We start from the raw sequence: 72,089 nt of genomic DNA, 5'->3' as shown, positions 1-72,089 counted from the left end.
CAGGGAGAAGAGGAAGGTAGGAGTGTCTAGGCCCAGAGGCAAAAGCCTAATTGCTCCCCAAGATCTACTGCCTTCTTAGAAGCAGGTGAACAATCCATCCTAGTAATTAAAGTAGAAGGCAGAGCTTGAAGAGGCTGAGTCGAGGGAGGCTGTCTCTCTCAATAGTATTTTCCAATAACCTTTTCAACCCATGGGGCAATACTTTCTCGCCATGGCCCGCTAATCCACTAGCTATAGATTTCATGTATATTTCTTCATATATTATCGTTCCTATGACGGATGTAGAAAACACACCATCTCCCTTTCCAACTTGCCCTGAACACAATTTGCCTGCAGATATTGAATCCCCATTTCACAGATGAGGAAACTGGGGCACAGAGAATTGAAGTGACTTGCCCAAGGTCACACACAGATGGCAAGTGGCAGAGCCCGGATTAGAACCATGTCTCAAGGATTTTTCCAATGACCTAAAGCCTTTCAGATGTCCTCTTAGTACTATCGATCAATCAGTCAATCAATTTATCAAGGACTTTCTGTGTACAGCACTTGGGAGAGTACAATATAACAGATTTGGCAGGCAGATTCCCTGCCCACAAGGAGCTCACAGTCTAGAGGGGGAGACAGACATTAAAACAAATAAATAAATTATGGATATGTAGACAAGTGCTTAGCCAAATCCCACTTCTAGCATGGAATCGATCAGCACGGGCTTTAGTTTCTTCACTGACCTGTTGTAGGCTTTGGGCTAGTATGAGTAAACATCGAGTAAAAAACACACGCTTTTGCTCTCGTCAGATTGGTGTTTGTGTAGGAGAGATGAAAATTAGTTATTAGCTTAGCTCTTCATCCATGCATAATTGGATGCTAAAATCAAGATGTTTGCTTTTGGTCAAAGGAAACATCCCAATTCACTTTTTCTGAATTTTAAAAATGTAATGTGCGATGCTGAAAATAAACAAGTACTTAAGGTAATTAGCACATATATTATTTCTGAGCTATTCGTGTACAATGCACGTGGCATCATCACTGCCGTTATTTCAAGGAAGCCGTTTCGCAAAATGTGAAAGCTAATCAGAAAAAAGTGAAAGGAATGATTTATTTTCCCTGCCTGAGATACAGACGATAAAAATTTTAAATATCATTTTATAGGCATGGATGAAAATCCCAAACAAACACAGGCATATAAAAAGCCACACATTTGTGGACCTGCAGACATTGAGGCATTGTGTTACTGATGGATGGTGACCATGGTTTGCTTGTCCTTGACCTGATGGACGTTTCATCCAGGTTTCTCCAGCTAGCTTCAGGATCAGTCTCCACGTACTGCTGCTGCCTGTCACTAGATTGTAAGCTCCTCGAGGGCAGGGATCATGTCTACTGACTCTATTGGATTGCCCTCTCCAAGGGCTTAGTCCAGTCCTCATCCTTTCCCTGAAATGGATGGCGAAGAGAAAGACCTGGGTTTTTCTCTGAGATAAACCTTCAGTAAAATTATTAAATAGATTACCCAGGCTCCTTGCTTTTCTTCCTCCTCCTCCTCCTCCTCCTCATTGACAGTGAACAGTTTATTAGAACCTCAGGCAGAGGGGAGGGTTGGGGGGAATGGGGAACTGCTCTGAGGTCTTTGAAAATACCCAACTGTTGATTTCTACATTTACAAGTGGCTACATCTCAATTAATGGGTAAAACGGAAAGTTTAAGAGAGAGGATGAATTGGTGCCTTATTTGCTTATATTCGGGCTGATTTGCATATATGCTTAATCATCCTTGCTTGACTAATTTCACTTCGGGCTTTTCCAGTTATTTTGCAAACTGTAGAAGGGGCTCGATCAGGGTCCTGGTTCAGTGCTTAGTACGGTGCCTGGCACATACTAAGGGCTTAACAAATACCATTAAAAAAATGAGCTTAGGGGCATTTGCAAAAAGGTCATCGTTTGGCTCACATCCTCCAGTTTAGTTTGGACAGTAAGTACCTGGTGGGCAGGGGCCCTGTCTTTTGTTTCTGTTCTATTCAGTTGTATTTATTGAGTACTTACTGTGTGCAGAGCACTGTACTAAGGACATGGGAGAGTACAATACAACAATAAACAGACACATTCCCTACCCACAAGGAGAAGAGAGGGGGGAGACAGACATTGATATAAATGAATAAATGACAGATATGGACATAAGTGCAGTGGGACTGGGAGGGGGGATGAACAAAGGGAGCAAATCAGGGCAACGCAGAAGGGAGTGGTAGAAGAGCAAAGAAGGGGGGCTTAGTCAGGGAAGGCCTCTTGGAGGAGATGTGCCTTCAATAAAGCTTTGAAAGTGGGGAGAAGAATTGTCCATCAAATTTGAGGAGGGAGGGTGTTCCAGGCCAGAAGCAGGACTAGGTCCAGGAGTCGGCGGTGAGATAGACGAGATTGAGGCATAGGGAGAAGGTTAGCATTAGAGGGGCGAAGTGTGCGGACTGAGTTGTAGTAGCAAGGTGAGGTAGGAGGGGGCAAGGTGATTTAGTGCTTTAAAGTTAATGAGTCTGTTTCTCCTCTAGACTGTAAGCTCATTGCGAGCAGGGAATGTGTCTGTTTATTGTTGTATTGTACTCTCCCGAGAGTTTAGGACAGTGCTCTGCACACAGTAAGCGCTCAATAAATACAGTTGAATGAATGAATGAATGAATGAATGGAAGAGTGGTGGTCTGTTGAATACCAAGGGGGAGGGAGTACCAGGCCAGAGGGAGGATGTAGGCAAGGAGGGAGTGGTGAGATAGATGAGATCGAGGTACAGTGAGTAGATTGACGTTGGCCTGATTCCCTAACAGTGTTCCATCCGAAGCTCATAGTGAAACAGCTAAATGTACACCCGGCTCTGGCATTACGTCCAACAGCTGCAGGTAAGGCAACTCTCTGCCCAACCCCATTTTCCCCTCACCTTGCCTGCTCCAGACTACTTTCTTGGCCCCGACCCTGAACCCTGAACTGTAGACACTTGCCCCTTCTCAGGGGAGGTGGCGGGGGGAGCACTGGGGATTCAGGTCGGAGGGTGGTCAGGAAGGGTAGGGAAGGGGTGGAGTGAGAAGACGATGGGATGGGAAGGAATCCATAATGAAAATTTTACTTCTCTGTAGGACTCAACTGTCACTTCTGGAAAAGAAAGTAACTTGCTGGATGTAAATCTAAGGGAAAAGATACCCCATGAAACAACCATTCACGATACCAATGCATTTTTGAGGAACGTAATCCAATGATATCAGAGGGGCACGCTTGGGTGCCTGGACTGGAGAGCACCGGGATGAATAATAATAATATTATTATTTTTGGGAAGCAGCGTGGCTCAGTGTAAAGAGCCTGGGCTTCGGAGTCAGAGGTCATGAGTTCGACACCCGGCTCTGCCACTTAGCTGTATGACTGTGGGCAATTCACTTAACTTCTCTGTGCCTCAGTTACCTCATCTGTAAAATGGGGATTAACTGTGAGCCTCACGTGGGATGACCTGATTACTCTGTATCTCCCCCAGAGCTTAGAACAGTGCTCTGCACATAGTAAGCGCTTAACAAATACCAACATTATTAATAATAATAATAATAATGATAATTGTATTTAAGTGCTTGCTATGTACCAGACACTGTACTAAGTGCTGGTGGTAATACAAGCAAATCGGGTTGGACTCAGTCCCCCATCCCACATAGGGCTCACAATTCCCATTTTACAGATGAGGTAACTGAGCCACAGAAAAGTGAAGTGATTTGCCCAAGGTCACACAGCATGTATCTCAAGCATGAAAAAAACCATAGTTGCAGGATTTGTGAGAATGAGCATGCCAACCATATCCAAGTTTAGGTTCTTTCTGCCTGTCTCTTTTCCAAAAGACTTTCAACATTGATGTTTATTTTAACCCAATTTGGAACAATGTCAACTCTCCAACAAAACAACAAGAGGGGTGGGGGGAGTAGGGTTTTTGGCAGAGAAAAAGCTATTATTAAATTGACAGCATTCCTGGGGCCACGTTCATTGGCATGGAGGAAGGATGAGTTATAGCAGGGTTAATTGCAAGGTGGCACTGGATTCTAGAAAATGAATGTTGTAATGTACAATTAGTCAAGCAACCCTAGTCTTGGGATTTGTCAATGGAAGATGAGGTCTTCCGTGGGGAAAGTAGGCAGCAGGGAATGTGTCTGTTATATTGTTGTGTGGTACTCTTCCAAGCACTTAGAACAATGCTCTGAACACAGTAAGTGCTCAATAAATAACTGATTGATCGACTGATTGATATGTAGCAGGAATGCTGGGGTAAGCCGTCGGGTTGTGTTTCTGTCCCTGACAACGGATTTAGAAAAGTACTGTTTTTTGTGATCCTATCTGCTGAACTGGTGAAAACTGAGATTCTGTTTAGTGTGCCTCATTCTTCTTGTTCTGTATTATGCTGTTGAGTCATCTCCGACACACAGGTAGCTACTCCACGGATGCATCTCTCCCAGAACGCCCCACCTCCATCTGCGATCATTCTGGTAGTGGATCCATAGAGTTTCCTCGGTAAAAATATGGAAGTGGTCTACCACTGCATTCTTCCCATGCAGTAAACTTGAGTCTTCGCCCTCGACTCTCTCCCATCCTGCTGCTGGCCAGCACAGGTGAGTTTTGACTTGTAGCGGATTGCCTTCCACTCCCTAGCCACTGTCCAAGCTAGGAATGGAATGGGTATGCCTTTGGTCAACTCTTTCTTCCATAGTCGAGACTGGTAGAGTACTGGAAACTCTGTAGGCGCAATGAGAGGGGCACCATTCTTCACTCAATAGTATTGACTGAGCACTTACTCTGTGCAGAGCACTGTATGAGGCGTGGCAATGCTGACACAATTCTACCTCAAATTGAACTATATGATTCATGACGCTAACATGCTTGTTATGTAGTTTGTTCTCTTCTACGTTGTTTTTTGCCAGGTGGAGGGGGAGGGGAAAGAGGGAGGTTCTTTAGTTTCTGATCCTGGGCAAAATATACATGAATTACTGAAACTGGTAGTTTCAATTGCTTTCATTCATTCATTCAATAATATTTATTGAACGCTTACTATGTGCAGAGCACTGTACTAAGCCCTTGGAATGAACAAGTCGGCAACAGATAGAGACAGTCCCTGCCGTTTGACGGGCTTACAGTCTAATCGGGGGAGACGGACAGACAAGAACAAAGGCAATAAAATTGCTTCCACTACTGACATCCAATACTGAACAAATAGGAACGATCAGCCTCAGTTCCTCTAAAGAGTGCCTTTTGGCTAGCTCTAGGGTTCATCAATCAATCAATCAATCAGTGGTACTTATTGAGCACTTACTATATGCAGAGCAGTATTCTAAGCACAAGGGAGAGTACAACACAACAGAATTAGTAGACATATTCCCTGCTCATAATGAGCTTACAGTTCAGAGGGGGAGACAGATATTAATATGAATAAAAAGGTGATTTATTATAAATAATTTAAAGATATGTACATAAGAGCTGTAGGGTTGGGGCTGGGCCAAATATCAAATGTCCAAAGGTCACAGATTCAAGTGTGAGGATGATGCAGAAGGTAGAGCGAGCTGGGGGGAAGAGAGCTTAATCAGGAAAGGTCTTATGGAGATGATGTGACTTTAATTGTGCTTTGAAGGTGGAGAGAGTGGTGGTCTGGCATATATGGAAGGGAAGGGAGTTCTAGGCTAGAAGGAGGATGTGAAAAAAGGGTCAGTGGCGAGTTAGACGAGATCAGGGCCCAGTGAGTAAGCTGGTGCCAGAGGAGCGGAACATGTGGGCCAGGCTGTAGTAAGAGATTAGTGAGGTGAGGTACAATGAGGTGAGCTGATCGAGTGCTTTAAAGCCGCTAGTAAGGAGTTTTTGTTTGATGCGGAGGTGGATGGGCAACTACTGGAGGTTCTTTAGGAGTGGGGAGATATGAACTGAATGTTTTTGTTTCTTTGTTTGTTTTATGGTATTTGTTAAGTGCATCAAGCACTGTTCTAAGCTCTGGGGTTATCAAGTTGGATGCAGTCCATCCCACTTGGGGCTCACAGTCTAAATAGGAGGGAGTAGGATTTGATCCCCATTTTACAGTTGAGGAAACTGAGGCAGGAGAAGTTAAGTGAAGCACCCAAGGTCATCTAGCATATAGAGAAGCAGCGTGGCTCAGTGGAAAGAGCATGGGCTTTGGAGTCAGAGGTCATGAGTTCGAATCCCAGCTCTGCCACTTGTCAGCTGTGTGACTGTGGGCAAGTCACTTAACTTCTCTGGGCCTCAGTTACCTCATCTGTAAAATGGGGATTAAGATTGTGAGCCCCATGTGGGACAACCTGATTCCCCCGTGTCTCCCCCAGCGCTTAGAACAGTGCTCTGCACATAGTAAGCGCTTAAAAAATACCAACATTATTATCTAGCAAGCAATCAGCAGAGCTGGGATTATAACTCGGGTCTTCCGGCTTCCAGGCCTGTGCTCTATTAGAAGGTCCCTAATGAATGTTTCCGGTTGAGACCTAGGGACCGTGAATTGAAGCATGCTAAAAAAGCAAAACAAAACTCAAGCTAAAACCCTCCTGTGAAAATGATGAAAGCAGATGTGCTTGATTTGGGTCAGGAATGTCGTTTGTCCCGTCCTTTTCAATATAGCCTATAAAAGGGAAAAATGGCAAAATTACAGGGTTTGGTTGGGAGCAGGATTGGCTGAATATCACAGAGTGCTTCATGATGCACTTTAGGGAATTCCTGCAGCATAGAGAATTTAATCGAAAATGAGTGGTCTTTGTTCCTTTCAATTCCTCTGTTGATTTTTTTTTGCCTTTTTCTCCTTAACAAAACTGTACTGACCGAATGGGGCAAAAACACAGACAGGGTTTTGTTTTATTTTATTTTATCTTTTTTCTTTTTTAAGAAAACCTTCTCTCATCTCCCAGCCCTCACCTCTGACTTGGGCCCCACATCTCCCACAGAAACCAGGAAGGAGAAGAGAAAATTTGTCCAGGATGGTGAGTCTCTGGGTAGTTATAGCAGGAACCCCACATGGTCTCTTTAAAACGAGTCACAAAGGAAAAACCTCCTCTAAAAAGTGCAGACTGGCGCCTCGATCCCGCCTTCTGCCGAGCAGGTGCGGGGCCTGGGATGGCTCATAAAACCACCAGCTCCACACATGCACATGCAAGTCCAACTCCTGGTATTTCATAAGAGATGTGGAAAGGCATGCCAGTGTGGGGATGGCAGGACCAGGCATTTGGATGGTTTCACCAACCATTTATGACCAGGCACTGAGCTCCTAATTGAACTTTGGCTCCTCCCATTCCCTGGGGCTGGAGGAAGCAGCTGTGGCCCAGTGGATAGAACTCTGACAGGGGAGTGAGAGGACTTGGCTTCTAAGTCAAGCTTCTTGTCTGCTGTGTGACCTCGGATGAGTCACTTCACTTCTCTGGGCCTCAGTTTTCTCATCTGTGAAATGGGAATTCGAGACCTGTTCTTTCTCCCACTTAGACAGTGAGCCTCATGTAGGACAGGGATGAGGATCTCAGATCTACCTGATGATCTTGTATCTACCCCAGCATTTAGTACAGTGCTTGGCAGAAAGTAAGTGTTTAACAAATACCACAGTGATCATCTATTCTGAATTGCCCTGTTTTCAAAGGATTGTCACATCCTCCCTTTGGCTTGTGCCCAGGGAACTGTTCTTTGATTGAGGTGGATCAGCCTCTACTCCAGTGGGAGCCTGAGGTCCTGGGTTCAAATATGAGCTCTGCTGCCAGCCTGCTAGATGATTGTGTGGGCAATTCAATTATCCTCTCTAATGATGATGATGATGATAATCATTAAGCACTTACTCTGGGTCAGGCACTATTCTAAGCAGTGGGGTAGAAACAAGATCATCAGATCAGAAATGGTCCCTGTCCCACATGGGCCTCACAACCTAAGTGGGAGGGAGAACGGGTATTGAATCCCCATTTTACATATAAGGAAACTGAGGCCCAGAGAGGTTAAGTGTCTTTTCCAAACTCACACAGCAAAACAGGGGCAGAGGCGGGAAGTGAACCCGGGTTCTCTGACTCCTAGGCCCATTCTCTTTCCAATAGGCCATGCTGCTTCTCTGGACCTCAGTTTCCTCATTGGCAAAATAGGGATGATAATACATGCCTGTATACCTACTTCATTTTCGAGGGGAAAAATGAGACCATCCATCATCCATCAGTGGTATTTCTTGAGCACTTACTCTGTGCAGAATACTGCACTAAGCCCTTGAGGGTGTACACTACAGTTGGTAGACACACTTCCTGCCTTCTAAGATCAATTCATCAGTGGCATTTATGGAGTGCTTACTGTGAGCAGGGCACTGAATAAAGTGCTTGGGAGAGCCTGCTGCAATAGAGTATGTATAGACTCTTAATGTGAGAACACTTCGGGAATAAAACCAAGGAATTATATAAGCAATAAGTATCATTGATTGATTGATCGTTCGATCAGCCTAGACCTATACTGGCAGCAGGAAGCTTGTCACCAAATCTCTTCTTGATTCTGAACTTTCATTTTTAAGGGCCCAGATTACCCAAGAAGCATTTATTAGCCCATTTTCCACTTTGGAAGATTTTGTCCAACAGGAACCATGTAGCTGTCTCCCCCTCAATTTAGGCTGGGAAACTGGAGGAAGATGCAGTGGAGTCTTAATGGATGGCCAGAGGTTCTGCAATCAATCAAGCTACAGAAACAGTGTGGCCAAGTGGCTAGAGCAGGGACCCTGGAGTCAGAAGAACTCAGGTTCTAAACCCAGGTCTGCCACTCACCAGATATATGATTTGGGGCAAGTCACTTCACTTCTCTGGGCCTCCATTTTCTTATGTAATAACTGTGGTATTTGTTAAGCGCTTACTATATGCCAGGCACTGTACTTAGCACTGTGTAAATTGGGGATGATTCAATGCCTGTTCTCCCTGCTACTTAGATTGTGAACCCCATATGGGGAAAGGACTGTGTCTGACCTGATTATCTTGTATCTACCCCAGTGCTTAGTTCAGGGCTTGGGTACCTAGTAAGGTATTAACTTTTACCAAACAAATACCATTATCATTAACATTAACATTGTTACCAGATATCATTATCAAATACCATTAACAATACCATTATTGTTTAACAAATACTATTATCACTGAATGAAGTGTGATTGACATGAACTCACTTGTTGTCTGAGAATGGCAGAGTGGCTAAATGAGATAATAGGGATGGTATTTGTTGAGCACCTTCTGAGAGCAAGACCCAGTACTAAGGGCTTGGGAAAGTACCGAGGCGCAGATCTTGCCTTTGACACTGTAGACCATCCCCTTCTCCTCCACACCTTATCTCACCTTGGCTTCACAGACTCCGTCCTCTCCTGGTTCTCCTCTTATCTTTCTGGCCGTTCATTCTCAGTCTCATTCGAAGGCTCCTCCTCCCCCTCCCATCCTCTAACTGTAGGAGTTCCTCAAGGGTCAGTTCTTGGCCCTCTATTGTTCTCCAGCTACACTCACTCGGTGAACTTATTCGCTCTCACGGCTTCAACTATCATCTCTATGCAGATGACACACAAATCTACATCTCTATCCCATCCTCTCCCCCCTCAGGCTCGTATCTCCTCCTGCCTCCAGGACATCTCTACCTGGATGTCTGCCCGCCACCTAAAACTCAACATGTCCAAAACTGAGCTCCTTATCTTCCCTCCCAAGCCCTGTCCTCTCCCTGACTTCCCTGTCACTGTGGATGGTACGACCATCCTTCCCGTCTCTCAAGCCTGCAACCTTGGTGTCATCCTTGACTTGGCTTTCTCATTCACCCCACACATCCAATCCATCACCAAGACCTGCAGGTCTCACCTTTATAATATTGCCAAGATCCACCCTTTCCTCTCCACCCAAACGGCTATCTTACTGGTACAGGCTCTCATAATATCCCAGCTGGATTATTGTGCCAGCCTTCTCTCTGATCTCCCTTCCTCCTGTCTCTTCCTGCTCCAGTCTATTCTTCATTCCGCTGCCAGGCTCATCTCGCTCTGGGCATGTCACTCCCTTCTTAAAAACCTCCAGTGGTTGCCTATCAACCTCCGCACAAAACAAAAACTTCTCACTCTAGGCTTCAAGGCTCTCCATCACCTTGTCCCCTCCTACCTCTCCTCCCTTCTCTCTTTCTTCTGCCCACCCCGTAGGCTCTGCTCTTCTGCCGCCCACCTCCTCACCGTCCCCCGTTCTCGCCTATCCTGCCGTCGGCCCCTGGCCCACGTCCTCCTGCTGTCCTGGAATGCCCTCCCTCCTCACCTCCACCAAACTAACTCTCTTCCCCTCTTCAAAGCCTTACTGAGAGCTCACCTCCTCCAGGAGGCCTTCCCAGACTGACCTTCCCCTTTTCCCTCTGCTCCCTCTGCTGCCTCTCTGCCCCCCCTTCACTTACCCGCAGCTAAGCCCCCTTCCCCCCCTTTCCCTCTGCTCCTCCCCCCTCCCGTCCCCTCAGCACTGTGCTCATCTGCTTATTTGCATATATTTTTATTGCCCTATTTATTTTGTTAATGAGATTTACATCTTCTTGATTCTATTTATTGCTAATTGTTTTTGTCTGTCTTCTCCCCCGATTAGACTGTAAGCACGTCAATGGGCAGGGATTGTCTTTATCTGTTGCTGAATTGTACATTCCAACCGCTTAGTACAGTGCTCTGCACATAGTAAGTGCTCAATAAATACTATTGAATGAATGAATGAATGAATTAATGAATGATAGGAACTAAAGACCTTGGAGTACTGGGAGCATTTGTGGAAATGGATTAATATTTTTGATCTTTCTAAAAATCACATGATCTGAACCATAATGTAACCTATTTTGCCTTGACCAGTGGAAATCATTTGGCATCCCTGTGTTACCTAATTGTTAGGTAATAGCCAGTTGGATGTTTTGTGTTGTGTTTTGCATTCCATATTTTATTCACTCTTCTCCCCTCTCCCAGAGGAAGTGATTTCTTGCACTGACACACTCTCCAATTTAGACTTTTTATCATGAATGAGGATGAGAGATGTTAACCAGTAAAATCCAATATATGTGTTGCTTTTTTTTTAAAACCTCTTCCAACAAATTATAAATGTCAGTTTAGGAAATGAGTTGAGGCAACTTTCAAATGAGAAGAACTTTAAAAACAACTTCAATACGGCTTCACAGGGTAGAGCTATTATCTGCATTATTATCTGACTTAGAGGTCATAGCTACACCAATTCTTGAAGGTTAGAATTCCTGCCATTGGACCCGTCTGCTTTACCCTTGGGGATTCTTTTCTGGCAGGTTGGCCCTGCCCACAGAAGCAGCATGGGCTAGTGGATAGAGCACAGTTCTGGGCCTCAGAAGGACCTGGGTACTAATCCCAGTCCTGCCACTTGTCTGCTGTAAGACACTGGGCAAATCACTTCACTTCTCTGGGCCTCAGTTACCTCATCTGTAAAATGAGGATTGAGACAGTGAGCCCCATGTGGGACAGGGACTGTGTCCAACCTGATTTGCTTGGATCCACCCCAGCACTTAGTACAGTGCCTGGCATATACCAAATACCACAATGAAGGTATCCCGGCTTTGCCACTTGTCAGCTGTGTGACTGTGGGCAAGTCACTTAACTTCTCTGTGCCTCAGTTACCTCATCTGTAAAATGGAGATTAACTGTGAGCCTCACGTGGGACAACCTGATTACCCTGTATCTACCCCAGCGCTTAGAACAGTGCTCTGCACATAGTAAGCGCTTAACAAATACCAACATCATTATTATTATTATTAGGCAGGAAATCTTGGGGTATTTTTCTGTCCATTAAGAGTCCCTTCTGGGGCTTAGGCTGTGGTGGGTGGGTGGGGGCAGCGAGGGGGCTCATAAAATTACAGATAGAAGCCACTGTTTGAAAGTTCCACTCACCCAAACCCCTATCAACCGGTGGTATCTCTGTGAGATTCTATTCTCAGGGGAGGATGATCAGCAAAAGATGCTTGGGGAGCCCATAATCCAATCAAATGTAATTTAGCCAATGCACACCTGTAATGGATCCTTTCCAGCGTCCCGAGGCATTTTCCACATGAAGTATTGGAACAGCTGAAAGTCAGCATGGCCTTGAGGTAGGTTGCAAAAGTCCTGAGAGTAATCTATTATCAGAAATGTCTCCCACCCCCAGGATAAACATGTTGCACCTACAGTCACTACTACTGCTCTTCTCACGGATTGATTGGCTTGCCCTACCTTGGCGAGAGTTTATTTCCCAGAGGTCATTTCTCAAATCACAATTCTGAGCTGAGAAGCATGTATTGACCTATGGAACCCTTCTCTCTCTCTCTCTCTCTCTCCTCTCTCTTCTCTCTCTTCTCTCTCTCTCCCCCCCCCCCCCCCCGCCCAGAGGGTCTCAGCCCAACTCTACATTTGTAATCTTTCTTACTTTCATAAAATTTCCAATTAGACACCTGATCTGTCAATCAGTGGCATTTATTGAGTGCTTACTACGTATAGAGCTCTGTACTAAGCACTTGGGAGGGCTAGAGCTAGCAGACACATTCTCTGCCCAAAATGATCTGCCTGGAAAAATCCTTCAGTGGGAGAGGAAGGGTGGAAATGAAGTTTATGGGGGAAAGAAGAAAGGACCCAAATCCTTCAGGTGATGAGAAAGCATTATCATTATCATTATCTTTATTTTCTTCTTCTAAGCTTGAGGGACATGTCCCAGCACAGTCTGATGAGGTGCTGATTGTAGTCACATAATTACTCCACCTCCCTAGCATGCTATATAAGTGGAATAATATCCACATGTGATATTTGTAGAATATAATCTATGTGTACAGTATATGTATATATATATATATATATATACACACACTCTAGTATACCTAGAGTATATATATATATATATATATATATATATATATGTTGAGTTATATAAATATATGTAGAATATTATATAGGTATATATATGAATATGTGTGTGTATATTTATTCATATATATATATATCCTCCACAAGGGGTAGTAATATATAAGATAAGATAAGTTGGGTTTAGGAAGCAGCATGGTCTAGTGGAGAGAGCCCGGGCCAGGGAATCAGAGGATCTGGGTTTTAATCCCAGCGCCGCTACTCAACTGCTGCGTGACACAGCTTTAAGCTGTGGGGCTTTTTTCACTCTCATGTTTTGGTGGAATATGTTCAGATGGATCTTACATAATAAGTGAGTTCCTTTTTCTCTCACATAATTTTTATCCATTGTTCATGTCTCCTGGGGATCAGGGAGAGGATTAGCCCCTGGGACATTTTTGCCTTTACCTTTACCTTTCGAAAGGGTCTCAGCCAGCATTACCGAGGTTCACTGCTGAGGCTTGGAAATTTAACTAGGGGACAGTTTTAAGTAACTAGTGAAAGTTTAGAAGAAGAGCATGGCTTTCAAACTGGCCGCATTATGTTTGTTTACAAGTAGGGCTTTAGGATACCACCTCAAACCTCTTGTGTGTTTTCCTTTGGCCTCTGACAATCGCCAGAGGTCAGGATCAATGAATGGAAGGGAAGGAAGGGAAGAAGAGGAAGGGAACATAAATGAGGAGGTTAGAGTCCCTCAGCATTCTGGTATGCCAGAACTACAAGTCCCAGAATTCCAGGGGACTGAAATTCAGTGTGTACCAAGCAGGGTTTAGTCTTGGCCTAGAGAAAGACCAAGCATTTACAGGGAGCAAGAGCAGCTTATTAAACTGGCCTGAATTTCTATCCACCTACCACTGGAAAGACATCCATTACAAGCTGACATTCTTTTGTGTCCACTTCAAACATATGTGGGAACTCATCTATTATTGCCATGCCTGGAATCACAATGTCGCATTCATCCGAGTGTGTTTTTTTGGCTTGAGAGTCAATGAAATACTGAAGAGATTCTACCCAGAGTTATGGCGGCTGATCACTAAATTAACTTTGGGCGGCACTGTTTGTTTCTTGTTTCACGATTAACTCCGAGAAAGGTTCCCCTTCCAGGTCGAGAGAACGTCATTATGGCTTCCAAGATCAGCTGTTCTCCAGCTTCCTGATTCTTCTCTCCCTCCCCCTCAAAAGAGAAAACACCAAAATATGGGATGACAAAGGAAAACACCGGCTTGACTTCACATGATCAGAGGCCTGGGAATCAGGGGACCTGGGTTCTAATCCTGGCTCCACCACTTGTCTGCTGTGTGACTGTGACCAATTCACTTAACTGCCCTGGGCCTCAGTTTCCACATCTGTAAACTGGAGATTAAATCCTACTCCCTCCTACTTAGCCTGTGAGTTCTATGTGGGACAAGGATTGTGTCCAATCTGATTATCTTGAGTCCACCTCAGTTCTCAGTACAGTGCACGGCACATACTGCTTAAAAATTACAATTATTATTATCACTGTTATAATCATTATTGTCATTGTTACAAAGTCCCTGTACAATGGAAGCGCCTCAATGATGATGATGGTGGTATTTGTTAAGTGCTTACTATGTGTCAAGCACTGTTCTAAGCACTGGGGTAGATATAGCTAATCAGGTTGGACACAGTCCCTGTCCCACATGGAGCTCCCAGTCTTAATCCCCATTTTCCAGATGAGGGAACTGAGGCCCATAGAAGTGAAGTGACTTGCCCAAGGTCACACAGCAGACAAGTGGAGGAGACGGCATTAGAACCCAGGTCCTTCTGACTCCCAGGCCCGGGCTCTAGCCACCAGGCCACGGTGCTTCTCAAGCTTCCACAGGCTCCTTGTGAACAGGGATCACATCTACCAGCTCTGCTGTGTTGTACTTTCCCATACGCTTAGTACGGTGCTCTGCAAACAGTAAGCATTCAATAAATACCACTGAAAAGTGGAAAATGCAGGAGGAGTTAGTTATGAGTAGGTTATGTTGGTGATAGAGAGGACTTACCTGAGACCTGTCAGCCCTGTCCCACCCTCCTGCCTCCCGCCTGTCTTTCCAGTTTCATTGGCCTGCGGTGCACCCTCTCCAATGCGACTTCTGAATGATTCAAAATCAGCATTTGAATTTGGAGCTCCCTTTCGTGATCACCTGGGAAGACTGAGTTATTGCAATAGGAAATGACTTCTGGGAGAATAAGGATAATGGCAATAACCTATCTCAAAGCAAGGAAAAAGAGAGAATCATAGAAAAGGAAATGCTAGTGTGGAAAGGAAACATCAGTCCAAGTTGGCATCACTCAGACTATTTCTGAGTCGGGTTTTATGACCTAGACATGGAGGCATTCAATTTGTTCTCATATCCAAAGTGAGGTTTACATGTAAGTCTGGGGAGATTCAAATGGAGGTGGTGCATTTTTACTTCCAGAGAAATCTCAAGGGTGACGAAAGTCCAAAAATATATAAGATGGCCTGGTGGGGTCCCACACAAAATGTAAAGGCTTTGGGGGTGGGTTGAGGGGTACGTGGGGGTGGGCAGTGTGTCGGGTTTTTCACACAGTTGCTTATCTGGGACCCTAAATGTCCAGGCTGATAAAAAAACGAAGTTCATACTTCAAGGTAAACACCTCCCCATGCCCCACAAGAGCGAATGTACCAATCATTTTATAAACTGAGACCTTAAGTACCCAGTAATCAAGAGACATTAACATGGAAATACTCTGTTTTAATAAGCCATAAACATTTAATAAGCACATGGCTGAAATTACCACTGCTGAAATGATTCATCAGCAACACAAGGTGTCAAATAAGGACCTGAAAGAAGAAAACTGTTCAATTTGATTCTGAAAACATTCTCTGTGTGTTTGCATAAATCCCCTTTATTTCCTCGTGCAGGAATCTTTTCGGGTTTTTTTTTTCCTTTCCCCCTGCTAGGAGCCTTATGAAACTGAAATGTCAAGTGAGGGTTGCTTTATATCATGTTCTGTCAATCAAAGCAAGGGAGGCTTTATGCATCTGTTGCTAGTATATTGGCACTTTTTGAAGAGTGTTTCGGTGGGAGTGCGAATAAATAAAGATCCTTCAGGCACTTTCTCATTTATGGATGAGGAATCAAAGCAGTCTGAAACTTCATTTTCAGCCTGATACCCTGCAGATTGGTGGCTGATAATTCTGGATGGAACAGCTTATCTTGGAAGATTGAGAGGAACACGGGCTCCCTATTACTTCAGGCTTCAGCCTATTCACACAGTATCTGGGCCTTTACATATGTCACTAATCTTATCTCGATCTTTTCAGCTTCTTCTGTGGGAGACGCAGTTTCCCCGAGCCTTAAACCTCCCATTTCTTCATTCCCCAAGCTGTAGAGGCTCTTCTCACCGCCTCTGGGTCCCAGTAATGGCCACTGATGTGACAGAGGCAGGCCCCTGGAGCAGATTGTGGTCTCTATCGCCTATCTGGTGGGTCTCAAGTCAGTTCTATTCAGCATCCCCCTCCACACGGGAAAAAAACCTCAAAACAACAACAAAAAACACCCTCCATTTTTTCCATCAAATCCGCTTAGCAAAATGGAATCATCTCCACCTTAGATTCTCTTCGGATGCATTCAAGAGAAGAAGGGAATAGCCTTTTGGTGCACAGGGAAAGGAAAGAAAGAAAAAAAAATTCCTGTTTCCACAGACTGCAGTAAACAAGAAGAGGAATCAGCCTAGGCTCCAAGGCAAATATGTGGGCCCTCACATTCATGGGACCGCTTCTTCAAAATTAATAAACACAGGAGGATTCAGTGTTCCACAAGAATGAAACAAATTCCCCTTTTTCTAGGCGTAGCATCTCCAGGGTGTGGCTTCCTCTCCCAACTCCATGTTCCTCCTACCCCGCACCAGTTCACTTCCTGACACCTACCTGAAACCCTGCAGATGGTTTCAGGGTATGTCAGATTGGTCAGATGCTCAACAAATAACATCGATCAATCGATTGATTGAGAGACACGGGCAGATTGGACCAAATTAAGGATTGTTAAATTAAGGCAAGAGGAAGCCTTTTTTCTGTCACATCTCTGGCATCTCCTAGCCTGTTCTGACTCTCTTTTTCAAGCCCAAACTCCTCTTTGGAAGTTTCCCACATGATGCTGCACTTCAAAGCATTTAAGAAAGTCATCTCCCATTGGTGGTGAGTTATGTCCTGCCCAACCGCAAATGGGGAGAAGAGACAAGAGACTACATCTGAGGCCAGGGGAAGTGGCCTTGCCTTTCTATTCCATGTGGATGGCTCATTCCAAGATCGTGGCCCATAGAAATTATGCAAGCCAATTGGCTTTAAAGAAGATAATCGTAAGAAAAATGTTGGTGCTTGTTAAGCACTTACTCTGCTCTAAGAACTATACCAAGTGCTGGAGTGGGGAGAATGGATAATTGAATCCCCAGTTTACAGATGAGGAAACTGAGGCCCAGAAAAGTGAAGTGACTTACCCAAGGTCACACAGCAGCACGTGGAGGAGCTGGGATTTGAACCCAGGTCTGCTGCCTCCCCAGCTCTGGCTCTTTTCACTAGGCCTTGATTTCATGATTTGGAGAGGATAATAATAATAATAACGGTATTTGTTAAGCGCTTACTATGTGCCGGGCACTGTTCTAAGAGCTGGGCACTGAGAAGGCAATGGAGAGAACACAGGGAACATCGGAAATGGTCAGGCCTGTTGTAACGGGCTACAAAGAGCTGGAAAATTGCTCCCTTTTCCAGAACGTACATGAGCTTGGATTGTTGCCATTGTTTTCTTAGGATACTGCATTGTTTTTATTGTTTACTGTTTTATTATTTCCATGTGTGTCCTTAGTCTTCCTCCTCCCCACCAAATGTGTTCTTTAACAGTGAGTTGCACTATGGACGAGGGATTGTGTGTAATTTCTCCTCAGCTGTACTCTTCTCTAGCACTTAGTAGGTGCTCACTAAATACTACTGAATGACTGAAAGAATTAGGGGGCCTTCTGCTAGTGGTGGACCTAACAACCTGAGGTTCCTCAAGAATATAACCCCTGTGTTTTAGAAGAACTGCCCTCACTAGCAATGAAGAGATAATGATTTTGGCACCATCTCCTGCCCCAGTCATCTTTCTCAGGACTGAGAAGCAGTGGGACCTAGTGTATAGATCAGAGTCCTGGGAGTCAGAGGGACCTGGATTCTAATGCCGGCTCTGCCACTTGCTTGCTATGTGACCTTGGGCAAGTCACTTCATTCCTCTTTGCCTCGGTTCCCTCATCTGTAAAATAGGGATTAAGATGGTGAGCCCCACATGGGACATGGACTGTATCTAACCTGATTGTATCTACCCCAGCATTTAGTTCAGCACCTGGATCATAGTAGACACAACCAATACTATGAAAAAAGACCAGTTCTGGACCTTGAATATCCTAATTTGAAGTTGCGTATTTCAAACAACCATGCACAATGCTAACTCCCCTTTACAGAAACTCACTAATGAGTAGGTGCCCAGGAAGTGATTAAGCATTGCTTCATGTACCACTGACTTCTCTTTGAATGCTGCCTGTGGATTTCCTAAAACAAAGGAAGAAATTATTTGGCTCCTCTTCATCTTTCACCTGAAAGGAAAGCAGGAGGGTCCAGAGTCCAGTGTAATTTGCCTGCTTAGGCTTTTTCATTAATCTCATGTCTGCAAGTGATTTATACAGTGCTCAGCATGTACTAAGCAATCGATCCATGATATTTTAGAGCACTCACTGTGTGCAGAACACTGTACTGAGTTTTTTTTAATGGTATTCGTTAAGTGCATACCATGTGCCAGGCACTGTTCTAAGTGCTGTAGTAGATACAAGGCAATCAGTTTGGATACAATCCATGTCCCACAGGAGGCTCACAGCCTCAATCCTCATTTTACAGATGAGGTAACTAAGGCACAGGGAAGTGAAATGACTTGCCCTAGGTCATGCAACAGATAAGTGGAGGAGCCAGGACTAGATCCCAGGTCTTTCTGACCCCCAGGCCTGCACTTTCTCCCCTAACGCCACACTGCCCCTCAAGAGCTTAGTACAGTGCCTGGAACATAGTAAGGGCTTAACGAATACCGTTAAAATAAAGTGCTGGGGGGTGTGAACACATATCTATAGGTGAAATAGAAGGGAGGGAAAATAGGGTGGCTAAATGAGAGGTAAGTCGGGGAAGGCTTCCTGGGGAAGATATGATTTTAGTAGGGCTTTGAAGTTGGGGAGAATGGCAGTGTGTTGGATATGAAGGGGGAGAGAGTTGGGGAGGAGGAAGGGATATGGGCAACGTGACAAAGGCGAGACAGATGAGATCGAGGTTTCAGAGAGTAGGTTGGCATAGGAGGAGCAAAGTGCAGGGGCGGGGTTGTAGTAGGCAATCAGCAAGGTGAGGCAGTAGGGAGAGAGCTGATCGGGTGCCTTAAAGCTGAAGGTGAGGAGTTTCTACTGGAGAGCTGAATAGGTGCTCAATAAACACCATCAGTTGAGTAATTGACGGGTTGAACAAAATCAGATCCAATTGGTCAGAACCATCAATCACTTTTAGTTGGCCCCAGATTTATGTACCCAGCCTCAACACTTGTGTATATAAAAATATTCAGCTGGACCTATTTGATTAATGGTCTTTACTGAACATCTGAGGGCAGAACACAGTATAGAGAACGAGGGAGAGTCCATCGGAAACAAGACACACACTAGAAAAGCAACATGGCTCAGTGGAAAGAGCACGGGCTTGCAAGTCAGAGGTCATGGGTTCAAATCCCGACTCTGCCATTTGTCAGCTGTGTGACTGTGGGCAAGTCACTTAACTTCTCTGTGCCTGAGTTACCTCATCTGTAAAATGGAGATTAACTGTGAGCCTCACGTGGGACAAATTGATTACCCTGTATCTACCCCAGCGCTTAGAACAGTGCTCTGCACATAGTAAGCGCTTAACAAATACCAACATCATTATTATTATTATTTCCTTCCCTCATTGAAATATTCACTGATTCATTTTGATATTTTATCCTAGCATATTTGTTCTATTTCCTAGCTTATCTTCATTCTTCCCAGGAGGGAATCCTTCATCACTGCATCGGCCTACTTACACTGTCTCTCTGAGGCCAGCCTCTCCCCCATCAGGTCTAACTTTACTCTCCTGCCCAGATTATTTTCCTAAAACACCATTCTGCATACATCTCATTCATTTATTAATTCAATAGTATTTACTGAGCGCTTACTATGTGCAGAACACTGTACTAAGCACTTGGAATGTACAAATCGGTAACAGATAGAGACAGTCCCTGCCCTTTGACGGGCTTACAGTCTAATCGGGGGAGACGGACAGACAAGAACAATAGCAATAAATAGAATCAAGGGGATGTACATCTCATTAAAACAATAGCAAATAAAAAGAATCAAGGCGATGTACATTTCATTAACAAAATAAATAGAGTAATGAAAATATATACAGTTGAGCAGATGAGTACAGTGCTGAGGGGATGGGAAGGGAGAGGGGGAGGAGCAGAGGGAAATGGGGGGAAAGAGGGTTTAGCTGCAGAGAGGTGAAGGGGGTGGTAGAGGGAGTAGAGGGAGAAGGGGAGCTCAGTCTGGGAAGGCCTCTTGGAGGAAGTGAGCTGTAAGTAGGGTTTTGAAGAGGGGAAGAGAATTAGTTTGGCGGAGGTGAGGAGGGAGGGCATTCCGGGACCGCAGGAGGGCATGGCCCAGGGGTTCATGGTGGGATAGGCGAGAACGGGGGGACGGTGAGGAGGTAGGCGGCAGAGGAGCGGAGCGTGCGGGGTGGGCAGTGGAAAGAGAGAAGGGAGGAGAGGTAGGAGGGGGCAAGGTGATGGAGAGCCTCGAAGCCTAGAGTGAGAAGTTTCTGTTTTGCACGGAGGTTGATAGGCAACCACTGGAGGTTTTTAAGAAGGGGAGTGACATGCCCAGAGCGTTTCTGCAGGAAGATGAGCCAGGCAGCGGAGTGAAGAATAGACTGGAGCAGGGAGAGATAGGAGGAAGGGAGATCAGAGAGCAGGCTGACACAGTAATCTAGCCGGGATATTACGAGAGCCCATAACAGTAAGATAGCCGTTTGGGTGGAGAGGAAAGGGCGGATCTTGGCTATATTATAAAGGTGAGACCGGCAGGTTTTGGTGACAGATTGGATGTGTGGGGTGAGAGCCTCCAGTGGTTACTTATTTCTCTCTGCAGCAAATCCTGGCCATTGGCTTTAAGGCACTCCATCAACTCTAGGGAAGCAGCATGGCCTAATAGAAAGGGCACGGGCCTGGGAGTTAGAGGACCTAGGTTCTAATCCCAGCTCTGCCCCTCTTCTGCTGTGTGACCTTGGTCTTGTCACTTCACTTCTCTGTGCCTCAGTTACTTCAACTGAAAAAAGGGGATTAAATCCTTCCCCCCCGCCCCACTTAGACTGTGAGCCCCATATGGGACAGGAACTGTATCCAATCTGATTGTCTTGTTTCTACCCCAATAGTTCAATGTCTGGCATGTAGTGAGTGCTTAACAAGTACTATTAAAAAAAAAATCTCTCCTCCCTACTTATCCATTCCCTTCACCCCAGCTCACACTCTATGTTTGTCTCAAGCCAATTTACTCACGATGCTTCACTCTCATTTCTCCCACCTTTGACCCATTTATCCCACCTTTTCTCCTACTGTAGTAACTGGGATGGGCACTGTACTCTGAAAGAGAGAGAAGAATCATGGATAAGTCCAGGATTGTGGTCTTGTGAGTTGGGGAGGATGATCAGGAATTGGTCAATCAATCAATCAGTCCATCAATGGCATTTATTGAGCCTTTACTATGTGTTAAGTGTTCACTTTGTGCCAGGCACTTTATTAAATGCTGCAGTATATACAATCTAATCAGGCTCAATACAGTCCATTTGCCACCTAGGACTTAATCCCTATTTGACATATGAGGTAACTGAGGCACAATAATATAATAATAATGATGGTATCTGTTAAGCGCTTACTATGTGCCAAGCACTGTTCTAAACACTGAGGTAGATACAAGGTGATCAGGTTGTCCCAGGTGGGGCTCACAGTCTTAAGCCCTATTTTACAGATGAGGTAACTGAGGCACATAGAAGTTAAGTGACTTACCCAAGATCACACAACAGACACCTGGCAGAGCCGGGATTAGAAAGAGAGCCAGGGTAACATGAAAATCAGAATCACCTTTGATATATATGTATATATATTTGCATTTCCCCCAAGGATCTAGCACGCAGTAAATGCTGGTGGTGGGACGGGGAGAAGTGGCTTGAGGGTTGGAGAGTTGAACTCAGGGCATGGGCATGATCATCAAATTTATTCATTCATTCAATCGGATTTATTGAGCACTTCTTGTGCACAGAGCATTTATTCATCCATTCAGTAGTATTTATTGAGTGCTTACTGCGTGCAGAGCACTGTACTAAGCACTTGGGAGAGTACAATATAACAGAGTTGGTAGACACGTCCCCTGCCCTCAAGGAGCTTACCATCTAGATGGGGAGACAGAGATTAAAACAAATTATGGATATGGACATAACTGTAGGGCTGAGGGTGGGGTGAATATGAAGCGGATAAAGACTACAGGTCCAAGTGCAAGGGAGGCACAGAAGGGAGAGGGAAAAAGGAAATGAGGGCTTAATCGGGGAAGGCTTGTTAGAGGAGATGTGATTTCAATAAGGCTTTGCAGGTGGGGCATAATAGAAGAGGTCAGCAGGTTTTGGGGAGCCAACCAGAGGAGAGTCTGGAACCAGATGGTCAAGAGTTTAAGTCGGATATGAGATGCGATCTGCAGCCGCTCAAGGCTTTTGCACATAGGATGGGCCAGAGATGGGAGATACCGGAGGCAGGGAGACTGGCAAGGAGATGAGGAAAGGGATGAGCTGACCCAGGAAAAATGGCATGGGATAAAGATGGGCAGGATTTGGTGCTGATTTGGATATGAAGGCAAACAGGGGAGAGGAGTCCAAGATGGTGCTGAGATGGTGAGCGTAATGTTTAGAAAGAGAGGCATAGCTGGCAGAGCTAAGGAGGTTAGGAGGAATGGAGGACTTAGGAGGGAAGAGAAGTTCCATTTTCACCAGACTGAGTTTGAGATAAGGCATCTGTGAGAAACTGATCCAGAGATCGAGAGATCAGAGAATATATGCAGCTGGAGAGTAGGCTAGAGGCAGAAGATATAGGACTGTGAACTGATGAGCTCCTCGAGAAAGTGAGGCCAAAGGGAGATGAGCAAAAGAGCTAATAGAGAGTCAGCATATGAGGAGAGAATGAGGAGTCATCTAAGGAGAAAGCAGGAGCAGTCAGAGGAGAGTCCAGTGTTCAAACGACATTCAGAAAGGGAATTAAGGGGGAGACACGATGGGCACCCATAGGGAATGCTGACCCAGAGCTCATGCAGACTTGTTCTGCAGCTGGTTCCAAAGCCCCTTTGCCAGGGCCCTGAGACAGCGGTGCCATTTCTGCTCAATTAGCACCACCATACTGTAACTTGGCCAGGGGCCTGCTGGAAAGACTTTGTCAAAGATGTCACCACCAGAGGGTTTCGGGATGCAGGATGAAACGGTCTATCTAGTGGAAAGAGCACAGACCTGGGAGCCAGAGGACCTGGGCTCTAGTTCCTGCTCTGCCATTTACCTGCTGGATGACCTTGGGTGAGTCACTTCAATTCTCTGGGCCTCGGTTTCCTCATCTGTAAAATGGGGATTCAATATCTGCTTTCCCTCCCCATTAAACTGTGAGTCCCATGTAGGCAGGGACTGTGTCCATCCTGATTATCTTGTAGCTACCTCAGAGCTCAGTACAGTGCTTGACACCATAATAAAGGACTTAACAAATACCCCAATTGTCATTATGAAGGCCATCCATTGTAGGTTCCCATATTCCATAGATTCCTAACTGTGCGTTCCCTCCCAGCATTTAGTACAGTGCTCTGCACATAATAAAGGCTTAATAAATACTATTACTACTTCTACTACTCTGAATATCTATTGATTAGGTAGTTCAGTGGTTCAGCTAGTAAGATTGCTGACTGATCGAAGATTGGGTCGGGGTGGGGGGAAGCAGAGGGATGTAAGGTTCTTTAAAATGTGCAACGAATAAAGAATAAATAGAATATTTCTTTTTGAAATAATTCCAGCATTATTTGCAGTAAAAACCGGTTTCATTTTTAAGTGATCAAAACAGGCTACGATCCAGTCAGGTTAACAATTGTAACAAGCCAGGCAATACAAACAAGCTTAAGCTCCCTGTTCACTAAAGATGCTCCCAGAAAATAATAAGGTGCAAGTCCCAGTATATCCAAGGCCAAATAAATATGTACAATGGAAACCAATTTGGCAATTACTCTTTTATTCCTCTTGTTGTGCTAATAGTAATAGCAATAATAATAATGATAATAATAACTGTGGCATCTGTTAAGCGCTAGTTCTGCTAGTTCTGGGGAGGAGAGTGGCATGGATTGGGGTATTTTCCCTCCCACTGCTTTGGGGAATCTCTTTCTTTTCTTAAAGGGCCTTTTATTGCTGTGAAATTTCATTTTCTTTGTATTATAGAGGGCTTCAAGTTCTTAGCAGGAAACATTTGCATTTGAACAGATTACCTCTGCTTCTTATTTGTTCATATTTCTGTTTGAGTGTCAATAGGGCCTAGGATTCAGAGGTCCTGGGTTCTATTCCTGGCTCCTCAACTTATCTACTGTGTAACCTTGGGCAAGTCACTTAACTTCTCTGTGCTTCATTTACCTCATCTGTAAGACTGTGAGCCCCATGTGGAACATGGACTGTGTCCAACCTTGTATCTACCGCAGCACTTAATAGAGTGCCTGGCACATAGTAAGCGCTTAACAACAGCTATTAAGAAAAAAAGATAGAATGCTGTCCAAAGGTTAAGTGGTCATCACAATAGCTTAGCACTTGACGTTATCGAATGAACTCACAATGGCTGCTCCTAAGGAGTGAAGACTAAGGTGTGTGTGCTTTTTTCATGAAGCAACTAATATTTCCTCATGAGGAATACAAGAGAAAGTGCACTTCTGGTGTGGAGACTTCATTTACTACTTGCATACTAATTCAAAAACCAGAGCAAATAACTGCATTTTTCTCTTTTCCCTTGCCAGTGACCACAAACTTGTCCATTACATTCCATAACTTCTGAGACAGTTGTGTGTTTTTTTCCCCCTCTGTTTATTGAATACCCCTATGGCCTTAAAGAACACTCATTAAATCTGCCGCTTACTATGAGCTCAAACACTCTCTGTGGTTTCTGTGGAACACTACAGGTAGGAGCATTCTCAAATCTGGCTTGATTCTCCCTGGATGACAGTATCCCATGATCTCAGTGAACTGTTAGGGAATCATCAAGAAGAGCCCAAAGTGAATCCTGGTTGTAGGGGAATATATGAGATACAGAGGAAGGTAAGGAGGGAAGAAGGACTGAATTTTCTTGAGTAGATGTTTTAGCGTGTGGAGAATCCCTCTCCCAATCAGTAAATGAAATTTATGTCCTCTAGGCTGAAAGCTCGATGTGGGCAGGGAACATGTCTATCAACTCTGTTATACTGTACTCTCCCAAGCACTTAATACAGTGGTCTGCACACAGTAAGAGCTCAATAAATATGATTTCTCGATTGATTAAAGCCTTTATCAAATGGGATTGATTGATGGAGCACTGGGTGCACAGCACTGCACTGATGACTCTGGAGAATGACAATGAATGAGCACTTGAGAAAATGGAGACATGATCCCTGCCCTCGAGGAGCTGAAAATCTAGCGGGGAGCTATTTGATGAAGCAATTCTTCCATTCACACTGTAAGATATCTGGCTGGCAATTGGCCTTTTCTACTATTTTTAGGAATCCTCATCCTGGAATTTGTCCTTGGCAAAGATGTAAGTTGTGCAGAAAGGATTCCTTCTTTCCTCCCCCACCTCTCTACCCCTACTCTGAAAACTCAGCTCGTCACAATTCATTCATTCATTCATTCAATAGTATTTATTGAGCGCTTACTATGTGCAGAGCACTGTACTAAGCGCTTGGGATGAACAAGTCGGCAACAGATAGAGACAGTCCCTGCCGTTTGACAGGCTTACAGTCTAATCGGGGGAGACGGACAGACAAGAACAATGGCACTAAACAGCGTCAAGGGGAAGAACATCTCGTAAAAACAATGGCAACTAAATAGAATCAAGGCGATGTACAATTCATTAACAAAATAAATAGGGTAACGAAAATATATACAGTTGAGCGGACGAGTACAGTGCTGTGGGGATGGGAAGGGAGAGGTGGAGGAGCAGAGGGAAAAGGGGAAAATGAGGCTTTAGCTGCGGAGAGGTAAAAGGGGGATGGCAGAGGGAGTAGAGGGGGAAGAGGAGCTCAGTCTGGGACGGCCTCTTGGAGGAGGTGATTTTTAAGTAAGGTTTTGAAGAGGGAAAGAGAATCAGTTTGGCGGAGGTGAGGAGGGAGGGCGTTCCAGGACCGCGGGAGGACGTGACCCAGGGGTTGACGGCGGGATAGGCGAGACCGAGGGACGGCGAGGAGGTGGGCGGCAGAGGAGCGGAGCGTGCGGGGTGGGTGGTAGAAAGAGAGAAGGGAGGAGAGGTAGGAAGGGGCAAGGTGATGGAGAACCTTGAAGCCTAGAGTGAGGAGTTTTTGTTTGGAGCGGAGGTCGATAGGCAACCACTGGAGTTGTTTAAGAAGGGGAGTGACATGCCCAGATCGTTTCTGCAGGAAGATGAGCCGGGCAGCGGAGTGAAGAATAGACCGGAGCGGGGCGAGAGAGGAGGAAGGGAGGTCAGAGAGAAGGCTGACACAGTAGTCTAGCCGGGATATAACGAGAGCCCGTAATAGTAAGGTAGCCGTTTGGGTGGAGAGGAAAGGGCGGATCTTGGCGAATTAGTGGTATTTATTGGGCGCTTACTGAGTACAGAGCCCTGTACTAAATTCATTCAATCATTCATTCGTATTTATTGAGCACTTACCATGTGCACAGCACTGTACTAAGTGCTTGGAAGAGGACAATATAATAGATGGATAGACACGTTCCCTGCCCACATGGAGCTTACAGTCCAGAGGGGGAGACGGACACTAAGATTAATGAATGAATCACAGATATGGGCAGATGTGCTGTTGGGGGGGCGGGGTGGAGTGAATATGGATTGCTTAAAGGAGACAGAGCCAAGGGCATAGGTGACACAGAAAAGAGTGGGAGTAGGGGAAAAGAGGGATTATTAGGGAAAGACTTTGGGGAGGCACATGTTCCGCACCAGCTCAGGACTCTATTCTTTTCCTTTTGCACATGCTCCGCACTTAAGATAGGAAGAGCCACAAGCAGTATTGCTTTCTTTTAGAAAGAGAGAAAAAAAGAAGGAAGGCAAAGGGAGTCAAAGGAAGCCGCCTTCACATCATCCACTGATAGACCATTCACAGACTGAACTGACAAGGAGCAAATGCGGCTTTTTTTTTTCCTTGCCCATAGAACCTTCAAAACCCTGTGGAAACATCCCGTTATCCCTCTGCTAGCAGAGACCCATCTTCCGGTATTTGACAAACACCATCTTGATTCTTTCTTCTAACTGTTGGTGCTAACTATGTCATGCTGTTTTTCTCTTCTAAGTTAAGGTTGCATTTCTTTTTCAAAAACCTCTGGCCCTGGAAAAGGGAGGCTATACACAGCAGAAGAAAATCTTAGCAGATGGATTAGGGGAAAGGAAGAGCCACATAATGAAACACATTTTAGCCTCCTGCATGCAGATTAATATATTTTTTTCAGTGAATTTTCACACTGAGGAGAAATGAGAGGCCTGGAACCCCGCTGCTCTTATAACACTAAGAATACCATGGCCCTCAGAGCTCTGTCTAACCAAGGCTCAGTCTTCAAACTGGCTTTCAGGGGGCACCTTGGGAATGGACAGAATTAACTGATGGTAGACTTTGAGGACAAGGAGCCAACCAATGATATGGAAATTAGGAAACTCTGGAAGAGAAAATGCATCTTTGTCTCTTTTTACAAACAACCCACCAAGGTCAGAGAGCCAGAAGACCTGGGTTCTAATCACGGCTCTGCCACTCACCTGCTGTGTGACCTTGGACAAGTCACGTAAATTCTCTGAGCTTTGGTTTCCTCAACTGTAAAGTGAGGATGAAAGACCCATTCTCCCTCCTCCATAGACTGCGTGCCCCATGTGGGACAAGGACTGTGACCACTCTAATCATCGTGTATCTCCCCCAGTCCTTAGTGCAGTTCTTGGCCTATAATAAGCACTGAACAAATACCACTTAGATTATTTTTAATCAATCAATGATATTTATTGAGCACCATGTGTAGAGCATCATACTAAGTGCTCAGGAGAGTACAATCCAACAGAGTTGGTTTAACAATATAACATCTGGTCTTTGTGGGTTGTTCTGTTGAACTGGAGGACTAACATCCCATGCATTAATGTGGCTATAAAATTTCTCATTTCTCACCATGAGCCCCCAGTCAACTTTTTGTACCAAATTTTTTAATGGTATTTGTTAAGTGCTTAATATGTGCTAGGCACTGTACTAAATGCTGGGGTAGATATAAGCTAATCAGGTTGGACACAGTACCTGTCCCACATGGGGCTCGCAGCTTTAATCCTCATTTTATAGATGAGGTAACTGAGGCACAGAGAAGTTAGGTGAGTTGTCCAAGGTCATAGAGCAGACAATGAGTCTGCTGGTATTTAAAACCCAGCTCCTTCTAATTCCCAGCCCCATGCTCCTTCTACTAAGCCATTAATGCTCCTCATTAAATGGCCCGAATGAACTTCCACTGGCTTAAAGAAATGCCAGTTTATTATAGGGTTAAGTTATTTGGATCCTCACATACCCCAAGTTAAGTTGCATTCTTGAATTCTGGATGATCCGGTGGTGACTATTGTTATGCTCAGAGCAGGGTTAAGAATATCCTCAGTGAGTCAACTTTTTTTTTAAATGGTACTTGTCAAGCGCTTACTATGTGCCAGGGACTATATTAAGCGCTGGGGTAGATACAAGCTAATCAGGTTGGACACAGTCCCTGTCCCACGTGGGGCTAACAGTCTTAATCCCCATTTTACAGATGAGGTAACTGAAGCACTGAGAAGTTAGGTGATTTGCCCCAAGTCACACAGTAGACACGTGACAGCCAAAATTAGAACCCAGGACCTTCTGACTCCCAGACCCATGCTCTATCCACTAGGTCACGCTGCTTCTCGGTTCTTTCCCAAGGAAACTCCCTGATTGGGAATGGTACCAATACAGGCTGCAGACAAACTCATTTCCCAATAGAAGGAAACAACTGATGAGTGAAGTCCAATTTCTCCCCAGGGGGAAAGAGAGTGGAGAGCCCGGGAGTGGAAGTGTAGGTGGGTAGGACAGTAGCTGGTTGACAATCTCACCTGGGTCCTTGGGGATACCTGGATTGGATGGATTGAGTTGGAAATGCCAAGTGTACTTGAACTCTTGGAAGGAACATGCTTAATTACTGCAATGTTTCGATGTCGCAGGGCCGGAGGGCATCATTTAGCTCCTGCTTCCTCTTCATGCTCTCACAGTTTAAATTAGAAACACTCTTGGAGGATGTGTTTTTGCCACGGTTGTGTTCTCCCAAGCATTTAGTAAAGTGCTTTACACCTAGACGGTGCTCAGTAAAGTGTATCGATCGATTGATTCCTCTCTCTTTTACCCTCCAAGACCAGCCCTCCTACAGTGTTTGCAAAAAATGGACAATCAATTTATGGTATTTATTCATGCCTACTGTAACTACTAGTAGTAATGGTAGCCACAGTAGCCTATGCAGAACAGTGTACTAAGTGCTCGAGAGAGTACAAGTGTCAGGGTAGGTACAAGATAATCAGGTCGGGCACAGTTCCTGTCCCCCATTAAATCCATTATTTATTCATTCATTCATATTAATGTCTGTCTCCCCCTCTAGACTGTAAAAGCTCATTGTGGCCAGGGAATGTGTCAGTTACATTGTTATATTTTCCTCCCCCAAGCACTTAGTACCGTGCTCTGCAAACAGTAAGTGCTCACTAAATATGACTGATTGATTGACATGGGACTCACAGCCTAAGTAGGAGGGAAACCAGACACTGGACCTCTATCTTACAGATGAGGAAACTGAGGCCAAGAGAAATGAAGTGCCTTGCCCCAACTCACAAAGCTGGCAATAATAATAATAATAATAATAATAATAATAATGATAGTATTTGTTAAGCACTTACTATGTGCCAGGAACTGTACTAAGCACTGGCATGGCTACTAGCAAATTGAGTTGGGACATAGTCTCTGTCCCACAGAGGGCTCACAATCTCAATCCCCATTTCACAGATGAGGGAACTGAGGCCTAGAGAAGTGAAGGGACTTACCCAAGGTCACACAGCAGACAAGTGGCAGAGCCGGGATTAGAACCCATGACCTTCTGAATCCCAGGGCCGTGCTCTAGCCACTACGCCATGCTGCTTCCTCCACGCCAAGCAGCCAAAGCTCCAGCTCCACTTCTTCAGTAAATTCAGCTGAGTCTCCCCATCATAGGCAGTAGGAAGAAACAGGGCACCACCAGCCTCCCTGCTCCAGAAGGCCACAACCTTGGTGCCATCCTTGACACCTCATGGTCTTTCAGCCCTCCCAGGCAATCAACTTCTAAAGCACAAGCAGCAACCACCATGGTCTCAGCTCTTCTACCAGCTTATTCATGGGTACCTTCACATCTTTACCAATCAGTCAGTCAACGATATTTATGGAGCCTTTACTGTGGGCAGAGCACTCAACTAAGTGCTTGGGAGAGTACAATACATTAGTGTTGGAAGATATGTTTCCTGCACACAAGGAGCTTATGGTTCAGAATCTACAATCTACAGTCTTTAATCAGCTATTTCATTCTGATATATCTGCCCTACTTCTTGCTACCTTTTCCCTCTGTTTTGGAAAACATAAATTTTTGCCTCTCCCATTAAACTGAAGCTCCTTGAGGGCATGGGTCATGTCTGTTAACTCCCTTATCTTGTACTCTCCCTCTTAGTCCAGTGTCCTAGAAACAGAATACTACAAGGTCCTTGAAGGCAGAGATCATGGCAACCAACTCTATTGTGTTGTATCTCTCAAGACCTTACTACAGAGCTCTGCACACAGTATACTGCAAGCTCCTTGAGGGCAGGGATTACGTCTACTAACTCTACTATACTCTCCCAAGTACCTAGTACAGTGCTTTGCCCAAAGCAAACCGTAAGCTCCTTGAGAGCAGGGATCCTGTCTACCGTTATTATTCTTTTCCGTTCTAAGCTCATCCGCTAGACTGGAAACTCATTACGGGCAGGAGCCGTGTCTACCGACTCTGTTGTACTGTACTCCCCCAAGTGCTTAGTATAGTGTTCTGCACACAGTAAGCACTCCATAAATACCATTGATTGATTATCTGAAATAGCTTTTCCTGCACTGGAGGACGGAGCTGGCTACTGACAGGATAATAATAATAGTGGTATTTGTTAAGTGCTTCCTATGTGCCAGGCACTGTTCTAAGAGCTGGGGAAGATACAAGATAATTGGATTGGACACACTCCCTGTCCCACATAGGGCTCACAGCCTTAATCCTCATTTTACAGATGAGGTAACTGAAGTACAGAGAAAAGTGACTTGCCCAAGGTCAAACAGCAGACAAGTGGCAGGGCAGGGATTAGAAACTCAGGTCCTTCTGACTCTCTAGTCCATGGTCTATCCACTAGGCCACGCTGGATAAGTCTTCAGGATCTCTCCCCTCCCACCCAAGTTGACACTGTACAGTTGTAAGGGCTAATGTACAATTCTTCTCTTCTCCTAATGAAAATGGATCATTTTTTTTAAATCTTTGATAAGTAAAAAATAAAAAAAATCTGGGAGCTTCTCAAGTCATTAAGAATAATTTTTGCAAGAAGGAGAAACTTGCTGAGCAAAGGGTGTGGTGAGCTTAAAAGATTTACTTGAATGTGTGACAAGCACTCGCTACCCTCATCCTAATAATGACAACCCTACAGTATTAGTAATATGTTTTTTGCCAGACACACATCAAGCATTACAAAAGGATTATCATAATCGTATCAGAAGTCTGACAATAAAAATGCATTTGTAAACGGTGAGACGGATGGAAAGACCCACCCTACTCCTCCTACTTAGACTGTAAGCCGCATGAGGGACAGGGACTATGTCCAAACTCTAAGAGGCTTTCCCTGACTAAGCCCTTTTTCCTTCTTCTCCCACTCCCTTCTGTGCCTCTCTGACTTGTCCCAGCCCCACAGCACTTTTATACATATATATATATATATATATATATATATATATATATATAATGTATTTCTATTGATGTCTGTGGGCAGGGAATGTGTCTGATGTTGTACTCTCCCAAGCACTTAGTACAGTGCTTTGTACACAGTAAGCACTCAGTAAATATGATTGAATGAATGTCTGTCTCCCCTCTAGACTGTAAGCTCATTGTGGGCAGGGAATGTGTCTGTTATATTGTTGTACCGTGCTCTCCTAAGCGCTTAGAACAGTGCTCTGCATTCAGTAAGCACTCAATAAATATGATTGACTGACAAACTAATTAACTTGTATCCACCCCAGTGCTTAGAACAGTGATTGACATTTAGTAAGTGCTTAGCAAATACCCTAAAAAGTGCTAAACTCTAAACCCAGTGCCAGCCTCTAAACCCATAATGACCCAATATTTTTTAAAGCTTCTGGTGGGTGCAGACAACCACCAATCAATCAATCGGTGGCATTTATTGAGCACCTACTGAGTGCTAGGCACTGTACTAAGCTTGGGAGACTCACATTCTCTGCTCCCAGTGAACTGACAGTCTAACCAGGGAGGCAGATCATGACATCTCAAAGAAGAAACAGATCAGGACTCAGAAGCTAAGCACATAATCACTAGTGCAGATGATTTGATAAATCATGTATAATTCAAAGACTACTTCTCCTCCCCACCAAAAGTCAGTTGATCTTCTCAGAGAGCTCTGCCCCATCATTGAGTGACAATTTCCCATCACAAAAACCATGCCATCTTTCCCCCTACAGGTTTTGGTTTTCTTAGTGCTTCTAGCCACCAGATTTGATTCTGGACCCTACAATAAAATCATCCTAGTCTGGAAAGGAAGAGCACAAGTTGCTAACATCAAGGTTCCAACTGGGCTTCACAATCTGTGTTCTGAACCAGTGCAAATCGCTTTCATCTGTGAGCACTACCACTCGGCACTTGGGATCTGGCCTTCCATGCGTTTGGATTTATAAAATTAGCTTCTTCCATTAAAAAAATAAATCCTACCCTACAACCTTCACTCCACCCAGATTCATGACACATGGGGGATACACACTGGGAATAAAAAAAGAGAAGCAGTGTAGCCTAATGGATAAAGCTCAGGCCTGGAAGTCAGAAGAGCCTGGGTTCTAATCCTAGCTCTGCCACTTGTCTGTTGTGTGACCTTGGGTGAGTCACTTCACTTCTCTGTGCCTCAGTTTCCTCTTCTGTAAAATGCGGATTAAGACTATGAGCCCCTCGTGGGACAGGGACTGGATCTGACCTGATTAGTTTGTATCTACCCCAGTGCTTAGTAAAGTGCCTGCTACATAGTAAGGGCTTAACAAATACCATAATAAAAGAAAAAAAAAAAGAAGAAAATGATGTCCAAACACAAGTGCACCCAATCCTGGCCCTAAAGTTTTTCCCTTGCCTTTGGTTCTACCTGCTGCTCCACCTAGAGGCACTCTCACCTTCCCCCTGGAAAAGGGAACCAATCGACAAATTGCCCTTTTTTTCATTCAAAAAAATCCAATGACTGCAGAGCTTCCATGTCAGGCCCGGCTGTTAAAGAAAATCCAGCACTCCAGTGATAATGTGTATATTCATTCTGTGTAAATGACTAAGTTCAAAAAACCATACAATGAATCATGGTTGCAAGGCCAGACCTGCTTTGATTAACTACGCCAGTATAATGAAATCCAACAGAGCAATCACTGAAACATTTAGCTCCAAATGTAAATCTTCTTGAACTCTGAAAAAAGCATGTTAGGCAATGAGAGGCGGTGTATAATACAACCATATTTCATATAACGAAAGTGGAAGCAGTTGTAAAGGAAAGGGAATGCTAAAAAGTTGTTATGCTGTGTTTGGCAAGAATGAGTCATTTTAAACGTGTCGATCACACTAATCCAACATATTTTTAATCTAAAGGTCAATAGAGGCAGCTTCTAAAGTGATGCCAGAGAGGAAATCCAGCATTTATAAGATGATTTCAAGTGGTAACACAGTACCACAGTGTGTCTTGGAGAATTAGTCTCAGCTTTAAATTGAAGGGCACAGATTGATCAAGGTAGGAGAACTGTATCGACACTTCCATTCCAGCAAGGCCACTGTGTTGAATTCCTGGATCCATCGCTCGTCTTCCAGGAGTGAGATGGGGGAACCCTCATGTTTGGTGAGTTGGGGTCTTAATCTCTCTTGAGAGGCAATATTGGGGCCTTCAGCTCTGTCTTGGGCTCATCTCCCTCCACTTCAAAAATCCTCCAGTAGCTGCCCAGCCATCTCCACAGCAAACAGATCGGGTTTAAGGCACCACTCAATCAACTCTCTCCCCTTTATCTATTTTCACTCCTCTCCCCCTACCACCCAGCCTGCACACTTCACTCCTCTAGTGCCAATTTACTCACTGGACCTCTGTCCATCATCTGTCTCACCGTCAACCCTTTGCCCATGTCCTCCCTGCTGACGGAAACTCACTCTCCCTTCATATCTGACAGACCAGCACTCTACCCATCTTCAGAACTCTTCTGAAATGACATCTCCTCCAGGAGGACTTCCAGGACTGTGTCTGTTATATTGTTATATTGTACGCTCCCAAGTACTTAGTACAGTGCTCTGCACACAGTAAGTGCTCAATAAATACACTTGACTGACTTACTAACTACCCAACTGTTGAGGTGACGTTGAAGTGCTGAAGTGGCAGTAGGGCAAAGAGATAAGGTGGAGAGATAAGAGTTTTCATGAAATAATAACAATAGTAATAATACAATGAGGATAATGATGGCATCTGTTAAGCACTTACTACTGCTAATAATAACTGTGGCATATGTTAAATGCTTACTATGTGCCAAGCACTGTACTAAGCATTGGGGTATATACACGTTAATCACAATGGATGCAGTTCGTGTCATTCATGGGGCTCGCAGTCTATGTAGAAGGGGACAGGTACTAAATCCTCCATTTTACAGATGAGGAAACTGAGGCCCCAAAGTGAAGTGACTTGCCCAAGGTTACACTCTGCGGACAAGTGGCAGAGCTGGGATTAGAACCCGGGTCCTCTGACTCTCAGGCCCGTGTTCTCTCCACTAGGCCAAGTTGCTTCTCTTCCAACCTCCTCTTCCAAAATTAAATACTTCTGAAGGTGATAGAAAAAAATGAGGTAGCTGGTACACAGGAGTAAAAAAGTGCACCAAGGTCATTTTGCCATTTCCCTTCTAGGTTGTGATGATTGTAACAAGGTACTGTCTTCCTGCCAAGGATCTTTGACCCTGAAGAACTGCTACAGTTGCTGGAAAAAATGGCTGTCACGACACCAATCGACCAAGTCACCGATCCATCAATAGTAATGATTGAGCAATGCTTGGTGCAGAGCAGTATACTAAGCTCTTGGATGAGTGCAATGGGGGTAAAAGACACGATCCCTGCACTTTCAGAGCTTACAGTCGAAACCTCTCAAAATATCTCCTGACCAGTCAGAAGTCTTGTGGGCTATGGAGAGTGAAGGATTGGTCATTTGGGTGAAGCAAATCTCAGTGATAAACACCGAATCGAAGGAGTGTACACAGAGGGCTATCTCTTCCCAAGACACTGTGAAGGAAAAAAAAAACTGGGGTGGAGTGTAGAGAGTGAAAGATTAAATGGAGGCAGAAATGGCCTCAGAATCCCTTGTCTCGTCTTTTGCTATCGAGTCATCTCTGAGCCATAGCGACTCCATGGACAAGTCTCTCCCAGAACACCCCATTCTCCATTTGTAATCGTTCTGGTAGTGTATCCATAGAGTTTTCTTGGTAAAAATTCAGAAGTGGTTTACCACTGCCTCCTTTCGCATGGTAAAGTTGAGTCTCCATCCTCGACTCCCTCCCATGCCGCTGCTGCCCAACACAGGTGTATTTTGACCTGTAGCAGATTGCCTCCCACTCATTAGCCACTGCCCAAGCTAGGAATGGAATGGTTATGCCTCCACTTGACTCTCCCTCCCGTAGTCGACTCTGGTAGAGTCCTGGAAACTCTCCAGGTACCATCCTGAGAGGGGTCAGAATCCCTAGAAGCCAATTATTGAATCCCAAATGGAGAGAAACAGCAATTGCAGAGATATGATAGAAGACCAGTCCCTAGATACAGATTCTGCTATATTGACTTTCCTGGAACACATCTACCTTGTCAGGCCAATAAAGTTATTAAAATGGAAATTGAAATTCACCTCAGGATCTTACAATCGAGCTGTTCTTACCTTTACAGGCTCCAGGTATGTCTTAATTAGATTTTCCCCAAGCCCACTTTCCTGAATCATCTCTCTGAATTCAGTCATGATTAGAGCCAGGCCAAGCAGGCCACTGCTCAGGGCACTAAAGCTTCCTGGAAATCTCCCAGGCTCTGAGCATGCTCAAAGACTCCGAGTATGCTCCAAGGCTCTAAATGCAAAACGTGTGATGCCGAACATGGCCATAATTGAAAGTAGAGTTTGGGGGGAGTGTGGGGCCACAGATTTTCTCTTTTCCAGGGGTTTATTCCACAAAGCATTTCCACTATCATGAAACAAAGAGACTGCAGTTAGCCTGTGATTTCTTGTGAAATCACTCCATTCAGGGGCCTGAGAAGTTAGGTGTCGGAAAAAAAGAAAACCTTCAAGAGGATATTGAGATATGCAGTTGGGTATTAATTGGGTATGGGATTTCCTTGGCTGTCAGAGATATATGGAAACATTCAAATATTCCATGTGCCAGTTCTTATTCTGTGGTACTGGGGCAAGAAACCTGTAATCGGGTTAATAGACATAGCTCAGCCAGGGGAGGATAAAAGAGTTTAATCTCTTTAATGCTGGAACTGGACATTTCTAATGGATGCACAGTTTTATGTCTATTTGGTGTATTCTTTCTTTCATCACTCAGTCTCCTTCCACCACTGCTCCCTTCAGCAGGTTCTGTGGCTTAAATACACAGCCTCTAATAATGATGATAATGATACTACTAATGATAATAATAACATATTAAGCACTTACTATGTGTCTAGCATTGTACTAAGCACAGGGGAGATAAAAGTTAATCAGGCAGTCCCCGTCCCACTTGGGGCTCACTATCCAAGTAAGAGGAAGAACAGGTATTCTCCATTTTATTCATTCAATAGTATTTATTGAGCGCTTACTATGTGCAGAGCACTGTACTAAGCGCTTGGGATGAACAAGTCGGCAACAGATAGAGACAGTCCCTGCCGTTTGACGGGCTTACAGTCTAATCGGGGGAGACGGACAGACAAGAACAATGGCACTAAACAGCGTCAAGGGGAAGAACATCTCGTAAAAACAATGGCAACTAAATAGAATCAAGGCGATGTACAATTCATTAACAAAATAAATAGGGTAACGAAAATATATACAGTTGAGCGGACGGGTACAGTGCTGTGGGGATGGGAAGGGAGAGGTGGAGGAGCAGAGGGAAAAGGGGAAAATGAGGCTTTAGCTGCGGAGAGGTAAAGGGGGGATGGCAGAGGGAGTAGAGGGGGAAGAGGAGCTCAGTCTGGGAAGGCCTCTTGGAGGAGGTGATTTTTAAGTAAGGTTTTGAAGAGGGAAAGAGAATCAGTTTGGCGGAGGTGAGGAGGGAGGGCGTTCCAGGACCGCGGGAGGACGTGGCCCAGGGGTCGACGGCGGGATAGGCGAGACCGAGGGACGGCGAGGAGGTGGGCGGCAGAAGAGCGGAGCGTGCGGGGTGGGCGGTAGAAAGAGAGAAGGGAGGAGAGGTAGGAAGGGGCAAGGTGATGGAGAGCCTTGAAGCCTAGAGTGAGGAGTTTTTGTTTGGAGCGGAGGTCGATAGGCAACCACTGGAGTTGTTTAAGAAGGGGAGTGACATGCCCAGATCGTTTCTGCAGGAAGATGAGCCGGGCAGCGGAGTGAAGAATAGACCGGAGGGGGGCGAGAGAGGAGGAAGGGAGGTCAGAGAGAAGGCTGACACAGTAGTCTAGCCGGGATATAACGAGAGCCCGTAATAGTAAGGTAGCCGTTTGGGTGGAGAGGAAAGGGCGGATCTTGGCGATATTGTAGAGGTGAAACCGGCAGGTCTCGGTAACGGATAGGATGTGTGGGGTGAACGAGAGGGACGAGTCAAGGATGACACCGAGATTGCGGGCCTGCGGGACGGGAAGGATGGTCGTGCCATCCACGGTGATGGAGAAGTCTGGGAGCGGACCGGGCTTGGGAGGGAAGATGAGGAGCTCAGTCTTGCTCATGTTGAGTTTTAGGTGACGGGCAGACATCCAGGTGGAGACGTCCCGGAGGCAGGAGGAGATGCGAGCCTGAAGGGAGGGGGAGAGGACAGGGGCGGAGATGTAGATCTGCGTGTCATCTGCGTAGAGATGGTAGTCAAAGCCGTGAGAGCGAATGAGTTCACCGAGGGAGTGAGTGTAAATGGAGAACAGAAGAGGGCCAAGAACTGACCCTTGAGGAACTCCAACAGTTAAAGGATGGGAGGGGGAGGAGGCTCCAGCGTAGGAGACCGAGAATGATCGGCCAGAGAGGTAAGAGGAGAACCAGGAGAGGACAGAGTCCGTGAAGCCAAGGTGAGATAAGGTACGGAGGAGGAGGGGATGGTCGACAGTGTCAAAGGCAGCAGAGAGGTCAAGGAGGATCAGAATGGAGTAGGAGCCATTGGATTTGGCAAGAAGGAGGTCATGGGTGACCTTAGAGAGAGCAGTCTCGGTAGAGTGGAGGGGACGGAAGCCAGATTGGAGGGGGTCTAGGAGAGAATGGGAGTTAAGGAATTCTAGGCATCGATTGTAGACGACTCGTTCTAAGATTTTGGAAAGGAAGGGTAGTAGGGAGATAGGACGATAACTGGAGGGGGAAGTGGGGTCAAGAGCGGGTTTTTTTAGGATGGGGGAGACGTGGGCGTGTTTGAAGGCAGAGGGGAAGGAGCCCTTGGAGACTGAGTGGTTAAAAATAGAAGTTAAGGAAGGGAGGAGGGCAGGGGCGATGGTTTTAAGAAGGTGAGAGGGAATGGGGTCCGAGGCGCAGGTGGAGGGGGTGGCACTTGCGAGGAGGGAGGAGATCTCCTCTGAGGATACTGCAGGGAAGGATGGGAAAGTAGGGGAGGGGGTTGTTGGGGGGGAGGGGAGAGGCGGAGGGGTGACTTTGGGGAGCTCAGACCTGATCGTGTTGATTTTCGTGAGGAAATAGGTGGCCAGATCATTAGGGGTGAGAGATGGGGGAGGGGGAGGAACAGGGGGCCTAAGGAGAGAGTTAAAGGTCCGGAACAATCGGCGGGGGTGACGGGCATGGGTGTCGATGAGGGAGGAGAAGAAGCTTTGCCTGGCGGAGGAGAGGGCAGAGTTAAGGCAGGAAAGGATAAATTTGAAGTGTGTGAGGTCAGCTTGGTGCTTGGACTTTCGCCAGCGGCGCTCAGCAGCTCGAGCATAGGAGCGTAGGAGGCGGACGGAGGAGGTGATCCAGGGCTGTGGGTTAGTGGCGCGAGAGCGGCGGAGGGAAAGGGGGGCGAGAGAGTCGAGATGAGTAGTGAGGGTGGAGTTGAGAGCGGAGACCTGATCGTCGAGAGTGGGAAGAGAGGACAGGGCGGCAAGGTGAGGCGAGATGCTATTGGAAAGACGGATGGGATCGAGAGAGCGGAGGTCTCTGTGGGGCAGTAGCGAAGATCTGCAGGGGGAGGGAGTGTGAGAGATGAGGCAGGTGAGAAGGTTATGGTCCGAGAGAGGGATTTCAGAGTTGGTGAGTGAGGAGATAGTGCAGCGGTAGGAGATGACGAGATCGAGGGTGTGACCGAGTCGGTGAGTGGGCGCGGTATGGTGGAGGAGGAGGTCGGCAGAGTCGAGGAGGGATAGCAGGCGGGCGGCAGAGGAGTCGTCGGGTACATCCGTATGGATGTTGAAGTCTCCGAGGATCAGAGTGGGCAGAGAGAAGGAGAGAAGGAAGGTGAGAAAGGGGTCAAGGTGGTTGAAGAAGTCGGAGGTGGGACCGGGAGGGCGGTAGATGACGGCGACAAGTAACTGGAGTGGGTGGTAGAGGCGAACGATATGGGCTTCGAAGGAGGGGAAGGAGAGGGAGGGGGGAGGAGGGATAGTGCGGAAGCGGCATCGGGGCGAGAGGAGGAAGCCGACGCCTCCTCCCTTACCGGTGAGTCTGGGGGAGTGGGAGAAGGAGAGGCCTCCGCCGGAGAGAGCGGCGGCGGAGACCGTGTCTTCGGGAGAGAGCCACGTTTCCGAAAGGGCGAGGAGGAGGAGAGAGCGGGAGAGGAAAAGGTCATGGATGAAAGGTAGCTTGCCTGTAACAGAGCGGGGGTTCCAGAGACCACACTTGAAAGTATCTGTGGGTGCAAGGGGAGGAGGGGGGGAGGGGCGGGGGGAGGGGAGGGTTTGGATGGGAAGGAGGTGGCGGGGCCCTGGACGAGGAGAGGGGGATGAGGGGTGGCGGTGGGACAAGAGGACTGGGATGGGGCGTGGGTGGGGAAGAGAGAAGGGGGGAGGGGGTGAAGAGGGGGTTAGGTGGGGGGAAGAGTAGGGGGAGGGGGAAGAGGGGTAGCGCTGGTAAAGTGGGGTTCTAGGGCGGGAGAGAGGAGGGGGGGAGGAGACAGAGGAGAGAGCGGGAAAGAGCTGAGCGAGAGAGGGGAAGGGGAAGGGGAAGGGGAGGATAGGAAGGGGCGGGAGGATAGGAAGGGGCGGGAGGAGGGACATGGAGAGGCCAGAGAGGTGGGTGGCAGCACTGACAATAAACAGTAATAAACGAAATCGGTAATATAGCAACATGATACAATATGATACAGTACAGTGGTGCTAATATAGCAACATGATACAGTATGATACAATATCGTCGTGTTAATAAAAGGGGTGATGACCAGGGTCGGGGGTAGACTCGATTAAGGGGCGACCTGATCAAATTCAAAATCTGACAACAATAAACAATAAAAAGCGAGATCGCAAATATAGCAACATGCTACAGTAAGGCACACTACAATAGTGTTAATAAGCAGGCGATGACCAGGGTCGGGGGACGAGCCGACCCTACCCGATCAGACTCAAAGTCAAGCGGCCAGCGGCCGAGAGTGTCCCAGAGCTCATGACCAAATAGCCCTGTGGCGGCGGGGGGGCCCTGAGGTTGTCCGGGGTGGGTGGCGGCCGTAGGCGGCGGCTAAGGCAAGGTAACATGGTGAGAACAAGGACGTCGTCGCCCGGGCGGGGGCGGGAGGGATGAATCACCTCAAGAGGGAAGAGGGAGTGAGGCCTTCCCAAAATGGCCGCCTCAGGCAGAGTGGGGGCTTCCTAAAATGGCCGCCTCGGGCGGAGTGGGGGAGCGGTTGGGGAGCACAGTGTCCCCGGGCCCGAGCAGGGGGACACAATGTCCCCCGAGGACACAATGTCCTTGGGGCCGAGAAGGGGAGCACAATGTCCCCAGGATCGAGAAGGGGAGCGGAATGTCCCCGGGCCCGAGCGGGGGGGGGGGGGGGGGGGGTGGACTGGAAGCTGGTGGCTGGGGGTCTGTGGGGGTGAAGATCCGTAGTGTCGGAGTTCCCGAGCGGGGGTGCGGAGATCCAGGTTGTGAAAGGCTGAGGCGGGCGCGGGTCCGGACGGTCCGAGGCTCAGCTCCCCGGTGGAGGCGGAGGAAGCGCAGATGAGTCAGCGAGCGGTAGGCGAAGGGGGGCTTGTCGGGAATCGGGGCAGGGGCCGGGTGGGCCGAGGTTGCGCCTCAGGGGAGCAGAGATCCCGAGCCCACGAGGTAATGGCTCCAAGGGTCCGGGCGATGACAAGGCTCAGCTTCCCGGGAGAGGGGGGGTGGTCTCGGCGTGGATGAGTCGGCGGTCGGCGGCCAAAAAGCCGCTAAGGTCGGCGGTCGGTGGCCAAAAGGCTGCTAAAGAGCTAGGCTGGAAACGGGGGGCAGGCAGCCCAAGGAACCACCGCCTGGGAGGAGAGCTCCAGAGTCCATGTGGTGGTCGATTCAGCCCCAGGGGAGCAGAGATCCCGGGCCCATGCGGTAATGGCTCCAAGGGTCCGGGCGATGACAAGGCTCAGTTTCCCGGGGGAGGGGGCTGGTCTCGGCGTGGATGAGTCGGCGGTCGGCGGCCAAAAAGCCGCTAAAGTCGGCGGTCGGTGGCCAAAAGGCTGCTAAAGAGCTAGGCTGGAAACGGGGGGCAGGCAGCCCAAGGAGCCACCGCCTGGGAGGAGAGCTCCAGAGTCCATGTGGTGGTCGATTCGGCTGGGAAGAGGGGGCCCGGCGGTCTGAGACTTACCCCCAGGGGAGCAGAGATCCCGGGCCCACGTGGTAATGGCTCCAAGGGTCCGGGCGATGACAAGGCTCAGCTTCCCGGGAGAGGGGGGGTGGTCTCGGCGTGGATGAGTCGGCGGTCGGCGGCCAAAAAGCCGCTAAGGTCGGCGGTCGGTGGCCAAAAGGCTGCTAAAGAGCTAGGCTGGAAACGGGGGGCAGGCAGCCCAAGGAACCACCGCCTGGGAGGAGAGCTCCAGAGTCCATGTGGTGGTCGATTCAGCCCCAGGGGAGCAGAGATCCCGGGCGAACTGAGGCCCAGAGAAGTTAAGTGACTGGCCCAAAGTTACCCAGCAGAAAAGTGGTAGAGCTGGGATTAGAAGCACTAGGATACACTGATGCAAATGGAAGTCACAGGAGGAGGGAGTTTAGAGAAAAGCTCTAGGTTTGGTCTTCTAATGTATCGCAATGTAATTCCATTCTGCTGTGTAATGCACTGTGATGGCACATGATGGCACATGTGTCTCCATGTCCAGTATATTAGAGTGCCTCCTAGTAAATATTTATGGTATTGTGTGACAGGGAAATGTAAAAAATTGAATAATAATAATGATCATGATAGAGGTATCTCTTGTTTACTATGTACCAAGCCCTTAGCTAAGTGCTGTGGTAGGTAGAGGATAATCAGGCCAGACAAAGTCCTTGTCCCACATGGGATTCACAGTCTTTCCACAGATAACCCAAAAGCATCATTTTAGCCCTTTGTTTCAACTTCTTCCCTTTGCTAGTCTTCAAGAAGTAGACAAAGGACTGGTTCGATGTGTCTCTTGGATATTTCCTGTCGGCTCTTTTTCCGGTGAAGCAGTGATGCAGAAGGGAAGGGAATAGGGAGGGGAGATGAGAGGTAAATCAAGGAATGCTTCGTGGAGGAAGTATGCTTTTAGTTAGGTTTGCAGAAAGCGAGAGAGGTGGTCTGGCAGATATTAAGAGGAAATGAGCTCCAGGTGGGAGGGATGGTGTGATCAAGGCATCAGTGGTAAGAGAGATGATCTGGGAGCACAGACAGTAGGTTGGTGATAGAGGAGGAAAATGTGAAGGCTGAGGCACTGTGGGAAAGGAAAGAGAACAGGTAGGAGGGAGAGAACTGATTGAGTGCTTTAGAATCAATGGTGAGGAGTTCCTATTTGATGCAGAACTGGATGGGCAACCAATGGAGGTTTTTGAGGAGAGGGGAGACATCTTTGACCGTTGATCGGTGAAAAAATTTCAGCACCTGAAAATTCAGGAAAAATAATAAAAAAAAACCTCTGAGGTTGAGATGTGAGGATTGCAGCGAGGCTGAGTTCAAGCCGAGAGTAATGAATTATGGCTTTACAGTGACAGCAGTTTAGGGGAAGGAAGGGGGGGGTGGAATGGATGGAAAATTCAGTTCCCCACGGGAGAGCATATTGGTGATAAATCTTCAAGAGCCCAAATCAGGCCTCCAATTAAAGGATAAGGAGATCACATTTTCTTCTGCCATTAGTAGTGTGTGTATGTGTGTATGTGTTGTGTTTGTGTATACCACTCCAGTCCCATGCCAACATCTGCAGAAATAGAATGGGACTCTGATTAATCCGATTAGATCTTTACTGGGAGGATTCAGGAATTGGCCAACAAATCCAACAATCAGACCCTAAGAGTCAAGACATTAGCAAACTGAAATCCCACTTGTGTTATTATAATGCCTGCCAAGCTAATTGAGAACACCTTTATTTTTAACTAAATAAATTATTGCTACAATTATACGACCTCAAGGTCACCTCCTTCAGGGAGTGCCCAACGTATGAATTAAGTATTCAACTCTTCCACTCTTGCCGTTAAGTGGTCTTGGCCAATCAATGCCAGATAAACAGTGTGAATATATGCATTTGATGAACTGAGCCTTTCAGTTGTGTGCTAGTTTATACTATAAAAGAGGGAGAATTTTCTGGGTGTGTTGTGTGGCCTAAAACCAGTTTCTACCAGTGGTCTCGTCCTTCCAGATCAAGTGAGCCGTTGTAGGTCACACCTCAAACTTTACCAAGGTGAGACTCCAGGCTGAAGAATGAGGTTATTCTCCGATCCTTACCTGAAAGGGTGCCTCTAATAATAACTGTGGTTTTTGTTAAACACTTACTATGTGTCAAGCACTGTACTAAGTGCTGGGGTAGATACAAGATAATCAGGTCCCACATGGGGCCCAGAATCCAAGTAGGAGGTACAACAGCTATTGAATCCCCATTTTGCAGATGAGGGAACTGAAGACCAGAGAAGTTAAGTGACTTGGCCAAGGTCACATAACAGGCATGTGGGCGAACTAGGATTAGAACCCGGGCCCTCTGACTCCCAAGCCCAGGGTCTTTCCACTAGGCCACGCTGCTTCTCTCCCTCCATTTTCCCTCGATGGCTAGTTGCACTATATCCCCTGAGAGCTCAGTGCACTGCAAGTACTTTCTCTGGAACCAACAGGGTCAAAGGCAAGTAATGGCAATCCTATCACTAATCAGTAGATACACAAGGCATTCATTTTTATGAAGCAACAAGAGTAAGAATAATTACAGCATTTGTTAAGTGCTTACTATGGACAAGCACTGGGCTAATCGCTGTTCTAATCTTGTGCTGATCACAAAATCATCAGATTATAGTCACTGCCTCACATGGGACTCACAGTCTGAGCGGGATGGCGAAAAAGTTTATCAATCCCATTTTACAGATGAGGAAACTGAAGTACAGAGAGGTTAAGTGACTTGCCCAAGGTCATACAGCAGGCTGGTGGCAAAACCTGGATTAGAACTCAGGTTGTCTGTTAGTCTGTGCTCTTTCCATTAGGACTTGCTGCTTCTGTTCCAGAATATTCTCCCTTCTCCACAACAACAACAACAAAAAAATCACCCAACTAATCCCAATCTAATTGCCTCATTAATGTTTTTTTTTCCACTACCCTTCTTTTGGGTTTGATATTATGTTTCAGGTACAAACTAATAAATCCATAAACTGGAATGCAGGAAAAAACCTTCAAACTGTAGTTATTTGGAGTCTAATTTGCATGAGTATTAATTATTTTAAACAAGAGACTAAAAATGATGACACCCTGTAGACTAGAAGGCTCCATACTTTCAGAAAAAAATGGCTCATTAATTTTTAAACAAGAGACATCCATTATTATGCTTTCTGTGACAAGACTTTGATTTTTTGGGTAAATGATGACCATAATTAAGCCTCTCATAATGAACATTGCTATTACTAAACAGCACAATTTATATAATGTCTACTTTCTGGGAAGCTTAGCTTTCTTTGTAAAAATCAACACTGGAGAAGTGTCTTAGATTTTATAGAGTGTGTTTGTGTGTGCGTGTGTATATGTGTGTGTGTATCTTTCTGTGTCTACCTGTCTGTCCATGTATTTCCACACAAACATCCCACCCACTTATGTCTGAATGACATACTAGATTGAGACAAGTCAATCTAAACATGTACCTAAAAAATAGAGAACCTCAAATGCACGATAGGATTTTGGGTTTCCAGCAATATACCATCATTTTCTGAAACAGCATTTAATATATTATATTTACAGTGCAAAATGCATAATAATTATACTCAGCTCTTGGCCTCGAGCCATTCATTTAAATATTTCAAACACTTCACGACAGTTCATGAGACGTAGTGTGGTCTAATGGAAAGATCATGGGCCTGGGAGTCTGCGGACATGAGTTCTAATCTCAGCTCCACCACTTGTCAGATGTGTGACTTTGGGCAAGTCGCTTAACTTCTCTGTGCCTCAGTTACCTCAACTGTAAAATGGGGATTAAGACTGTGAGCCCCACGTGGGACAACCTGACTACCTTGTATCTATCCCAGTGCTTAGAACAGTGCTCGGCACATAGTAAGAGCTTAACAAATACCATCAATATTAATCCTGCTCTTCCACTTGCCTGCTGTATGGGTTTGGGCATCACTTAATTTCTCTATGCCTCAGTTTCCTCATCTGAAAAATGGGGGCTAAATACCTGTGCTCCCTCCTATTTAGATTGTGAGCCCCATATGGGGCAGGGACTATGTCTGACCTGATTTACTTATTTCTACACCAGTGCTTGGCAGATGATAAAGCACTTAACAAATGCCATCGTTATTATGTCCAAAACAGAACTCCTCATCTTCCCACCCAGACCCTGTCCTCCCAGAGACTTTCCCATCAGTGAAGACAACACCTCCATCCTCCCTGTATCATAAGTCCATAGCCTTGGCATTATCCTTGACTCGTCTCTCCTATTCGATCCATATATTCAATCTGTCACCAAATCCTGTTGGGTCTATCTTCACAACATCTCTAGAATCTGTCCTTCCTTTTCTACCCAATCTGTCCTTCCTTTTCTACCCAAACTTCTACCACATTGATTGAAGCACTAATTATATTCTGCCTCAATTACTGTCACCTCCTCACTCATCTCCCTGCCTCCTCTCTTTCTCTCCACTCCAGTTCATTTTTCTCTCTGCTGCCCAGATCCTTTTCCTACAAAAACATTCAGTCCATGTTTCCCCACTCCGCAAGAAACTCCAGGGGTTTCCCACCCACCTTCACATCAAACTGAAACTCCTTACAATTGGCTTTAAAGCACTCAATCAGCTCTCTCCCTCCTACCTAACCTTGCTAATCTCCTACTGCAACTCAGCCTGCACATTTTGCTCCTCTAATACCAACCTACTCACTTTACCTCAATCTCATCTATCTCACTGCCCGTTTCTTCCCCCTGGCCTGGAACTCCCTACCCTTTCATATCTGACTGTCCACCACTTTCCCCATCTTCAAAGCCCTTCTAAAATCACATCTCCTCTGAGAGGCCTTCCCTGAAAAACCCCTCATTTCCTCTACTTTTTTTCTCTGGCCTGTAGTAAGAAATCAACAAGGTAAGTTAAGAGGGGGCAGGGTAATTGAGTCCTTCAAAGCTGATGGTAAGTAGTTTCTGTTTGAGGCGGAGGTGGAATGGCAACACCTAGAGGTTCTTGAGCAGTGGGGAGATGTGGACTGAATGCTTTTGTAGAAAAATGACCTGGGCAATAGAGCAAACTATGGACTGGAGTGGAGAGAAACAAGAGGCAGGGAGGACAAGGAGGAGGGGGATGCAGTAGTCAAGGCAGGATAGGCTAAGTGCTTGGATCAGCATAGTAACAGTTTGGATGGAAAGGAAAGAGAGGATTTTTAGAGATATTATGAAGGTAGACCCAACGGGATTTGGCGACAGAATGAATATGGGTCGAATGAAAGAGATGCTTTGAGAATAATACCAAAGTGATGGGCTTTTTGTATGCTATCTGTTAGGTGCTTATTATGTGCCAGGCACTGAACTAAACAATGGGGTAGGTACAAATTTATCAGGTTGGACACAGTCCATGTCCCACATGGTCATACTGCCTTAATCCCTATTTTACAGATGAGGCAACTGAGGCTCTGAGAAGTTAAGTGACGTGCCCAAGGCTTGTGAGATAGGGTGTATAGTGGTGTTATTAAAAGTGATGGAAAAATAGAAGGGAACCCAGAATTGAACCTTCAAGGCCTGCCACTCTTAGATGGTGGGAGGCAGAGGAGTAGTCTGTGAAAGAGACTGAGAAGGACCAGTCAGAGAGATAGGAGAACCAGGAGAGGACAGTGCCAGTGAAGCCAAGTTAGATCATGTTTCAAGAAGAAGTAGATGGTCCATTGAGTCAAAGGCAGCTGAAAGATCAAGGAGAATTAGGATGGAGTACTTTGGAAAGTAAACAGTTGATGGTGGATAGGGAAAGAAGAAGGGAGGGGACAGGCGTTTTGATAAGTGTGAAGGGATGGGGTCAAATGCCCAGGTGGAGGTGGTAGTTTTTTAGAGGAGGTGGAAGATCTCCTCTTGAGATACTGCTGGGAAAGATGGGAGAGTCAAAGAGAGGGCAGGAAGAGGGAGGGACTGGAGAGGAGCAGGGGAGATTTTAGAGAGAACACACCTAATGGTTTCAATTTTATCCATAAAGTATATGGTCAGGTCATTAGGGGAAAGAGATGGGGGGGCAGGAAGACAGGGGGCTTGAGGAGGGAGTTAAACTTTGAGGAGGGAATTAAACAGAATAAATTACGGATGTGAACATAAGTATCGTGGGTCTGAGGGTGTGGTGAATATCAAATACTTAAAGGGTACAGATCCAAGTGCATAGGTGACACAGAGGGGAGCCGGAGTAGGGGAAAAGAAGGCTTGTGGGAAGGAATTGATTGCAGTGCTAGTGGTTTGTCCAGCACACTCACACTCTCTCACCCCTGCCAGTCATCATTCCACTGGGGCAGAGGGTGCAACAAGTGAGTGGGTGGTCAGGGGTGAAGCACACTGCCAAGAGCACTGAAAGGGGTGTTATCTGCAGGACCAATTTAGGGCCAAAGTTACTACAGCAGAGTGGTGATGCTGGTCTGTAGCGCAAGGACCCAGCAGGTGGTTGCCTAACTAATAACTGTGGCATTTGTTAAGTGCTTACTATGTGGTCAACACTGTAGTAAGCATAGGAGTAGATGCAAGATCATTCGATTAGACACAGTCCCTGCCACATAGGGTGCTCACAGCCTAACTAGGAGGGAGAACAGGTATTTAATCCCCATTTTACAGATGAGGGAAATGAGGCTCAGAGAAGTTAACTGACTTGCCCAGGGTCACACAGCAGACAATAATAATAATAATAATAATGTTGGTATTTGTTAAGCGCTTACTATGTGCAGAGCACTGTTCTAAGCGCTGGGGTAGACATAGGGGAATCAGGTTGTCCCACGTGGGGCTCACAGTCTTAATCCCCATTTTACAGATGAGGGAACTGAGGCACAGAGAAGTTAAGTGACTTGCCCAGAGTCACACAGCTGACAAGTGGCAGAGCCGGCATTAGAAACCAGGTCCTTTTGACTCTAGGTACTTTGCTCCACCTCTAGGCGATGCTGCTTCCCCTTTTTGAGGATCCTGCAAAGCCTCTCCACTTCAGGGAATGCCCCTGGTGTTTTTGTTTTATATAATTAAATCAAGTGGTAGAGCCTGAATTAGAACTCAGGTCCTTCTGACTCCTAGACCCATTCTCTTTCCATAAGGCCACACGGTTTCTCTGTGGTCTCTGCCCACATCAACCAGCTATTTTTTTTTTCCCTTTGGGATTTATTAAGTGCTTACTATGTGCCAGGAACTGTACTAAACACTGGGGTAGATCCAAGCTTATCAGGTTGGAAATGGTCCCTGTCCCACGTGGGGCTCACAGTCTTAATCCTCATTTTACAGATGAGGTAACTGAGGCCCAGAGAAGTGAAGTGACTTGTCCAAGGTCACAGAGCAGACAAGTGGCAGAGCCGGCATTAGAAACCAGGTCCTTTTGACTCTAGGTACTTTGCTCCACCTCTAGGCGATGCTGCTTCCCCTTTTTGAGGATCCTGCAAAGCCTCTCCACTTCAGGGAATGCCCCTGGTGTTTTTGTTTTATATAATTAAATCAATCAGTGGTATTTCCTGAGTGCTTATTGTATGCAGAGCCCTGGTACTAGATCTCTGGATCAATAACAGAACTATAAACCAAAAGTAGAAAGCAGCATAAAAGTAGACACCTCCCCTGATGGCTCATTTTAGGTCTGAGTTACCTGAGTCATGTATATATCTGTAAATTATGTAATTTATTTATTCATATTAAGGTCTGTCTCCCCCTCTAGATTGTAAACTCACTGTGGGCAAGGAATGTGTCTGTTATATTGTTAAATTGTACTTTCCCCCATGCTTAGTACACAGTACACTCAGTAAATATGATTAAGTGACTGATTTACTGATCTGGATTGGAGTAGTTAAGACCCAGCCAGCCAAGGTGGGGAAGTGAGATGGCCTTTTATGGGAGAGAGAAAGAGAGAGAGAGAGCTACCTATACTGACTGGGTTTCACAATTTATGCAAACAGGAAAAACTGCTCTGCCATGACTTTTATGGAAAAAGCAAGCCAGAAAGAAGAATTCTCACAGGGTTCAGAATTCAAAAGAATAGGATTCCTACGAAGAAAAAGAGTCTGTTTGTTTCATAACTGAAAAAGCTCTCTAATCCAAAGTCACTGTGTGGTGCTTTGAAGTTTTAGAAAAGGGAGCTCAAAGAGTCAGAACAAGGGGGGCGGGAGGATAGATTGGATACCAGATTACCTCATGACTCTGCTGAAGGACTATATGGGCCTGATCACTCCTCTGTTTTAAGGAGAGCCCAAGTTGACCTAGCCATTGGGGAGAAATAAATTCAGACTCTGTGTTTGATAATGACTCTGCTTGGCAGGATGGGAGCATTTACAAGGAGGCAAGAAGGGAGGTAGTAAAAGCCCCCAGACAAGCTTCTTAGAAACAGACAGAGATAAAGTCGACCACCAAGAAGGTTTCTCTGACCCTGATCTTCCAGAAACAATTCAGGATGAAAGCCAGGACACTCATCACAGACAGAATCAAAAGTGGAGGTGGCCTGGAGCCGATGTCAAGAGAACATAAGCACCTCCATTTCATTCAACTCAAGGAAATTGGTGCTTATCGATGTCTTTACATCAGCAACAAGGGAACAGTGGAATTCCAATGATTTGGATTAGCTGACAAGCAGGAAAAGCCCCCTTTTCAAGACTCTGAAAGGTTTCGGCTGGACGCCTGCAGTGTCCAAAGCGGTCCGAGCAAATCTTGAGTCAATCTCGAGTAACGGGATTGTATTTTTTCTAAGGAAATTGGTTAAGGTCATTGTGCGCTCTGCTGAAGCTGGGGAATAGAAAGGAGCACACAGAGGAGGCAAATTAAAAATGCTTTCATGGAGGTGTTCATTTGCAGATTTTGGCACCCATCAGCCAAGTGACTCTCTGTCCCCTCCACAGAATTAAACTCAACCTGGCAAAAGTTGAGGGAAAAACAAACCCTTCCTTGCCTACAAACAGAGTCTATTGGAACACCCAGACTATGATTCCTCTAGACTGTGAGCTCCCTGATGTCAGGGATTGTGTCTACCAACCATATTGTATTGTTCTCTTCCAAGTGCTTAGTACAGTGCAGAGCCCCGTAAGCACTCAGTAAATACCACTGATTGATTAATTAAAAATTGCTTCATGAATACCATAATGAAGATGATGATTACTGTGCTTCTTACTTCTCTCCACTTTTTTCCCTCTTATAGAAGTATACTAATGTTGGTATTTGTTAAGCGCTTACTATGTGCAGAGCACTGTTCTAAGCGCTGGGGTAAACACAGGGGAATCAGGTTGTCCCACGTGGGGCTCACAGTCTTAATCCCCATTTTACAGATGAGGGAACTGAGGCACAGAGAAGTTAAGTGACTTGCCCACAGTCACACAGCTGACAAGTGGCAGAGCTGGGATTCGAACTCATGAGCCCTGACTCCAAAGCCCGTGCTCTTTCCACTGTGCCACGCTGCTTCTCTGCTTCTCTACAAAGTTCTATCAATCACTCAAGCAATGGTATTTATTGAGTACCCACTAAGATGCTCAATAAGGACGAATGAATGAATTAATGATTGGATAGGACCTCACCATTAGTAACTTCACCTTTCAAAAGAAAAGATGGTCAGATATATCTATTTTCTGCACACATAATAGAAACTATTTAATGAGTGATTAGAAGAGTGCAATAGAAGGAGTTGTATTTGTTAAGTGCTTACTATATGCCGAGCGCTATATTAAACGCTGGGGTAAAATTAAAATTTTCAGGTCAGACGCAGTCCCTGTCCCAAATGGGACTCACAGTAAGTAGACATGATTTCTGCCCCCAAAGAGGTTACAGTTTACTGTGTGCAGAGCACTGTACTCAGCGGACAACAGAGGTAGAAGCCATCAGTGGATGGCTCATGTTGAAATCATCTAAAGCTTGGGGGAAAACATTCCTTGAGAAAAAAAAATCCAAAATGATTGCCAGAGTTTATGATTTGGGGGTGCCTAAAAATAGAAAAACCACCTGAAGCACTTTGGTACATCGAAGCAAGTCACTTAACGTCTCTGTGCCTCAGTTTCCTCATCTGTAAAATGGGGATTAAATCCTACTCCCTGTGGGAGTAGGTCCCAAGTGGGATCTGATTATCTTGTATCTACCCCAAATGCTTAGCACAGTGCTTGGCACATAGTAAGCACTTAATAAGTATCATAACAACTACTCTACTATTTGAGCACTTAATAGCATATCCATCATTTCTTTCTCTTCTTTCTCCTCTCTATGATATATTTTATATATGTTTCTCCCACTAGATTGTAAACTCTGCAAGGGCAGGAATCATAGCTACAAACTCTACTGCACTCTCCCAAGAGTGCTCTCAATGAATGCCACTGATGGCCAATAATAGTATTTGTTAAGGGTTTACTGGGTGTGGACCATTATACTAAGTTCTGGGAGAGAGTATACAAGTGGGAACTAGACACAGTAGACTGTAAGCTCCTTGAGTGCAAGGATCGTGTCTTTTAACTCTGTTGTACTCTCCCATAGGTCTACAATCAATTGAGCCATACACAGGTGATGTGGGGCTGGGTGTGTGTAGTGAGTACAGATCCAGGTTCAAGGGAGTCACAGAAGAGGGGGGGTGGAGAAGTGAGGGGGGAGAGCGATGGTCTGTTATATATGAAGGGGGAGAGGTTTCCAGGCCAGAGGCAGGACAACCATTAACAGTCGGCAGTGAGATAGATGAGCTCGAGGTACAGTGTGTACGTTGACATTAGAGGAGCGAAGTGTATGGGCTGGGTTGTAGTAGGAAATTAGGGAGGTATGATTGAGCGCTTTCAAGCCTATGGTAAGGAGTTTCTGTTTGATGTGGAAGTAGATGGGCACCCACTGGAGGTTCTTGAGGAGTGGGGAAACATAGACTGATTTTTTTTTTTAGAAAAATCATTTGGCCAGCAGGGTGAGCTATGGACTAGAGTGGGAAGAGATAGGAGGCAGGGAGGTCAGCAAGGAGGCTGAAGCAGTTCTGAAGGTGAGATAGGATAAGTGCTTGGAGTCATGTGGTAGCAGTTTGGGTAGAGAGGAAAGGGTGGATTTTAGCAGTGTGGGAGGTAAAACTGACAGGATTTGGTGATTGATGAAGAGGAGGGAACACAGTTCTTTTTGCTTCTGTGCCTGATAAATGCTACTGAGTCTGTGGTTGTGATTTTCCCAAGCACTCCATACAGCATTTTTCAATCAGTCACTGGTATTTATTGAGTGCTTATTGTGTACAGATCACTGTACTAAGCACTTAGGAGAGGACAGTAACAGAATCTGTAGACACATTCCCTGCCCAGCAGGAGCTTATAGTTTAGAGGGGGAGACAGACATTAAAATAAATTACAGATATGTACATAAATGCTGTGGATGGTATGAATATCAAGTGTTTAAAGGGGCAGATGTAAAGTGGACTCAGTAGATGGTCAATAAATACCCCTGATAGGTTGCTTTGCCAACCTGGAATCAGCTATTGCAGCTGGTCCTTGACAGTCAATCATCACCTCCACACCCCTGGTGTGAGAGGAGTAGGACAATATCACATCTCTCATCCCAGTTCAGCCAAGATCTCCTGCAGGCTGAGTCAATGTCGTTTCCCAAGGGCAGAACTAATCAACATCTAACTTCAGCTCCTCTTGTTAAGGGGAAGGAAGTTTCCAAAAATGTAAACTACTGCAACCAACTTCCTTCCCCAACAAGAATGAATGATTCCTAGCAACTAAAACCACTTCTCTTGGGGTAGAAGCTTGCTTTTCTTTGTTCCTGGGATTAAAATCAGAAGCCCAAATAAAGCTTTCTCGCTCCTTTGCAGATTGTTCATACCTGAACCTAGTCTCTGGATCTAGTCTCTAAACTTGAAGTTTGAAAGATTTTTCCCTTCCCATTATCACCTGCCCTAGCATCTCTCTCTCTCTCTTTCTCTCTTTTAAATGGTATTTGTTAAGTGCTTACTCTATGCCAGGCATTTACTAAGTGCTAGAGTAGATATATGCTAATCAGGCTAATCACTGTTCATGTTCCCACATGAGGCTCACAGTATTAATCCCCATTTTACAGATGAGGTAACTAAGGCACAGAGAAGTTGTGACTTGCCCAAGGTCACACAGCAGGCAAGTGGCAGAGCCGGAATTACAACCCAGGTCCTGCTGACTTCCAGGCCCGTGCTCTATCCACTAGGCCATGCTGCTTCTCGTGTTCTCTTCCCATTATAATTATTAGTGCAGCCTAGTGGGAAGCAGCATGGCGTAGTGGAAAGAGCAGGGCCCTGGGAGGCAGAGGGCCTGGGTTCTAATCTTACTTCTGCCACTTCAATCATTCAATCAAGCATATTTATTGAATGTTTATTGTGTACAGAGCACTGTACTAAGTGCTTGGGAGAGTACAATACAACAGAGTTGATAGACACATGCCCTACCCACAGCAAGCTTACAGTCTCAAGGTGGAGACAGACATTAATATGAACAAATAAATTACCAATATGTACAGAAGTGCTGTGGCATTGAGGGAGGGGTGAATAAAGGGAGCAAGTCAGGGCGAGGCAGAAGGAAGTGAGATAAGAGGAAATGAGGGTTTAGTCAGGGAAGGCATCTTGGAGGAGAAGTGCCTTCAATAAGACTTTGAAGGTGGGGAGAGTAATTGTTTATTGGATATGAAGAGGGAGGATGTTCCAGGCCAGACGCAGGAGGTGGGCGAAAGGTTGGCAGTGAGAGAGACGAAATCTAGGTATGGTGAGTAGGTTGGCATTAAAGGAGTGAAGTGTGCGGGCTGGGTTGTAGTAGGAGAGCAGCGAGGTGAAGTAGGCAATGGTGTGGTGAGTGACCCCAGGCAAGTCACTTACCTTCTTTGCGCCTCAGTTTCCTCATCTGTAAAATGGGGATTCCATAACTGTTCTCCCTTCTACTTAGATTGTTAGCCCTATGTGGAACAGAGACTGTATCTGTCCAGATTAATTTAATAGATTAAACCCTACTCCAGTGTTTAGAACAGTGCTTGACACATTGTAAGCCCTAAACAAATACCAGAAAAAAAATATTTGTTGAGCTCTTATTTTGTGCTCCATGGCTGTGTTGTGATGGCTTATGAAACAACCTCTTAAGTCTCTCCTTTGAGGAGGAAGTACAAAGAAGGGATTATTTCCCAAAAAGCAAAGGGACTGCTTTCTGGTCCTAGCGGTGCCTACAGCTTCTGCTTACAGTTCACTTTTCCTTGTCTGTTTGCTCTTTCTGCTTCTGGTATCTTAACTGTATCATATTGCGGTCTCTGACCTTGGGAATAGGTCTGGGACTATTTCATTAAGGTTTTTCTAAGAAAATTGAGGCTTTGGACTTTTGTAGATTTCCATCCTCCTCTGAGTAAATCATTGCTGGTGAATAATGGGCTATAAAGTGTCATGGCAGCTCCAGAACATAATCAGGACCTCAATATTCAGGTGAGCTACTTTGACCAGATAATCTGAGTCTAGAACAAAAACTATACTCAGAGTTGGGGGAAGAGGTACAAGATTCCTGGCTTCTAGTCTTAAAATCCTTGGGGTAGGGAAGGGTGGGATGGGGGGGGGGGGGGGCGGGCAGGATGAAACCCACAAGGAACTAGCTATTATAAAAAAGTCCAAACTATAAGTTAGTAAGCAACAACGACAACAATAAGATATTTAGTACAGTAAGGGAACTGCCTTCAGATTCCTGCCAAAATCTGAACAGTTTTTCAGCAGTTCCAGCTTCAATCAATCAAGCAATCCAGCTTCTGCCTATAACTTTCATTCATTCATTCAGTTGTATTTATTGAATGCTTACTGTGTGCAGAGTACTGTACTAAGTGCTTGGAAAGTACAATACAGCAATAAAGAGAGACAATCCCTGCCCACAATGAGCTTACAGTCTAGAGAGGGGGAGAAAGGCATCAAAATGAGTAAACAGGCATCAATATAAATAACATCTAGACTGAAAGCTCTTTGTGGGCAAGGAATGTGCCTACCAACTCTGCTACATTTTACTCTTTCAAAAGTTTAGTACAGTGCTTTGCAAGCAGTGAGTGCTCAATAATAACAACTGAGTGGTTGATCCGGCAGACCTCTGCTCTCCCTTTCTTAGAAGCTCTATTAAAATCACATCTCCTCCAGGAAACCTTCTTTCTTCCTCCATTATTTTAGGATCTATCTCCCCTTCTAGGTTGTAAATTCCTCGAGGGTAAGGATCAGGTCTGCTAACTCTATTGGACTCACCCAAGTGCTTTATTTTTAAATGAATGGTATTTTTTAAGTGCTCACTAGAGAAGTGAAGTGAGATGTCCAAGATCACACAGCAGACAAGTGGCAGAGCTGGGTTTAGAAGCCAGGTCCTCTCACTCCTGGGCCCATGCTCTTTTGACTAAGCCATGCTGCTTCTTAGTTCAGTGCTCTGTACACATTAGACTGTAAACTCCTTGTGGGCAGGGCTTGTGTCTTCCATCTCTACCCTATTGTACTCTCCCAAGTGCTTACTAGAGTGCTTTACACAGAGTAAGTGCTCAGTAAATCCCATGGACTGGTTATGTGGCTTCTGCTGGTGCCTGACTCTCATGGGACAGGACTTCTCTCTGAAGAAAATCTTAGTGTATTATTAACGCCTAGTCATCCCCTATGAATCCATCACCCTCTCATTCCTAGTGGCCCAGGATTTCCTTGGCGGTCTCTAGATCTCCTTCTCTTCAGCTTTCTGACTTTCTCTTCCAGCTCTTCATGGGAGCACCCTTGAACTCCAGCAGCAACTTCCAATTTGTCTCACTTCTCCCTAAGCATTTTGACTGGATTTTCAGCCTCTATTTCTGCCAGGTGTGCAACCCGTGAAAGCTAAGTAGTTCATGAGAAGCTGGCATCAACCTGCCTAAACCCCAAGACTCTTTCTCCTGATCCTAACCCCATTTTATAGTTCTGCATTTCTGTTATCATCCACCCCATATGAGGCTCCAAAGGTGTCTGACTCCATACTAGATACAAATCTAGAAATATTTCATTCACTCACGTGGATGACTAAAATCTGAACCCCATCCATGGAGAGTAAATTCCTTTCCACTTCCTTTAAGCCCACCCCGCCACCCCTCTAAGCCAACCAAAACTAGCTATCCCCGCTATTTTAGGCATTCCAGGACTCCGTGTGTGCACAGAGCAGGTTGCATATCTTATCAGAATATTACTTCTTTATATTCTCTTCCCTGTATTGGTTGGTTTGACTCTCAAAATGCAATCCGACTGAAAGTTGGACCGATTGTGGATTCGCAACAAAGACGCTTCTTATAAAAACTCTGAAATGAAAATGACATGTCCCTTTATAGTGTTCAGAGAAGCCAACATTTTAGTTGACACCGAGACAGTCATTTCATTCTGTTCGCAAAACTTTCCCCCTGGGGCTATGTACTGCCATCTTTTCCTCTTCCCTTTTTGGAGGCTAGAAAGTATATGCAAATCCCTCCCACCGTCTGCATGTTTCATTCATTCATTCATTCAATAGTATTTATTGAGCGCTTACTATGTGCAGAGGACTGTACTAAGCACTTGGAATGAACAAGTCGGCAACAGATAGAGACAGTCCCTGCCGTTTGACGGGCTTACAGTCTAATCGGGGGAGAGACAGACAAGAACAATGGCAATAAATAGAATCAAGGGGAAGAACATCTCGTAAAAACAATGGCAACTAAATAGAATCAAGGCAATGTACATTTCATTAACAAAATAAATAGGGTAATGAAAATATATACAGTTGAGCAGACGAGTACAGTGCTGAGGGGGAGAAGCAGAGGGAAATGGGGGGAAAAGAGGGTTAAGCTGCGGAGAGGTGAAGGGGGGGCGGTAGAGGGAGTAGAGGGAGAAGGGGAGCTCAGTTTGGGAAGGCCTCTTGGAGGAGGTGAGTTTTAAGTAGGGTTTTGAAGAGGGGAAGAGAATTACAATACAATATCGCCAAGATCCGCCCTTTCCTCTCCACCCAAACGGCTACCTTACTGTTACAGGCTCTCGTTATATCCCGGCTAGACTACTGTGTCAGCCTTCTCTCTGACCTCCCTTCCTCCTATCTCGCCCCGCTCCAATCTATTCTTCACTCCGCTGCCCGGCTCATCTTCCTGCAGAAATGATCTGGGCATGTCACTCCCCTTCTTAAACAACTCCAGTGGTTGCCTATCAACCTCCGCTCCAAACAAAAACTCCTCACTCTAGGCTTCGAGGCAGTCCATCACCTTGACCCTTCCTACCTCTCCTCCCTTCTCTCTTTCTACCACCCACCCCGCACGCTCCGCTCCTCCACCGCCCACCATCTCACCGTCCCTCGGTCTCGCCTATCCCGCCGTCGACCCCTGGGTCACGTCCTCCCGCGGTCCTGGAACGCCCTCCCTCCTCACCTCCGCCAAACTGATTCTCTTTCCCTCTTCAAAACCCTACTTAAAACTCACCTCCTCCAAGAGGCCTTCCCAGACTGAGCTCCTCTTCTCCCTCTACTCCCTCTGCCACCCCCCCCTTTACCTCTCCGCAGCTAAAGCCTCATTTTCCCCTTTTCCCTCTGCTCCTCCACCTCTCCCTTCCCATCCCCACAGCACTGTACTCGTCCGCTTAACTGTATATATTTTCATTACCCTATTTATTTTGTTAATGAATTGTACATTGCCTTGATTCTATTTAGTTGCCATTGTTTTTACGAGATGTTCTTCCCCTTGACTCTATTTATTGCCATTGTTCTCGTCTGTTCATCTCCCCCGATTAGACTGTAAGCCTGTCAAACGGCAGGGACCGTCTCTATCTGTTGCCGACTTGTTCATCCCAAGCGCTTAGTACAGTGCTCTGCACATAGTAAGCGCTCAATAAATACTATTGAATGAATGAATTAGTTTGGCGGAGGTGAGGAGGGAGGGCGTTCCAGGACCATGGGAGGACGTTGCCCGGGGGTCGACGGCGGGATAGGCGAGACCGAGGGACGGTGAGGAGGTGGGCGGCAGAGGAATGGAGCGTGCAGGGTGGGCAGTAGAAAGAGAGAAGGGAGGAGAGGTAGGAAGGGGCAAGGTGATGTAGAGCCTTGAAGCCTAGAGTGAGGAGTTTTTGTTTGGAGCGGAGGTTGATAGGCAATCCCTGGAGGTGTTTAAGAAGGGGAGTGACATGCCCAGATCATTTCTGCAGGAAGATGATACACTTATAATCTGTGTTCTTACAATACATTTATAATAATAATAATAATGTTATTTGTTAAGCGCTTACTATGTGCAGAGCACTGTTCTCAGCGCTGGGGTAGATACAGGGTAATCAGGTTGTCCCACGTGAGGCTCACAGTTAATCCCCATTTTACAGATGAGGTAACTGAGGCACAGAGAAGTTAAGTGACTATTATAATCTGTATCCAGGATTGGGCTTCTTCTCTGACTTTCTTAGGAGTTCAATCCTTTGAAATTGTTCCCGTGGCCATTCATTTGCTCTTGAACTAAATTGTCAAATGAATCCAGTCTTCATTTTATGTTAGCATCTTCATGTTGAAATGCTGATTTGGTGAACATCTGTTTCCATCAGTTACAAACCCATTACTTTTATGAGCTGTACATATTTCAGATGGATTTACTGTTGACCTTTGTTAGTAAATTGAATGTTTTTGTTGTTGGTAACATTTCAGGAATTAATGCCATTGTTACTTCTTTCAAATGAGATCTCTATGCCAAAGGATCCAGTAGCCATTTTTTTCTCTTTTTAAGGTAAACTGCCACTCAATTTGCCTCCTCTCTGAATCAGTTTTTATGTTTTGTATTTTCAGAAAATGTTGCCTTTTTTTTTCTCCTCCCTGTACTTGTCACTTAAAAATGCAATTGGGGAACTGTTCTACTTATATAACTGCTTTGGGACTATTGATAAATCCCTCAATCAGTGTTGACTAATGAGCAGCCACTTTCCACCACCTTCAAAATGTTGTCTTTCAGAGTCAAGACAGTCCAGCAAAACGTCAGTGAAGAATTCGACCTCTCCCCGGCCTCGCACCCGAACCCCCAAGTGTCAAGTGAAGTAAATTTTGTCTCTGCTCAGGCTGACAAAAGTGGCAAAATATCTCCCAATCTAATGAGTATGGGATGGGCGGGGGGTGGGGGGAGGGAGGCAGGGAGGGATGCCTCTCCCCTTCTTCCTGCAGTCTTCAGTAATGCGTTTGAAGGAACTCGGTGGCTGACCTGTGTTGGAGAAAGATTTTCTTGCATTTGTTAGGATCATTCTCTTCCCAATTCCAATACTAGGAAAACTTAGTAATTCTCTAAAAACTGTCTTCCATTTGCATGTCAAATTGTCTGCCTGATTTGGGAGTAAATATGCAGCCATTCTCTGATGAACAATGCAATTTCTTTGTTTCCTTTTTTGAGGCTTCTTGAACTCTTCCATAATGAATAGAGGCTCTGATTAGCATATAATAGACTGCTAATTGTCCTTTCAAGAGTCTATTTTATGAAATAATGCTGTTCTTAAAATCTCAAATGGTCTAGCGGTAGGAATGTGAAACAATAAGGAGATTTATTTAAATTGTTTTTTTCCCCTTACTGGTAAAATATTGTGGGGTTTTTTTTCATTTTCACGGTCCAAAATATAATACAGTAATAGGTTCACCATTCAAAACCGAGGAATCAACTACCCTTCCTGCTGCTATTGGCATGCCACACGCCCATCTTTCAATGGCTCTGCTCTCTAATTAGATAGTGAAGTAGATCAACTTAGGTCATCTCAAGATGACAATTAATGCCATATTTGCACTCAGGAAAGACACATGGTGCCTCCAGGCATCGTGTTGCCACTGTCAAACCGAATTTTGACAGAAGCAGTGTGGTCTAATGTATAGAGCATGGACCTAGGAGTCAGAAGGAACTGGTTTGAAGTCCCGGCTCTGCCACTTGACTGCTGTGTGACCTTGGGGAAGTCACTTAACTTCTCCATGCCTCAGATACCTCATCTGTAAAATGGGGATTAACACCGTGAGCCCCTCATGGGACATGGAGTGTGTTTAACCTGATTAACTTGTATCTACTCCAGTGCTTAGAACAGTGTCTGGCACATAGTAAGTGCTTAAAAAAATGCCATAAAAAAATCTAGGATGATATATTCTGTAAATGACACTGGTGGAACTGCTCAAGGGGCTGGATGTGGCTGGAGAGATGGTAGGATGACACTCCAGCCCTGTGGACCTTTAGACCTGTGGATGAAAAATTCGACAGGGTACTTTTGGCTCCGACCCAGCCTGCCAGGCTGTCAATCAAGCAATCCATCCAGGGTATTTATTGAGCATTTACTGTGTGTGCAAAGCACTGTATTAAGTGCTTGGGAGAGTGCAGTACAACAGAGTTGGTAGACATGATTCATACCCTCAAGGAGCTTAAAGACTATTGGGGAGAAACACTTTCAAAATCTTGATGAACTTTTCAGGGCAACAAGATTGACTAAGTAATTTCCACATATCATACCTAATGATTTATTTCTGATGATTTTATTAATGATTTATTTAAAGCGCTTACTGTGTGCCAGGTACTGTACTAAGTGCTGGGGTAGACACAGGCTAATCAGGTTGGACACAGTCCTTGTCCCTCATGGTGCTCATAGTCTTAATCCCCATTTGACAGAGGCACAAAGGAGCCAGCTGAGGCACAGAGAAGTTAAGTGATATGCCCAAGGTCATACAGCAGACAAGTGGCTGAGCTGGGATTAGAATGCAGGTAATTCAGATTCCCAGACCCAGCCTCTATCCACTAGTCTGAGCTGCTTCTGTTGCCCATCACATTCATCTCCTCCCAGCAGGAGATTTTGGATATGGTCCTCTCATCCAGCCAGATGCAGAGAGAGGATGTGGGGCTTCTCAGGAGGGGAGGAAAGGTGGGGGGAAGTAGGGAGTCATGGAGGGAGGTAAAAGGAGATGCAGAGAGAGGGGAGATGCGAGGAGGTGCAGGGGTAGGAGGAAGAGGGAGGTAGGGGAGACGGGGGCAAGTGGGGGAAGGTAAAGGGAGGTAGCTTTTATTTACTCCAACACTTAATACAGTTCTCGGCACAATGTAACTGCTTAGCAAATACCATAAAATAATAATAAAAAAATGGATGGGGACAGATTTGGTCCCCGAAATGATGAGGAGGATTCTGCTGTCACTACTGTCATTTTCTCCCCTGCGGCTTTATGTCCACATGATATACTTTAGTGTCTGTCTCCCCCCTAGACTGTCAGCTGTTTAAGGGCAGGGACTGTGTTTACCAACTCTATTTTATTTTCCCAAGTTCTTAGTTCAGTACTCTCCACACAGAAAGGGCTCAAAAAATACCATTGATTAATTGATTCATCATCACATAAATAGCTCTATCCATTTGACGCTGTCATGCTTGTCCTTGTTGAGAAACTGACCTAAAGAATTGACCAAATTGATGGATCTTCAAACAAAATAGCTTGCATTAAGAATATTACCTATTTAACTACCATCGGGCCCAAATTCTTCCCTTGTGGATGAACTCTCCCCTTTCCGAACATGGAAATGGGGAAACTCTGTGACTTTAGCCCTCTGCCACTGCATAGGAAGAACTTGCTAAAATTGGCAAATAATTTCCGGAAAAAGCATTTGTACAATGTCAGTAATTTAACTGTGACAGACGAATCTCTTATTATAAAGCAAGTAAATTGATGGTTAAAACCATCTCAAGCAATCCTGTCTTAAAAATTGAGGGAGAAGATGCATGCTTTTATCTCATAATTTGTTTTTATTGCATTTTCAGAGGGAGAAATGTGTGAAATATGGATATATGTTCTAAGATAATGAGGAACCATGAAATTACGGAAAAATCTTTCTTAGCAAAGGTTCTCAGGGATTGATTTTTGATCTCTGGATAGCCAAAAATGAAATAGTTCTAATCCATATTTTGAATCCAAATTTGGAGCAATGGGATGGGGGTTTGAGGAGGGATTTAAACACCCGAAACAGCTGGCATGGACAATGAGCGTGGGAGTCAATAAGAATGGAGAAATAATGTTTCTGGGCAGAGGAGCGGTCAGAATTAAAACAGGTGAGGATGAAATTTAGATGGAGGAGGTTGGCCTGCTGTCGGGATTTTCACCAGCAGTGCTCTGCAGCTCATGCAAAGGAATGAGGAAGCATACAGTGGAGGTAATACAGGGCTGCGTGTGAGTGGTATGAAATCAGCGAAGGGACAAGGGAGCTATGGAGTTGAGTTCATCAGAGAGAAAGATGTTGAGGATGTGGATTTGTGGTTCGAAAGAAGATAGGTAGTTATAGAGACCAGATGGCGTTGATGACTTTAGAAAATGTGAAGGGATCAAAAGGTCGGAGGTCTCTGTGGGGGAACAGGACAGATTTGCAGGAAGTGGGTGTTTGGGAGAGAAGGCAAGTGAGGAGGTTGTTGTCAGAGGGATGTCAGAGTTAGGGAGAGTAGAGATTGTAAGAATAATAATTATGGTATTTGTTAAGCGCTTAACTATGTGCCAGGCACTGAGGTGGGTAGGTACAAGCAAATTGGGTTGGATATGGTCCCTGCTCCATGCTGGGCACACAGTCTCAATCCCCATTTTACAGATGAGGTAACTGAGGTCCAGAGAATGAAGTGACTTGCACAAGGTCACAAAGCAAATAAATGGCAGGGCCAGGACTAGAACCCATGACCTTCTGACGCCCAGGCCTATGATCTATCCACTACACCATTCTATACAGTGACTAGAGATGATGAGATTGAATGTGTGTTTATGGTCATGAGTGCGTGAGGTGGGATGGAACAAGAGACTGGTGGAGTTGAGGAATGAGAGGAAACAGGAAGCGGACGAGTCATCAGGAACATTCTTGTGGATGTTGAAGTCCTCAAGGATCACTGTGAAAAAGGGATAAAATGGTTCAAAAAGTTGGCAATGGGGTCTTGGGGGCAGTACATGACTCTGACGAGTAGCTGGAGTGGGTGGTAGAGGGGGATGATGAGGGCTTTAATGGAGGGGAAAGAGAAGGATTTGGGATGTGGAATGGTGGGAGAGCAGCACTGGGGAACACGAAGGAAGCCCACTCCTTCCCTTTTCCCTGTGACTCTCGGGGCGAGGGAGAAAATGGGGGCCCCATGGAGAGAGAGGCATGGATGACAGTGTCATCTAGGTTAAGACATGTTTTTGTAATTGTGAGGAGAAGCAGTGAATGGGTCAGGAACAGGTCAAAGATGAAGGGAAGCTTCCCCATGATGGAGTGAGGGATAATAATGATAATAATAATTAGTAATGATGGTATTTGTTAAGCACTTACTGTGTGCCAATCACTGAGTTGTCCCATGTGGGGCTCACAATTTTAATCCCTATTTTACAGATGAGGTAACTGAGGCCCAGAGAAGTGAAGTGACTTGCCCAAAGTCACACAGCAGACAAGTGGAGGAGCCGGGATTAGACCCGTGACCTCTGGCTCCCAAGCCCAGTCTCTTTCCACTAAGCCATGACTTGCTGAGGGTGTGGGGTGGAGAAGGAGGGAGGGAATGACACCAGAAGTGAGGAGGGGTTGGATGGGAGTGAGCTGGTGGGGGCCAGTTCAGGGGGAGCAGAGTGAAGAGGGGGCTGGAATAGTGATCGTCTGTTGGATATGAAGGGGGAGGGAGTTCCAGGCCAGAGGCAGGATGTGGATGAGGAGTTGGTGGTGAGATAGATGAGATTGGGTACAGTGAGTAGGCTGATGTTAGAGGAAAGAGGGTTGTAGTAGGAAATCAGAGAGGTTAAGGTAGGAGAGGACAAGGCGATGGAGTACTTTACAGTTGATGATAAGGAGTTTCTGTTTGATACAGAGGTGGATGGCCAACCCCTGGAGGTTGTTGAGGAGTGGGGAAACATGAACAGATTTTTTTTCAGAAAAATGATACAAGCAGCCACGTGAAATATGGACTGAAGTAGGGAAAGACAAGAAGAAGGGAGGTTAGCAAGGAGGCTGATAATAAGAATAATGATAATAGTAATGATGGTATTTGTTAAGCGCTTACTATGTGCAAAGCACTGTTCTAAGTGCTGGGGGATACAAGGTGATCAGGTTGTCCCACGTGGGGGGTCACAGTCTTAATCCCCATTTTGCAGATGAGGTAACTGAGGCACAGAGAAGTTAAATGACTTGCCCAAAGTCAGACAGCTGACAAGTGGCAGAGCTGGGATTAGAACCCACGACCTCTGACTCCCAAGCCCGGGCTCTTTCCACTGAGCCACACTGCTTCAAGGTGCCATAGGGTAAGTGCTTTGATTAATGTGGTAACAGTTTGGATGAAGAGTAAAGGGTGAATTATGGTGATGTTGTGGAGGTCAAATTGACAGGATTTGGTGATAGATTGAATATATGTGTTGAATGAGAGAGATGAGTCTAGGATAACATGTATTTACAGGCTTGTGAGACAGGAAGGATGGTGGTTCTGTCTACAGTGATGGGACAGTCACAGGGAGGACAGGGTTTGGGTGGGAAGGTGAGGAGTTCTGGACATGTTAAGTTCAACATGTCAGAGGACATCCAAATAGAGATGTCCTAAAGGTATGAAGAAATATGAGACTGCAGAGAAGGAGAAAGATCAGGGCTGGAGATGTAGATTTGGTAATCATCTGCTTAGATATGGTAGTTGAAGGCATGGAAGCAGACGAAATCTCCAAGGGAGCGGGGGTAGATGGAGAGTAGAAGGGGATCCAGAACTGAATGGTCCAATGAAATAACTGAGAACACATGCATGAGTATTGAGACTGGGGTATATATAAGATCCAAAGTGTTAGAAATGGCTGATGGAATTTTATGGCTCAGGGTGCTGGGAGAGTCACTGGACAAGCTTTATTGGAGGAGGAGGGATTTTAATAATAAAAATAATGGTGATAACAATAATAATAATTATGGCATTTGTTAAGCTCTTACTATGTGCCAGGCACTGGACTAAGTCCTCTGGTGGAAACAAGCAAATTAGATGGACAGAGTCCCTGTCCCACATGGGGCTCAGAGTCTTAATCCCGATTTTACAGATGAGGTAACTGAGGTACAGAGATGTGAAGTGACTTTCCCAAAGTTACACAGCAGACAAGTGGTGGAGCCAGGATTAGAACCCAGGTCCCTCTCACTCCCAGGCCCGTGTTCTATCCACCAGGCCATGTAAGAGGATGAGAGACTGAGAAGGATCCAGAGAAAGAAACCGAGAAGGAGCAGTCAGAGAGGTGGGAGGAGATCTGAGATAGTGCCCTCAGTAAAGCTGACTCCTGATAGTGTTTCGAGGAGGAGGGAGTGGTCCACAGTATCACAGACAGCACAGAGATTGAGGAGGATCAGAGAGGGAGTAGCCCTACCTTGGGCTTATCAGCAAGGAAGCAGAATGGCATAGTGGAAAGAACATGGGCCTGGGAGTCAGAAAGTCATGGAGTATAATCCCAGCTCCACCACTTTCTGCTGTGTGACCTTGAGCAAATCATTTCACTTCTCTGGTCTCCAGTTCCCGCATCTGTAAAATGAGGATTTGAAGCTGTGAGCCTCATGTGGGACAGGGACTGTATCCAGCCCGATTTGCTTGTATCCATCCCAGAGCTTAGTATAGTGTCTGACGCATAGTAAGTGCTTAAAAATGCCATAATAATTAAGGAGGGCATTGATCACTTCAGAGACCCCAGTCTTAATGGATCAAAAGGGTTGAAAGCTTGACTGCAGTGGGTTGAGGAGGGAATTGGTGCAGAGGAAATGAAGGCAGCGGGTGTATATGACCAGTTCTAGGTGTTTGGAGAGGAATGGGAGAAAGATGAAAGAGGATTGGAACACAGAGGATCGTGTTTACCACCTCTACTGGACTTTCCCAAGAAAGTTTAGCACAGTTCTCTGCACCTGGCAGACCCTATGCTCCTTGAGGGCAGGGATTGGACTGAACTCTCCCAAGCCTAAGTACAGTACTCTGCACACAGTAAGGGCTCAATCAATACCACTGATGGATTGAGAAAAGACCAATAGATTTCGCCAGAAGACTGCCTTCAGAAATCCGTGTGAATCCAAGTCTCCATCGAGTGGAAGCGGGGAGAAATCCATGGTATCAGGGGTCCGGATGAAATGTGCAAGAAAGGAAGTGAAGACAGGGCAGGGATCCTGAAACAGGAAGGGAAAAGATGGGGGCAGGGGCAGGTGGCCCAACCCACAACATCTTCCATTCCCCCGCTCAGCTCAGACACTCTCAGCATCTGTTGCTCTTTTCCAATCCGCTCCTCTCACCTCCTGCTCCAGGAGTCCGAGCATTTTGCTGATTGCTACCCACCAGGCTGGTCTGCACAAAGGTGCCACAGAGAGCAAACCTTGGGAATGATGAATGAATGGAGAAATGTTTAATGAATTGCACAAATGTTAGGTCCAACACCTCAAAGTGTTTCTAAATCAAATGTAAAATCTTAAAATCAGTGCAAGCATGAACTTGAATAGCCAATCTATTCTCCTAAGGAAGCCCGATTGAGGCAGTTTAGTGTTTCTAGAATGGGCAATCATTCTATGAGCACTTTTACTAATTGCAATTTTCAGGAGAGTTTATGTGATTAAAGGGGATTAAAGCACCCACGGGGTAGTGTAGAATCACATTTATCTGCATTGAACCAAAATCTAGTCTAGGGATGTTTCAGAAATAGTTTACAATGGAAGAAATGTGTTGTGGCTAATTAATGCCATCTAGTTTTAAAACCAGGAGAGAAGATGGCTGTTTCATTTTAAAGAAGACAAAAAGTAGCTGTCAAAAACTGGCTCGCAGAGATGCGATTTGTCCTGTAAAATTTGCATTTTCTCTCCCCACACCTACCCCTCCTACTCCCTCCCTGTCATCCCCACCTTAAAGTGCTCCTCCCATCCGTAGGAATGAGAGACAAGCAAACACATGGAAAGAGCCCAGGCCTGTGAATCAGAGGACCTGGTTCCTCATCCCAGATCTGCCACTTGCCTGCTGGGTGACTTTGGCAAGTTCACTTCTCTGTGCCTCAGTTTCCCCATCTGGAAACTGTGGATTCGATACTTGTTCTGCCTCCCCCTTAGACTATGAACCCTGTGTGGGACAGGGACTGTGTCCAATCTAATTACCTTATATCTATCCCAGAGCTTAGTTCCGAGTTTGGCATATATTTGCTTAACAAATTTCCTGATTTTTTATTATTACTAATTATTATTATTATCACCCTCATTGCTACCCCCCCCAGACACAAATTTCTGCAAGAACCCTACTAAAAGGGCAATTGGACAGCTTACATAATTATTTTCCATTAGCTCCATCCTAATGTCCGGTTGAGTCTGGGCCTATAGGCTGCTGCTTGTCTCCATGGCTAAAACCTAGTTTTTGTAACTTTTGGATCAGATGCCCATCTCTTGCAGACAAAATTGGCCTTGGGTGAGCTGGGGGAGGTCTAGAAACACCCTCTCAGCCTGAAGTAAACCTGTTCATACTCCACGAGTGACCTCGTGATTCCAAACGGGTCAGGGGTCAGCAGGAAAGAGACTGTGGGCGGGAAAGTTATAGCGTCTCAATCTGGGAGATGTGCTGGTATTAGAGTGTTCACTTTCTCCCTGGCAGAATTGGATCAAAAATAGATCTAGCCTATGGAAAAAGTCCTCTCCAAAAATATCTTGCCTAATAATAATAATATTGGTTAAGCATTTACTATGTGCCAAGTTGAAAGTGGATGCAACATCATCAAGTCAGACCCAGTTCCTGTCCCAAATGGGGCTCATCATCAAAACAGGAGGAGAAAGAGTACTGAATCCTCATTTTACAGATGAGGAAAATGAGACCCATTGAAATAAAGTGACTTGCCCAAAGCCACTCAGCAAACAAGTGGTGGAGATGGGATTAGAACCCAGGTTTTCTGACTCAGAAGCCCATGCTCGTTCCACTAGGCCTGGCTGCTTCTCATGCAGAAATGGCCATTGCGTCGGGCAGTTAAAGAAAACCCTGCAGAACTGACTCACAGCTCTTAAGCAGTCTCCTGGGCCTGTGTTGCTTTCTATCTGAACAAAGAAAGCCACGCTATTTTTTAAGGTATTTGTTAAGCACCATGTGCTAGACACTGTAATAAGTGATGGTGGTATTTGTTAAGCACTGTTCTAAGTGCTGGGGAGGATACACGGTGATCAGGTTGTCCCACATGGGGCTCACAGTCTTCATCCCCATTTTACAGATGGGGTAACTGAGGCACAGAGAAGTTAAGTGACTTGTCCAAAGTCACACAGCTGACAAGTGGCTGAGGTGGGATTTGAACCCAAGACCTCTGACTCCCAAGCCCGTGCTCTTTCCACTGAGCCACGCTGCTTCTCTGTGCTGGGGTACATACAAAATAATTGGGTTGGACATAGTCCATGTCTCGCAAAGCTTCACGGTTTTAATCCAAGCTCCACAGTTTTAATCCTCATTTTACAGATGAGGTAACTGAAGCACAGGGAAGTGAAGCAACTGACCCAAGATCACACAGCAGACAAGTGGCAGAGCTGGGATTAGAACCCAGGTCCTCTGACTCCCAGCACTGTGCTCTTTCCACTAGGCCAGGTCCATGCTCTTTCCAACCTATAAAGTAAAGCTGCTAGCTAATATCTGTCTTGGGTAATAGTGCTGGAAAAATAAGACTTGGTGGCAGTGACAGCCTGATGATACCTAGGCTGCAATGACTTAAAGATTTTGGAGAAGGGCACCAGTTCCAGCCTATCAAATGGCAGTCATTAAAATTGAAAGTTGAAAGTTTAAGTGCATACTTAGAAAGATCAAGCTGTCTCCACAGTCTGCAACAATATCCCCAGCCCCAAGTAGAGAAGGGGAGGGAAGAAAATCCATCAGAATATTGAATGAATGAGTGATTGGAGGCAAACCAAGATTCAATATGGCTCTTCCTGGGAGCAAGAATGGGAATAGAGTGAGAGAAAATGTCGAGTGTTCTGAACTAGCTACATCTGTGAGAGAAAATGAATGAGAGGGAACACTTAAATTTGAGTGTTCCCTAGTGCTATGGTCAAAACATCTAATTCATCTTGACAGAGTGGGCTAGAGAGGTACAAAATTTAGGTTTCCTTTCTCTTGCTTTAGTGAATAGGCTGCCAACATTTCTATTGCAGGGAAGGCTGGGGCAGGAAGGAGGCAGAGATTTTAGGGGTTGACCCCCACCCCCATCCCGTGGAACATCAAAATATAAAAGTTGATTTATTTTCCTGTTACTTTCTGGGATTGTATGAGCACCTTTGGTGGGCAAAGTCCTGTCCTAAATCTGTCCTAAGACTGGGAAAGCCCTCCAGCCGCAAAAGACCCAGTTCATTCATTCAATCGTATTTACGGAGCGCTTACTGTGTGCAGAGCACTGGACTAAGAGCTTGGAAACTACAATTCGGCAACAGACAGAGACAATCCCTACCCAACAACGGGCTCAGGACCCATTTCCTACCCTATAGGAATTTACAAACTAATGGGATATCCCAGGCCATGGGAATGGCAGACATGACCACTATTAGAGCTAATGAATAGGAGATCGATCCATCAATCAATCGTACTGATTGAGTGATTACTGTGTGCAGAGCACTATACTAAGTACCTGGGAGTGTATAATACAGCAGAGTCGATAGACAAGTTCCCTGCCCACAACCAGCTAACAGTTTAGAGGAAATGAATCCTGGTGTGAAAGTTGAGACTCTGATAAACAAAGAAAAGTCATCCAAATGCATTCAAAATGCTCCCTCAACCTCATCCTTTCAGGGGAAATTCCGAACCCGGATTCTCTACCCAGCATGTGATTTGAACTTATGACTTCTCTCTAAACAGGAAGATACACTGAAATCATCCACCTATAATTCTGGGCTGGATCATTCCAATTCTGCATGGAAAGTGCAACCCCCCAAACACTTAAATGACTTAAACCTAAACCTCTGTTAGAAAGTTAGCTCTCCATGGACCAGGAAGACTTCACTTCTGGATTTTGTACTTCCCAAGGACTCAATACAATACTGCACCTAGGGGTTGCTCAATGGAAACTATTCCTCCTCCTCCTCCTCTGCCACCTCTTCCCCCTCCTCTTTCTCTCTCTCCTCCTCTTCCCCCATTCCTCTGCCCCTCCTCCTACTCTCCCTCTTCCTCCTTTTCTACTCCTCATCCCCCCTTCCTCCCATTCTGACTCCTCCTCTCCCTACTCCTCTCCCCCCTTCCTCCTTTTCTCTTCATCCTCCTCCCACTCCTCCTCTTCCCCCCCTTTCTACTCCCCTTCTCCCCCTCCCCCTTTTTCTTCTCCTCCTTTTCTCCCTCCTCCTCTTCCCCCTCTTCCTCTGCTCCCTCCTCCAACTCCTCCTCTGCCTTCTCCTCCTCCCCTTCTCTTTCTTCCTCTGCCCCTTCCTCCTCCTCCCTCTCTTCCTCCTCCTCCTTTTTTTCTCCTCATCCTCCCTCCCTTCTTCCTCTTCCTCCCTTCCTCTTCCTCCCCTTTTCCTTCTTCTCTTTCTCCCCTTCTTCCTCCCTCCACCCCACTCATCTCCCCCTACCTTTTTAGTTCTTGGAGGGCAGGGATGGTGATAAACTAGTCGCCAGATTTTTTGATTTTTTTAATAACAGTTCGGCACGCTCCATTTGGAGTCAATCACTACTTCATGAAACGAGGATGGAGCAAAGCACAGAAAATCCCAACATCCTCCAAATAACATCTGTAGTTCAGTTTTCTGGCAGTTACAAAGTGCTGAAAATCAGACCACCTCAGCGGGCATGGAGGTAGATGTTTGATTTGTTGGGAACAAATCCACGGAGATTTGATAACCTCTTAGGCCCTGGCAACCTTTTGATTTTCACCCTTTACTTTAT

The 72,089-nt window shown here is 45.7% G+C and overlaps 1 long non-coding RNA gene and 1 other non-coding gene across 2 annotated transcripts; one reads left to right on the top strand and one right to left on the bottom strand.

Moving 5' to 3' along the window:
• Positions 1–25,180: 25,180 nt before the first annotated feature.
• LOC114808218 lies at positions 25,181–35,807 on the top strand. The gene is made up of 3 exons (XR_003756064.2): positions 25,181–25,276; positions 34,070–34,313; positions 35,357–35,807. It is a non-coding gene; the product is annotated as an uncharacterized LOC114808218 (long non-coding RNA).
• A 225-nt stretch (positions 35,808–36,032) lies between these two features.
• On the bottom strand, positions 36,033–36,170 carry LOC114808525. The gene has a single exon (XR_003756372.1). It is a non-coding gene; the product is annotated as a small nucleolar RNA SNORA7 (small nucleolar RNA).
• Positions 36,171–72,089: the final 35,919 nt, after the last annotated feature.

The sequence above is a fragment of the Ornithorhynchus anatinus genome, chromosome X5, assembly GCF_004115215.2.
Source record: "Ornithorhynchus anatinus isolate Pmale09 chromosome X5, mOrnAna1.pri.v4, whole genome shotgun sequence".
Classification (NCBI taxonomy): Eukaryota; Metazoa; Chordata; class Mammalia; order Monotremata; family Ornithorhynchidae; genus Ornithorhynchus; species Ornithorhynchus anatinus.
This window is presented reverse-complemented; position numbering and strand designations above follow the sequence as displayed.